Source organism: Cornus florida, unplaced genomic scaffold (assembly GCF_030987335.1).
Source record: "Cornus florida cultivar Cherokee Brave unplaced genomic scaffold, ASM3098733v1 CherokeeBrave_3.0.0_Hap2_Chr01, whole genome shotgun sequence".
Taxonomy (NCBI): Eukaryota; Viridiplantae; Streptophyta; class Magnoliopsida; order Cornales; family Cornaceae; genus Cornus; species Cornus florida.
In genome coordinates this window covers 3,555,335-3,627,423 of record NW_026775571.1, presented here as the reverse complement: position 1 = coordinate 3,627,423, position 72,089 = coordinate 3,555,335, and the positions used below count along the sequence as shown (strand labels likewise).

The window sequence follows — 72,089 nt, the reverse complement described above, 5'->3', positions numbered from 1 at the left end:
CATTAAAAATTCTAAAACCACAACTCTTACAACTTTAGAAACCCTTAAATGAAAGTAATCGAGTAATAATTTACCAAAAGCTATTTACTTTGTTTCAAACTTTCTCATATTCTTCCTTAAGATAATAATTGATGTGGTTCGGAGCAGCATTATGTGGCTTCATTACCTTGCATTATAGTTATTAGATTTAAACCAAAATAACGAATATTCATAGCTTTGGGCTTAAGGCCCTTGTAGTTGTAATTATGTCATTTTAACCAATTCTGATTCCATCAAAAGCTAGGTGAAAGTTTCAGATAAAATTATATCTGAAAAAACTTGTCGCATTTATTATTATTATTATTTGGCTTTATAAAGTTTTGATGAATTATAAAGAGTCATGCAAGATGTTATTCTAAATAGCTGCTTGTGTTGCAATTTCATATGATGTTGACTGGTATTTTAAGAGGTGCAGTTGCATTAGATGGGTGTGGTTGGGAAAAAGGATGATTGTCATTACATGATATATCCATTTTTAGATCGTTTTAACTTTATTGATCTGAAAAGGGAAATAACACGAAATTAATCTAAAACAGGAAAATAAGACAGATAAAGGTCCTAAAATGTTCAAGCTTAAGGGGTTTAAATGCGCACTTTTCAGCGCTTATTGGTTCTTCCACTTTTCTAGGGTTTCTACAAAGAACACCAAAGGAGGAGGATGAATTCAACCATAAAGAGAGCCTTTGAGTATTGGATGACAACGACCATGAATGGCTAAACTATTCTCTTGGGACTAGAGATAGTGATGAGCGTTGAAAAATGCGTATTTAAACCCCTTAAATTTAGGCATTCTAGTACATTTATCTATCTTACTTTACCGTTTTAGATGGATTTCGTATTATTTCCATTTTCAGGCACTTATCCCGAAAATAAGCTAACTCAGCCAAATAAGAGCTTAATTGAAGCAATTCTTTGATTAAACAAAGAAAAGAGCAAAGTGGAGAAAGAAAGAAGCAAATGAAGCCAAAGGTGGGAAGCAGCAAAATTCGATCGATCCAACTTCAAGGTTCGATCGATCGAACACTGATCGATCTCAGTACTTCATGATAGATCCAAACCTTGACCCAAAGTATAAAGTCCAAGGTTCGATCGATCCAACACCACCCTTCGATCGATCGAACACTTTTGTCCTTATTCAAATGATTGCTCTTATCCACAACTGTACCACCCACTAACCACTTTAGTCCTTTTCCCAAAAATATCTCCCAAAATATCTCAAATTTGTCTTTTCCCAAAAAGCTCAACCAGTTGGATCGATCCAGACTCAGTTTGATGGATCTCAGCCAAGTTCGATCGATCCAAGTCCAAGGTTCGATCGATCGAACTTCCTCCAGTGCGAAAAAGTTAAAAAACCAGCTTGTTCAATCCGTCCTCTATCCAATCATTAGAGAATATTCTTTGCACGACCCCAGCTCATTTTGTGTGTCACTTGACCTACCTATAAAAGGAATATTATGCACTTTTTGAGGGGGAGACAATATACAATTCTAAGGATTATTCTCAAAGGAGGCAAGCTTAGAAGAGGAGGAGGTTAGAGACACCATTGGAGACTCTTCATGAACAAGGAGTAGATTTCAACCATGGAGTTAGCCCTTGAGGGTTGGAGCAACATCACCATGAGTGGCTAGACATCCTCTTGGGGCTAGAGTTAGCCCCAAGCATGTTTTCTTTATCTTAATCTTATGTATTATTGATGGATTAGTGTTGTAATTAATGTTTTGATACTTTGATATATATAGATCTTGATTGTTCAATGATTTATGTGGTTAAATGCTTTCAATTGATCATTTCATTCTATCCATGTGTCTATGTATGTTAGAATAGATGTTTATGTGCTTGTCTCTAGATTTTGTGTTATTGATGCACGTCTATGTGTATTGATGCTATAGATTTAGAGATTGTCAAAACATAGTGCTTAATGGAATGCTCTTGTGATTTTCTTGATGGTTCATACTTATTCCTTGATGGATTGTGCCTCTCCCTTAGTTTATTTTCATGCTAGTAGTGTAGATGTAGTGTAGTTGTAGTGTAGTGTTAAATGGGAGGACAATCCATACTTATTGTTTGATGATCCAAGCTTTTGAATGCAAGTAGCATATGTTTCTAACCTTGTGTTGTATTTGGATTGTGAGCTTAATGAAAGGATTAATGACTTGTTTTGATTTATTGTGCATTTCACATGTTGTTTAGACAATATATGCTTCATTGCTTAGATATATTGTGCCTTTCACATGATATTTAGACAATATATGCTTGACTAGTCATCCTTGCTTGTTGAATTAACCAAACACACACACACACCAATATTGCAACACATCATTTGCCCTCATTAATCATTTGTCAATGGTATAGAAATGCATTGCTTGGTGGTGATCTCTAAACCCCAAGACTCTTCTCTTTCTTACTTACTTTTAGTTGCATTCTTTTATTATTACTTAGTTTAATTTAGTTGCTTTCTAGTCTAATCAACCAACCAACCAATTGTTTGATCACTCGACCTACTAGCCTTAATAGCGATTCCACAACCTTGTTTGACCCTCACAATCCCTTGGGACGATCCCTACTCGCCCTAGCTATATTTATAGTGAAAGGTAGTAGTGGCTTTTATAAATGTAAAACTCTTGGCCCTCGCCTTAATGCACATTCTCCAAACTTGACGGTAGTGCAGCAATACCGGTCAGTTTTTGGCGCCGTTGCCGAGGATTGATTTGATTTGGCAACGTCGGATTTGTGGGATCAATTAAGATTAGTACACTTTTGATCGTGTCTTTGCTTTACTTTTATTTTTCTTTTTGGTTACTTATTATGTTGTTCTTACTTGACTAGGTGCATTATTGGAGAGGAAGCAAGCAAAGGAGCATTGAAGCAAAGCAAAGAAAGTAAAAAGCTAAAAATTTAAAAAAATTGCTAAGCTAAGCTTTAAATTTGGAGTTGAAGTGCTAATGGACCTTTGTGAGACTTTCTTTACTCAATCCCTTAGTTAAATCATCGGCCCGCGTGGAGGCTTGTTTTTAATTGTTCTTTGCATCATTATTGTTAAAGCATGGGAGTATGAGTTAAATGTTTGTGGAAGAAGTCTAATTGCATTGTTGTGAAGTTGAAGTGTTTGTCATTCTTTGTGTTTATGTGTTTTCACATTGTGCATGCATGGACGTCGTTCATTGAGACCCACTCTTGTCCCTTTAGATTTGCATCTTTAATTCATCATTAGAAATCCTAGGGGAAGAGGAAGTTTAAATAGAACCAATCTATCAATGGATGACCATAATAATGATCATGTTGAGGACCTTGGTCACATAGACCAACAAGGTATTCTTCATCCTAATGTGCACAATGAAAACATACAAGTACCATTAGGCATGCCTAGGCCATTCATTCACCAACCACCACAACAACAAGGCCAAGTTCCATACGGAATGCCAAGGCCAATGTATGCTCCACAACCTCCCATCATCAATCAAGGAATTCAAAACCAAGGTGTTCATGTTGCACCTCAAGTAGGTAATCCACCTATTGTTTTAAGAGACCATTATGTGCCTAATGAGTATAATGCACTTACATGCATCCAATTGCCTCCATTTAGAGCACATCATTATGAAATTAAGCTACAAACCATTCAAATGCTTCCTAACTATCATGGACTTCCAAGTGAAGAACCTTATAAGCATTTGGATTAGTTTCTTGAAGTATGTTCCACCGTAAAATATACAGACATGCCGGAAGAGGTTTTAAGACTCAAACTTTTTCCATTCACCTTAAAAGACAAGGCAAAGTATTGGTTTAACAATCTTAGGCCTTTTTCAATCACTTCTTGGGCAGAAATGCAACAAGAGTTCTTGAAGAAGTACTATCTGGTTTCAAAAACCATTGCTATGAGAACCTCAATTTGAGAATTTCACATGGGGATGGAGAAACGTTTCATGAGGCATGGGAACGCTTCAATGAGTTGCTTAGGAAGTGTCCACGTCATGACATGCCCAAATGGTAATTAGTTCAATATTTCTTTGAGAGCTTATCGGACAATTATAAGAGTATGGTTGATGCTTCCATGGGTGGCTCATACATTGATAGGCATGAGGATGACGTATGGCGTCTCTATGAGAGCATAAGTGAAAATTCTTTGCATAGAACACTATCATCCAAGAATGGTAGAAATTCACAAGGTATGAAGAGTGTTGGCTTACATCAAGTCGACCATTCGAATGAAATAGTCGCCGAAATAAAGTCTTTATCTCAAAGGTTTGATCAATTTTTGATTGACCAAAACTCAGCGAACTAAGTATCTTCCTTCCCTGACCATTCTCATCATGCATCAAATGAAACATGTATGACTTGTTCTAGTGTTCTTCATTCTACTTCTCATTGTCCTCACAGACAAGTGCAAAATAAACCTAATGAACAAGTCAATGCAGCTTTTGTGAACCAAGGGAACAATCCTTATGGTACTCATTATAATCCAAGTTGGAGGAATCATCCGAATTTCTCTTGGAAAAACCAAGGAGATGACTCAAACCCTTCCCAAGGCGGTTTTCAAGGGAAGTACATTCCACCTCCACTTCAAAACCAAGGATCCCAAGGTTATAGACCTTATCAATTACAAGGGAATCAATTTGCTAATTCTCATTTTCCTAACCAATCTTATTCCCAAGGAAATACTAGAAGTCCCGCCTTTGAAGAAAAAGTTTTGAATGCTTTGGGCACTTTAGAGGCTAACACTCAATTGCTTCATTCTCACTCTCAATCTATTGCGAAGCTAGAAACCCAAGTAGGGCAAATAGCAAGCACTCTCAATGCAAGAGAGAAGGGAAAGATGCCTATTAATGCCCCATCTAAGCAACAATGTATTGTGGAAACCTATTCCTCATCGAAAGGCCACACCATTGAACATGTTAATGCGGTGACTACCTTACGGAGTGGTAGGATTGTGGATAATCAAGTTGAAATGTCCAATGAAGAGAGTGAACCGGTGCAACCTCAAGTTGTCACCCGTCCCGTTTCACATCCCATTCCTCCTTCATTGCATATACATGATCTTGTGAATGAGAAATTCCTGAAAAATGTGTTTGAAAAAGAATTTTTGAAAAATGATGTTGAAAGAGTTTTGCTAAAAAATAATTTAAAAATTTCTTGTGTTAAAGAGAGTTCAAAAGAAAATTCTGAAAAAATGTTTGAACTAAAAGTTCCATTTCCGGATGCCTTAAAATGATCCATTTCAAAAGACAAGCAAAAAGCAAAAACTAATGAAGTTATGGAAATGTTTAGGCAAGTAAAAGTCAATCTTCCACTTTTGGATGCAATCAAGCAAATTCCGGCTTATGCCAAATTCTTGAAAGACTTGTGCACCAAAAAGCGGAAGAACAAGAGCCAAGCACCAAGAAAAATGGTTTTGACCGAGCAAGTAAGCTCAATTTTGCAACATAACACTTTGCCAAAGTTTAAGGACCCTGGTTCATCCACTACATCATGCATTACTGGTGATCATATCATTAATCGGGCGCTTTTTGAGTTAGGAGCAAGTGTCAACCTTCTTCCATACTCAGTTTATGTCATATTGGGCCTAGGTGAATTAAAACCAACGTCGGTAGTTTTGTAACTTGCCGACCGATCTATCAAAAACCTAGGGGTATAATTGAGGATGTTTTGATTAAAATTGATAAATTCTTCTTCCTGGTTGATTTCGTTGTCATAGACACGGAACCGGTCCCCAATCCTAAAAGCCAAATTCCCATTATCCTTGGCCGTCCTTTCTTGGCAACCGCTAATTCCAACATCAATTGTAGGACGGGGATAATGAAGATCTCATTTGGCCACATGAAGGTGAAGTTGAATATCTTCAATCCTACACCCAATTCATTTGACAAATATGAAGGAGAGGTTAATATTATAGATAAATGTCATGATCTTCAATGTCAAAGAAATGAGCTTTTGTGTAAGACCAAAACTTCCAAAGAATCATCTTCAACCTTGCATTCTAAAAGTGTTGTTTCAAATATTTGCTTTGAAAGGGCATGGAAGCCCAAAGGTTGTGATTGCATAGACAAAGAATCAAAAGTTTCTTTTAATCTTACTCCAATAAGTTCTTCAAAGAACCATTTGTTGGGTGGAGTTCAAAGCATCTATTACCCCAACAAGGAGGGGATGCATTATAAGATCTTTAATCCGGGTTAAAAGAGCCCAATGTCTTGCTAGAGACGTTAAAGACTAGCAAAAACATTTCATAGGGTGTCAAAACCCTATTCCTCCCCCATTTCTATCTTAAATTTCATTTCTTGCGAAGTATAGATACTTGTTTTTGGTTCATATGCATTGATAGGAACTTTGATTAGGATTGCATGAATTTTTATTTTGTAATTGAGCATTCTGCATAAGTTCGATCAATCTCAGTTGAGAGTTCGATCGATCGAACTTCCACCTGCATCCAACACTTAGAAAGAATTTTGACCTGCATCCAAATCACCTTTCTGTCCCATCGTTTGAACTTATTCTTAGATCGATCAGGAGACCTTCGATCAATCCAACTTCAAAGTTTAATCGATCTTATGCATCAACACTTAGAAAATTTTTGAGCCTGCATAAACCTGCATATTTTAGCTCTCTGTCTCATCGATCGAAACATTTCAAGATCGATATGAAGTTTTTCGATCGATCCAACTTTAAAGTTTAATCGATCTTCAAGTTACAACACTTAGCCAATTTTCTGAGCCAAAAACCTGCATATTTTTATTCTCTATCTGATCGATCGAACTCTTATTTCGATCGATCTCAGTTCTTCATTTCATTGTTTGACTTTGTTTTGACGTTTTCAATTTTTTTAAAAATCCAAAAATATTTTTATTTTATTTTATTTCTCAAAAATTCAAAAATATTTTTTATTTTTCAATTGTAATTTTATTTTTAATTTCTAATTTTATTTTATTCAATTAAAAAAAATAAAAATAAAAATCTAAAAATATTTTATTCTATTTTATTTTATTTTATTTTACAATTTTTAATTTTAATTCTAATTTTTAACTTTAGTTTTTCGTTTTTCAAATTTCAAAATTTTAAAAAATCCAAAAATACTTTGAGGAGAGTTCATCAAAGTACGATCGATTTGAAGTCTCAGTTTGATCGATCGAACTCTGTCAGGAATGTTTTTAAAATAGACCTGGAGGGTCTCAAGATCGATCATTTAGATCAATCCAACCCTCTCAAAACTCCAACCCCTCTTCGTCGCCGCCGCATCTACTCATCTCTTCCATCTCCGGCGAGATCCAAGCTACACTCTCTCCCTCATCTCAGATTTCACTTCCTTCGTACCTTCTCCACTTCTCTCATCGTTTTGAGGTAAAATCCAAGATCTCATCTATGATTTAAGCTTCGATATGATGATTACATGCTTTATATGTTACAATCGTGCTTTATACATGATTGAATCTCCATTTTTGAAGCTTCGAAGCACTAAGTTTACATGTTTATATATATGTGTATATGCTTCGTATGTATATATATGTTTTTCATTCATTTTGAGAGAATGGGCCTTCTACAGTTATGGGATTTGATGATGTGTTGTGTTGATGGGCCCACGAACATGTTCGTGTGGGCCCCGTGCTTCCAAGGTCACAGATCTATGACTTCTCATTTTTCACAGAGCACAGTTCAATCGATCGAACTTGTGTCTCAGATCGATTGAAGTTATGAGATCGATCTCACTTATTTTCAATCGATCCAACTTTTGTAATCGATCTCACTTATTTTCGATCGATCCAACTTTTGTGATCGATCTCACTTCTTTTTTTGATCGATCGAACTTCACAGATCTCACACACACACTTCATTCTTCATATCTTATGTTCATGCTATCTCATATATGCCTAATGCCTGTGATATTCCACATTGGATGCATTTCATACTTACATTGTTTAGCATGTTTCATATCTTGTCACTTACATAGATTCATGTCATATATGTTTTGTCTATCTTATTTGACATGCATGTTTCTATTTTGTGCTTTCAATTCTTAACTCTGGTACTAACTCCCCTTGAAAGTTTTTAATTTTTTTTTTTCAGGCTATGACTAAGCGAAAGACGATTGCCAAGAGGCAACAAAGGCCTCAGCGCCATATCAGACCACGGATAGAGGAGCCAGCAAAGCCCTCTCATGTACAGGAGGAGCCAGCACAGCTTACACCACCTCAGTCACCTGCTCATGAGGCTGGGGATGACCATATTCTATCCACCTCTGCGGCTCATCCTGCATTTACACCATCACCATCTCCATCTCCACCACATGCTGAAGCTTCGCATTCACTAGTACCATCTCCATCAAGCTAGCCAGCTCAGGAGCGTGATAGGCCCGCGCCTAGATATACGCATATAACAGTCGACCATGAGTCGGTGTTCGACACAGCCTTTTCTCTAGATCGGTGCTGACCCGATCAGCTTACCAAGATATCATTCAGAGGGGCCTTGCAGCTATTCTTGCCTAAGTCACAGAGCCAATCTACCCGCAGCTGGTACGGTTGTTCTTCCAGAACCTCCAACCATCCCCGCGTACCACAGCAGAGCTGGTCACTATGATAGATGGCCATCAGATTACTATCGCAGTGGACTCGCTAGCCCGCTCTTGCCATTGTCCACACGATGCCCTCCAGAGCTCCATGAGTTATATCCGAGGCTATACAGGCTTTCTTATGCCGACATGGCGGTATTTCTTACAGGTCACTATGCCGGTGGCGAGACCTTCGCCACCAGCACATTCCTTCCAGATGACTTGTGGTTCATTGATTCCGTGCTCTTTCGGAACATCTACATGGCAGGACACAAGATTCAGAGGAGGGGCGATTATTTGACAGCCCTCTACGCCTTCTACACCGGTGTGACGACCCTGATTTTTAGGCCAGCGTGTCCTGTGATGAACCGTAAGATGATCCGATAACAGATCCGAATGCGAAAACGAAAACAGAAAAGAAGACTCTAAGAAGTCAAAGTGACCTTCCATGAGGTCGTGGAACTCAACAAGAACTGATGCGGAAGCAAAAGATCAAAAATATGACAAATAAGCCCCCAGGGGCAATATAGTCATTTTTAAAAACTGTAGATTCGGGTGCCACCGAGTACACCACTGGAAGGACAACAAAAAACTAATCAAGATGGACTCAAGAATCGCATGATTCGGAGTCCGAACAAAGGAAAAACGGCATGATGAAGAAAAACGAGCACTTAAAGCAAAAAAGGTGAACTGGTAATTATTCAGGAAGAACCGGGTGCAACCGAGCACACCATTGGAAAGACAGCGAAAAATTAGTCAAGTTCAAAAAAAAATTCACTTGAATCGGAGTCCGGACGAAGGAGAAAAGCCCAAAAGAAGAATTGACGTCGCGGCGGCCCGACGAGGGGCCATGGCGCACACGGTGCCCATGCGCGAGCCCACCGGCGTGCATGCCGACGCCCAAAGACATGGCTGGTGGCAGCCCTTGGCTGCTGCTACATTTTTTTTGATCTGCCCAGAACTGAGGCTTGAAACGGAGGTCAAGACGAGTTTTTCTAGAAAAATACAAAGAAGAAACCCCCCCTAAAGTCGAGTTTTCTACCCGACATTACGGATGGAATAAAAAAAAAACTCACTGTGAAATCCCCAAAATGCCCCTAGATCAGAACTGAACAAGAGGGTCATAAAGCTGCTAAATGAAAACAGGTAGCTGAAACTTCATGAGGGATTTCCGATACCAAGACGACATTTTCTGGAGAAACACGAAGAAGAAACCCCCCCTAAAATCATGTTTTCTATTCAACCATGTCAAAAGAAGAAAATAAAACTGATGTGAAAGGTCCATAATGCCCCTAGATCAGAATATGCAAAAAAAATGCGAAATGAATTCATAAGAGGCTCAAAACACAAACAATAAGGTTTTGCCCGGAAACGACCACGCACGCAAACGTAACTTACCTATTTGGACATGCTACAATGGTCCACGACTTAAAAATACCACCGATACAAAATCTGACCCCCCAACGGGCAAAAAGGCAAAAATGGAACTTGGAATGAAAACTCGGAATCCAAAAATGTAAAATGGAGTCAAATGACCATTTGGCCCTTGGTCACACTTCATACAAGATTAATAAGACCCTATGAAAGAATGAAAATGGAATTCCCACACCCGATGCAACCATGGTGAAGCAATGACTTGCGATTTTTCAAGATTTTCACAATATTTTATGAAGTTAAAAAGTACATAGAACACAATATACATGTCATTGGCCTCTGGCCTCATCTCATACATATCAATTACATTGAAAGGAGTGTACTTAAGTACACATTACATACATGGAATCAAATATACATATTTTGACATATAAGTCTACAAAATGACATTTCATGCTAACATTTGCGTGAAATGAAAACTTGAAAGCTATACGACATCCAAGGAATGCTAGGCTTCACGAACCAAGTCTTCGTACCTGAAATATACCCCAGTATCGTAGGGGTGAGTAACATAAAGCTACTCGTAGGAGATGAGCATGCATCGACCTAGCATTTTACAAATTTATCACTTTAAGGTGAAACATGTTAAAGGGGATCATGCCACCTAACGTCTATGTCCAAGTGAGACTCGGGGAGCATCCTAAGCTATCTTAGAGTCTAAGCAACAAGAATCATGATACACATACGTGTATGAAACGAATCATGGTTGGGATAATCCAAAGAACACAACAAGAAGAATGTTTGAGCATAGATTAACATGAATTGCATTTTCAATACAATTGAACCAGGTCTAGAGTAATCCATACAACATGACAAAAGCATATTTGAATACAAGTTAACAAGAATCACATTATCCATGCAATTTAACAACAAAAGAGCATGTTATACAATGCAACAAGGTTTAAGTTCTCAAAGCCATCAACTTAGAATCTAAAGCACAAAATGACAGTAGGGGTTCATACCACCTAACGTCTATGTTATAAATGAATCAATAGGATCAATCCTAAGCTTTATTAGAACGTAAAAACACGATTTTCAATATCGATGGAATTTAACCAACATTGGAACTTCCAATACAACACATAAAGCACAATTTCGCAAAGTTAACATCCTCTAACTTAAAATGGAACGACAAATAAGAAATAACAAGTTATAATATCATCTAGTTATCAACTTGAAAATGAAATGCGAAATCAAATAAAGTGGATACTAGGACGTCACGCCGGATCAGACCGACAACATAGTTACTTTAGGGTTACTAGCCCATGGGTAACCTCCCTATGTGCGCACTAGACCATATAGAGGGACTATCCCCCGTACTAGAACCACGTCCTAGCCATAGTCAAACAACGACATCCCCAAGTTTCCAAAATCAACAAGTTGTGCAACAACGCATATATCAACAGGAATATGCAAGATAATCAACTATCTACTAAGCACAACCAAATTTGAAAACATATACAATACATGCTCTAAATCCACAACTAATATGATATGATGAATGTCGAATCTTCAGTGTGTGATTCGTTACACACTATGCATGAAAGATGTTAAATACGAAGTGTGCAAATCATTACACAAGAAAACAATATATTCAATAAGGAAAACATATTCTCATGAATACAAACATAGCAACTATGTTATCTAATGTTCAAAACATAACCAAATGAATATACAACAAGTCCAAGTCCATGATTTGAATATAGAAACCACTTCTAAAACACAACCAGATCATGGAGCAAATTGATAGAATTTAAATAGACAAACACAATTAAATTCTCTAGATTTCTGATTCAATTTCAATTAACCTCAATTTAATACATGTTAAAGTGCATGGCAAGGTCATCACCTATATCCATTCTAAAACTCAATTAGGTTGTTAGAACAACAAAGTAGAACTTTAATTAAATCATGCTAATTTAAATCCCAAGGTTCTAAAACAACTTTAGATAGTCCCAATTTAATATATACTAGTAAACAAGTCATGGCCAATACAAACATCAAGTAAAAACCGTAATTAAGCTATTGGGACCACAAAATATATTTTAATTAATTCTTTTAATTAAGATCTCTAGATTTTCAAACTTAACCAAATGCTCTCAATTTAACATATCTTAGAGAACATGCCAAGGACTAATGCAATATCACATTACAAGTTTATTTCATTTAATTTAAGACCATGTGAATTAAACTTTCACTAAAGCTAAATATAAAACAAAAGTTGCAATTCTCATGCAATAAATCCCAATTTAATACATATGAACAACCATACCAAAACTTAATTGTCTAGCATGCCACAATACAATTCCAAGTTGTATATCACCATGAGGATTAAATCTTAAACATGGAATTTAATTAAATAGAAGGTTTCAAGACCTAACCGAATATTCTAAATCAAATATATGTGAAGCTATTGGCATTTAAATTAAGAATATCAAGTCGGAATTTAAATAGAGTAAATAGTGCACTCGGAGCAAATTAATTAATCAAATTAATTAATAATTACTAATTTTCAAAACACATCCAATCACTTTCAAATTCAACTATGTTGAAGAGCATGCTAAGGCCTAATTTAATATACTAACACATATTGATTTTAAGCTATTTAAGGCCATGTGAATTAATCTTTCACCTAAGATAAATATTAAATAAAATCTTTAATACTTATTCAAATGTTCAAATTTTAATACACGACAATGAGCATATCAAGGAGCAATATAAAATCATGCTACATGTTTAAACCAAGTCATGAGCAACCGGGAAAATTAGATCCCGTACAAGAAAAATAAATAATAAAATCTCTAGATTTTATATTTAATCATGCAAACAAGTAGTATAAGCATCACAAGCATGCTATATAACAATAATTTAAACCTAAAACATCCCCTACCTCAATTTGAGATGAAAATCCCAAAGGCCCACCAAAATAAAAGTGCTCCGAATTCGACGATACCGAGAGGTTTTGTCGGGGACAACACCGTGAACATAACCCCCATCAAAGCCCAATCAAAATCATAACTTGACCTCAAAACCAAACTCAAGAAATGGTCAAAACTGAATTCTAATAAGGGGGAAAGGTAGAGCACGGCGAGGGGAACAACAAACGTTAAGGCCGAAGACTTTCCATCAAGGAAAAGTGAACCAAAAGAGGAGAGAGAAGATGGCAGCACCCCTTGGGCTGCCATGGGAGCTCCAGGTCGTGCATGAAGAGGGGAGAAGATCAAAAATGAAATATCTCACCCCCCTTTTATAGAAATCTCAAAAAGTGCCCCGAACGGGCCCCGCCGGGTCTGAAAAAGTAAATTTTGAGCAGACTCGCTCAAATGGCAAAATTTTGTGAACAAAAAAGATTCAAAATGATAAACTATGAACAAAGGAAGAAACGGCGTCAAAAACCGAGTCCCGAGCAAAAAGTTATGCCCAAAACAAGTTTGGCGAAAACCGGGGCCAAAAACCCTGAAACTGGAAAACATCGACCAGGAGGAAATTTCAAGAATACACAACTCGATGAAATGTGAAAATGAATCCCGTACGAGGATTCAGGCTCAAAATAAGACATTTTGCAATAACTTTCATTAATTGTACAATGGCCCCTCTAAAAAGTGAAAACTGCACTTATGGCCCAGAATGAAAATATCTTCCAAAAATATTTTCTTAAAAACCCCTGAAATAAAATATCTTCAAAAGATATTTATGAAAAACACCCCAAGAAAAGAAAATAATTTCAAAGAACTTTGCATCCATGCCCCCTATGGACACCGGGAGTAACCAGAGTACTTCTTACAAAAGTAAAGATACGTATTTTGTGGAAACCACTCAAGATGAAGGCACGTGAAGTCAAAAACTAACTCCGAGCATGAGAAGTGAGGTTGTGCCAACAATGTGACAAATGGGGAAAAGACAGAATAGGGAAAAAGACGAAATAGGGAAAAGGACGAAAGACGCATAGTGTCCGAAAAGTGAAAATGCAGAAATGACTCGGTCTTCAAAGGAAGTTGTCAATCCACAGAAAAGAGTCTCAGAAACCAATTCCAAGCACTCGAGATGACACTAAGCGACACGAAACAGAGCTCAGAAAAGAAAATTAAACGAAAAAAATTCATTCGTAAAATTTCAAGAAAAAGAAAAGGAAGGCAAATGACTAGGTCGTTACAACCGGGCACTGGGTATCTATTCCCGCACTCATCTGGAGCGTGATGAGGAAGCTATTTGATGAGTATATTAGCAAGGAGACGCCCGGACGGGTGAAGTCTCTCCCATTCAGCCACCTTATCACCCAGATTCTTATCGACCAGCACTACCCTATTCATCCTCGGGAGCACCCTAAGAAAGGTTCCTGTCACTTCTTGAAGAATGACTGGAACAAGAGTTACAACACCATCATCACTAGACTGCAAGACCACGCAGTAGTGGCTGTAGAGGAACTAGAGGCTGAGGAGGCAGAGGCAGTAGCTGAGGCAGCAGCAGCAGATCCCGCAGCGGATGACGCACCAGTCGATCCAGCTGTTGAGCATATAGATATTAATTTAGAGCGCCCTACAGATAACACAGAGTAGTACTCTCCAGCTGGGTCGCCCATTCACGAGCAGGAGCAAACTCAGGAGCTTTCTTCTGACTCTTCTATACCTGAGGCTCCAGATCTGACCCCCAGCTTTGGAGTACGTCTGCAGACTCTTGAGGATGCTGTTGTTGCTATACGAGTTAATCTTACGGCCCACAGAGCTGATTTTGCTACCTTCCATACAGATGTCGCGACTATGTTCCGAGATCTATCCAGAGATATCCGCGGAGCCCGACCTGCCCGTCCTACCTCATCGTCTTGAGTTCCCAGTTCCTTCTATCTTTTGATCCCTCTCTGATCTCTGATCTCTATTTTTGTCACTGTACAGTACTATTATTTTTATAACCGGTCTGTCAACTTTGATATTTCTGTTGTACCTGCACTTTATCTGTTTTATATATCTATTTTTATTATGGATGTCATATATTATATTCTCATATTTGTATATTTGACTCCATCAGGTGCATCACAGTGACTCCAGTGAGAGAGTGCTTCCCAATTTTCAGGACCATCCTTATACCTCTCTCATCTCTTTATCTATTTATCCTATTTACACTTGCATGTCCACTGTGCACTAATTATCCCATTTTGTTATCTGATGAGTTTATCCAAATACCAATTTTCAGGACCACAGTTCATCCCAAGTTTGGGGGGACCATGCCACCCACTTTGGATACTTCAATCCCGATCATTCTTGCCTTAGTTGCACTGGTATACTCTTTCCCTTGTTCTCTTGCACATTGAGGACATTGTGCTATTTAAGTTTGGGGGAATGGTGCTTTGCAGTGTTAGTTTTAAATTCAAAATTTTGAACATGACTTGTGTAATTGAGGGATATTTTTATGATTGGTCCATATCTAGCTATGATTTTGATCTTTTGAGGACTATATTGCTTAAAATTTAAAAATTGCTTGACTTGAGAGTCCAATACTCCTTGTATGCCTTATGGATGCCATTTAGGAGTAAATTTTTCGAAAGATTGATATCTTGCTTGCACTTGTGGTCCATATCACCTTGATTTTGTGATTGTTTTGAGATTCATTCTAGGATTCTACACTAGCACAGGCGCAAACTAGCATTCATTTATGGGGTACATGCTTTGTTGATTATTGAATTGGTTATATCTCAATTAAGCTATTAGTGCATTAAAAGCTTTCATTCTTGATAAAGGTGGATAAAACCCCTTTTCACTAAGTAGCCGGGATTCTAGCCTCATCAAGCATTGAACTTCTCGCGTCGAAAGGTGGAGGGCTCAAACTCTAGGTTAAGAATTGAACTTGCTTACAAAAAAAAATAAGTGAGGACTTCTCCCAAAATGTGAGAAGTGGGAAATGATTAGATGGTTGTTGTCTTGATTTATAGCCTAGTTGATTTGAGCTTGTAAGTCCGTAGGGGTATTTGAATGCCTAATACCTTAAAGCCGTCTGGTTTGGAAGTCATTGACCTAACGCTCGACCTCATGAATCACTAGAAAGCTTAATAGACCAACACATTGCACCATGCTTCCATCTTTGATCCTATATAAAAAATAATAATAATAATAATAATATATCGAGTGAAAAGAATAAGCGCACCTAGATGAAAAAAACTGTAATAAATGGTGCACTTTTTGTCTTGATGATCGGTACTAGATATGTGTGCTAGTTTAAGGGTAAGGATGTGATTAATTCTTTAGTTGGTTAAGAAAGCAACACATTTGATGCCGGTCCACTCAAAAAGGATTCTAGAGTTGTTTTTATTTGCATGATCATTTTCTTGATGTGTGGAGGACCATATTTGCTTACTTGATGTTGAGATTTTGGGAGATTGCTTGGAAATGTTTGAAAAATTGCATACTTGAGGTAGTTTTCTCCCAATGCTTGTTTGCAATATTGGTGTCTCTTTTGAAAGAATAAGCTTAATGTTTGTGGGTATCATTTTTGGAAACCCTCACGAGACTTCACTCGTCCATTAGGGATAACCTAGGGGTTTAAAAGACTTGTTGCATATGCTAAGTGCAATCGTGTTCCCTACGAAAGTAGCGTTATCCATTTATTATTTTCTAGATTCATACTTGTATAGTTGTTCATTTCATTCATTTACTTTCTAGTTCATTGCTAGGGACTAACAATATTTAAGCTTGGGGGTGTGATAAGCGCTAAAAAGTGCGTATTTAAACCCCTTAAGCTTAGGCATTCTAGTACTTTTATCTATCTTACTTTACTGTTTTAGATTGATTTCGTATTATTTTCATTTTCAGGCACTTATCCCGAAAATAAGCTAACTAAGCCAAATAAGAGCTTAACTGAAGCAATTCTGGGATTAAACAAAGAAAGGAGCAAAGTGGAGAAAGAAAGAAGCAAATGAAGCCAAAGATGGGAAGCAGCAAAGTTCGATCGATCCAACTTCAAGGTTCGATCGATCGAACACTGATCGATCTCAGTACTTCAAGATAGATCCAAACCTTGACCCAAAGCATAAAGTCCAAGGGTCGATCGATCCAACACCACCCTTTGATCGATCGAACACTTTTGTCCTTATTCAAATGATTGATCTTATCCACAGCTGTACCACCCACTAACCACTTTTGTCCTTTTCCCAAAAATATTTTCCAAAATATCTCGAATTTGTCTTTTCCTAAAAAGCTCAACCAGTTGGATCGATCCAGCCTCAGTTTGATGGATCTCAGCCAAGTTCGATCGATCCAAGTCCAAGGTTCGATTGATTGAACTTCCTCCAGTGCGAAAAAGTTAAAAAGCCAGCTTGTTCAATCCGTCCTCTATCCAATCATTAGAGAATATTATTTGCACGACCCCAGCTCATTTTGTGTATCACTTGACCTACCTATAAAAGGAATATGATGCACTTTTTGAGGGGGACATAATATACAATTCTAGGAATTATTCTCAAAAGAGGCAAGCTTAGAGGAGGAGGAGGCTAGAGACACCATTGGAGACTATTCATCAACAAGGAGCAGATTTCAACCATGGAGTTAGCCCTTGAGGGTTGGGGCAACATCACCATGAGTGGCTAGACATCCTCTTGGGGCTAGAGTTAGCCCCAATCATGCTTTCTTTATTTTAATCTTGTGTATTATTGAGGGATTAGTGTTGTAATTAATGTTTTGACACTTTGATATATATAGATCTTGATTGTTCAATGATTTACGTGGTTAAATGTGACGGCCCAAGTTTTTCAACCCGGTGCGTCAGTGATGAACCGAAAGATGACTCGATAACGGATCCAAAATGTGAAAGCAAAAGATAAACAACGGTCTCTAGAGATATAACATGACTCTAAGACGCCAATGTGACCCGCAACGAGGTCACAGAACCCAAAAGAAATAAATGCGGAAGCAACATTTCAAAAACGGATAAGAACGGACCTGGGGGCAAAAATGTCATTTCTAGATTAAAAGTGGGTGCCACCGAGCACACCATTGGAAAGACAACGAAAAATTAATGAACTTAGACTCAAAAATCACTTGATTTGGAGTCCGGATGAAGAAGATATGGCTAACAGAAGAAGAAGGGGCAAAATGGTCAAAAAGTGCCAACCCAAGATCATCTAACCGGTTAGGAGACCTTCCTAACCGGTTAGGAGGCCAAAAATCTTGCCAAAAACACTACCCATGCACATGTAACCGGTTACTAACCCCTCGTAACCGTTTACATGTGAAGGAGGCAGAATGGGCAGTCCAAAAACCTGGCAGCAGGGGTTTTTCCGGGAAAAATAGAAATTTGAGGACCAAGATGACATTTTCTGGAAAAACTCAAAGAAGAAACCCCCCTCAAAATCGAGTTTTCTACACGAATTTTGAGGAAAATCGAAAAATACGCAATGTGAAAAGCCCAAAAATCCATCCCAAGAAAACTGGTCCAGAGGGTCCAAAAAGCTGCTAAATTGAAAAATAGAAGCTGAACTTCGGATGCGATTTCCGATGCCAAGATGGCATTTTCTGGAAAAACACGAAGAAGAAACACCCCCCCCCCCCCCCCCCCGCGCGCGCGCGCGCGCAAAATCACATTTTCTACTTAACCATATGAAGAACGGAATTTATTTCCCAAAAGAAATTCTCAAAATACCCTTAGGTCAGAATATACAACAAAAACGCAAAATGAGTCCGTTGGAGGCTCAAAATACAAACGATGAGGTTTTGCCCGGAAACGACTATGCACGCAAACGTAACATACCTATTTAGATGCGCTACAAAGGTCCATGGCTTAAAAACATAGCCGATGCAAAATCCGACCCCCCAACGGCCAAAATGACAAAATGAAGTTTGGAATGAAAACTTGAAACCTAAAATCATAAAATGATTTCGAAATGCCGTTTGGCCCTTGGCCACACTTCATGCATGTTAAATGAATGCTAATGAAAGAAGTTCATACACAATGCGCGCACCGGTGCAAAATAGAATACTAAAACGCATGGTTTTCCATATGTTCTCAATGAAGGCAAAAATTAACATCCATGACATAACTGTAATTTCAAAAGGAGTTTGGCCATTGGCCTCATGTCATATACATAAAATGAGAATCAAAAAGTGTGCTAAGGCACACGTTACAAGTTTAGAAACAAATATACACATTTGACATATAAGGTTACAAATGGCTTTTCAAGCCAACCTTCACAAGAATTGAACCCTTCAAGTTCCCAAATCATCCAAGCATGTTGAGAATCTCTAACCTTGAATCATGTACCTGAAATATGTCCCAGTATCGTAGGGGTGAGTAACATAAAACTACTCGTAGGAAATAAGCATACATCGACCTACGTTTTACAAGTTTACATGATTAATTATTGTGGTTCATTCCACCTAACGTCTATATCAAATGTGAGACTCAAGGAACATCCTAGCTACCTAAGATCATTTCTAGCATCAATCACCTCATTCATGAAATTTTAGCAACATAAGGTCATGCTTACACAAAGCAACAACATAGGAGCATGCTTACACCAAGCAACAACATAGGAGCATGCTTACACAAAGCAACAAACATAGATTCTCAAAGTCATCAATTTGAAATCTAAAGAACGAAAACGACATAAGTGATCATGCCACCTAACGTCTATGTTCCAAATGAATCGATAGGATCATTCCTACTTTACATTTGAACAACACAACATGAATGTACTTGACAACATCAAAAGCTTATAATGATTCATTAAAATCATAAAACAAGAATGTACTTAACAACATTAAAAGCTCACAATGATTTATTAGAAATCATGAACATGAATGTACTTAACAACATTAAAAGCTCACAATGATTTATTAAAAATCATGAACATGAATGTACTTAACAACATTAAAATGATTTATATAAAACATGGATGTACTTGGCAACATCAAAATCTACAAAGATCATAAAACATGGATGTATTTAACAACATCAAAATCGCCGATAGCCAAAACCACAAGTCACAATATAAACGTGATTGCTAACTTGGAATTGAATGCGAAAATAAATAATGGAAGACTTGGACATCTAGACTCGGAATTCTGCCGAGGTTAATGTTGTTCGGGGCACTAACCCGCAGGGAAAACCACCCTAAGTGCGCACTATCTCAATTGGGGAGAACTCATACCTCCCGCACTAAAGCCGAACTTTAGCCATATCATAGTAACCATGTCCCAAGTGACTCCAAAATAAATAAGTTAACAACTTATATATATACGAAATCACATCCCATGCACAAGTAGTTTGTGACCACACAATACATGCTCTAAATCCACAACTACTATAGGATGACAAATGTCGAATCTTCAGAGCGCGATTCGTTACGCGCTATAATTACATCACATGTCGAATCTTCAGTGTGCGATTCGTTACACGTTATAACAAGATAATCCAATATTAAAATGTAATCTCATAAATTCATTACAAGTCTAAAATCATGCTTTAGATATACAATCAATGTCAAACACATGATTTAAATCCATAATGCAATAGAAACGGAATTTAATCAAGCAACTAATTAATTCCTCTAAGTTGCAATTCTCAACTAAATGGCCTCAAATTACACATGTTAAACAACATAGCATGGTCATTGCATATACCAATTCCAAAACTTGATTAGGCCAATTGAATCACACAATAGAACTTAATTAAATCATGATAATCAGATCCCTAAATTCTAAAACAACATAAAATGGTCCCATATTAACATATACTAGTATACAAGTCCTAGTCATCTCAAATATCAAGTCAAAACTTAATTAAGCTAAAGGAACCATTAAATAGATTTTAATTGATCATTTTAATTAAAGTCTCTAGATTTTCATACTTATCCAAATGCTCTCAAATTTAAATATGTTAAATAACATGCCTAGACTTAATTTAAAAGCATGCTATAAGTAAATTTCATGCAAGGTACATCCATGTAAATTTAATCTTATACAAAAAATTAAATATTACTAATTTTCTAGATTTGATATAAGTCATGCAATCAAGTTGTATAATCATGGAAAACACCCCATACAACACATACAAAATCCTAAAACATCCCATACCTCCATTTAAGATGAAATCTCAAATCCCCACCAAAATAAATCGGCTCCGAATCCGACGAAACTCCTAGGTTTTGTCGGGGACAACATCACGAACATGAATCCCAAGGAAGCCCCATCAAAAACACAAGTTGACTTTAAACCCGAACTCAAGAAACGGCCAAAACAAGATTCCAATCGGTTGGAATCGAAGGCCTCGCCGAGGGGAACAATAAACACAAAGGCATCACCACTTTTTAATGAAGGGAGGAAGTCCAAAAGAGGAGAGAGAAGATGGCAACCATGGATGGAGCTTGGACCGGCCATGAGAGAGGAGAGAGAGAGAAAATTTTGATTTTTCTTTCTAAGGCCCCCTATTTATAAAAAAATCTCAAAAAGTGCCCCGAACGGGCCCCGCCGGGTCTGGAAAAGTGAAATTTGAGCAAACGCTCTCAAATGGCAAAACTCTATGAATGAAAAAGATTCAAAATGAGAAAAAATGAACAACGGAAGAAACGGTGTCAAAAACCGAGTCGTGTACAGAAAGTTATACCCAAAACAAGTTTGGCGCAAACCGAGGCCAGAAACCCTGAAACTGGAAGACATTGACTAGGAGGAAAATCTCAGAGTCCATGACTCGATGAAATGTGAAAATGAATCTCGTAAGAGGATCCAGGCTCAAAACAAGGCATTGAGCAATAACTTTAATTAATTGCACAATAGCCCCTCTAAAAGTGAAAACTACGAAACTGCCCAGAATGAAAATATCTTCCAAAAGATATTTTCTTAGATACCCCTGAAATAAAATATCTTCAAAAGATATTTACGAAAAACACCCCAAGAAAGGGAAATGCTTCCAAAGAACTTTGCACTTATGCCCCTATGGGCACCGGGAGCAACAAGAGTACTTTCTCACGAAAGTAAAGATACGTATCTCCTAGAAATCATTGAGAATGAAGATACGTGAAGTCAGAAACCAACTCCGAACATAAGAAGTGTGGTTACGCAAACAAAGTGACAACGAGGAAAGGACGAAATAGGGAAAAAGATAAAATAGGAAAAAGACAAAAAGTGAATAGTGTCGAAAAACGAAATATGCGGAACTGACTCGGTCCTTAAGGGAAGTTGTCAATCCACATAAAAGAGTCTCGGAAATCACTCCAGAGCACTCGAGATGACACTAATCGACAAGAAACCAAACTCAGAAGGGAAAAGATAACGGAAAAAACTTATCCGAAAAATCCGAGTCATTACAACCTTCCCACCTTAAAGGGATTTCGTCCCCGAAATCAGGTACAGACAAAAGGGAACCGAACAAGATCAAAGCAAGATCAAACTAAAGGACAACTTCAAAAGCCTGAAGATCATCCGAAGGAACGCAAAACCCAAGAACTGAGTGACACTTCCCAAACGAATCGGCATATTACTCGACATCAATCACCGAGAGAATCCCAAGACAACTACAAGTCAAATCAAGACAGATGGCTAAGAATGACACGGCAGTGCGAACAATGGCCAGAACCCTCCCACACTTACTCGTCAGTAAGGTAGCATGACAGTATAAAGCACTAGTTCACAACATGCCACAGAAAAAAAACTTTTCGATACAAATGACATCAATGTCGAAAATGATTATTATCAAAAGCACTATGGAAACCAGGCATCCGCGAGAGTTGGGGTAGCTAATCCCAAAACTCTAACAACAATGTCAATGGCACCGTTATGCTTAAGGCTTAAATCCCTAACGCTAGAGTACTAACGAACCCCACATCTGAAAATGCAACAACAACAACATTAGTCCCGAATCCACAGCCTGACAAGTTTGTGCCCTCAAGCCAATGAATTGGACCCGCAAAATCAAAAACCTAAACACAGATCTGAAGTAGACCTACCGTCAGGCTACATACAGAAGACAAAACGCTGGATCAAAATCCCTATAATGGACAACTAAAATCCTCAAGACACAAGTCTACAATGTGGCTCCCTCATCTCTATCCCAACAACCACAGTCACAAAACCCTAACATAAGTGCAGGAAAGATGAAGCAGTATTAAAACAAATACTCATATAGTGCATGTTCGCAAAAATTAAATGATATAAATCAAATAATATCTTAGTACTAAGCATAGTACACACAAGGTAAATGAAACATGCCACCTATCACATAGGGGTTAAACAAACGATGACATGCCATACACCACTAATGGCACTAGCATGTTAAATGGATACAGTATATGAAAACGTATCATATACACTTTCATACAAACTACCACATAGTCACATATCCTAAACATGTTTCTAATGCATGCCTGAAAACAATGGGGCTCATAAACATGTAGAAATGGTCACACAAATGTCAAGTTCTTAAAATCAAAAGATATGAATGGAATGTCTCGCAAAAGACACCATGCAGAAAACATAACATAAAACCTGGATGAGTCCAATCTCTCACTACGAGGAAAGGAACCATCCCCCAAACAACCACTAAAGTCCTCGAGACATAGGGTCAGCAAGTCTTTCCCAAGACCAGCTCAAACCCCGATGGAATCCCAACACCACACGAAACAAGACAACATCGAAATGGATAGCCCCAATGCTAACCGTTATGAGACAATCAATAAGAAAACCCTGATCCAAGATGCCAACGAGTCCGATAGGAACTCTACAGGATTCTACCAGACCCTAACACAACGCCCCAAGTCTCCAAAGATAAGGGAGAATAATTAATTGCACCAACACAATTAATTACACAAAGCCCCTCACATCCCAACTATAGCTTGTAAGAGCTAACCAAGGCAACACAAGAAGGATTCTAGGTTAACACACCTATCCAAATCCCAAAACTATCGCCCTAAGGAGGCAAGACACAAGAACCTCGCCCTGAGACTCACAAGAAACTTCCCAACTCCTAAAGGAAAGATTCGAGTCAATCCTGACTCATCATCCCATGATGCTAGAAACAAAGACCTCAATGACATCACGATGTCAAGACCGCTACGAAATCCTAAAGGATGACACCGACACCTCCAACACCACCGTGACTACGTCATAAAAAGACAAAAGAAAATGAGACGAAACGGTGCCTGCGTGGCTTACGTCTCATCTCGCCAAAAAGGAGACTATAACACCATGCTCACCCGAGCTCTAATGAGAAGACTCTCCGTGAGTCAAGACTGTGACGCTATATGCGTGAAAAAGAAACGAGATCAATAATAACACGAGTTATTATGATCGAATGCAACTTGCTCAATGAATGCATCAAATAATTACCACGTCAATGTATGCAACATACAGTCATGCATAAGCAGATAAGCATATACAACATGCTAAACAGATAATGAAAACTCCTAGGTACTTAAACACATAAGCACATATCAAACGATGATGCTTTTAAACACATAAGCATATAAGTGCAGAAAACATATCATCACACCAAGCATGTTATTAAACGGTACGTAAACATGTTATCAAAAAGCATGTGAACATATCCAAGTACATCAACAAAACATGATATGCACCCAAAACCCGTCGTCCAAGGTATTCGAACTCGGACGCTCTGATACCACCTGTGACGGCCCAAGTTTTTCAACCCGATGCGTCAGTGATGAACCGAAAGATGACCCGATAACGGATCCGAAATGCGGAAGCAAAAGACAAACAACGGTCTCTAGAGATATAACATGACTCTAAGACGCCAATGTGACCCTCAACGAGGTCACAAAACCCAAAGGAAACAAATGCGGAAGCAACATTTCAAAAACGGACAAGAACGGACCTAGGGACAAAAACATCATTTTTAGCTTAAAAGTGGGTGCCACCAAGTACACCATTGGAAAGATAACGAAAAATTAATGAACTTAGGCTCAAAAATCACTTGATTTGGAGTCCGGATGAAGAAGATATGGCTAACGGAAGAAGAAGGGGCAAAACGGTCAAAAAGTGCCAACCCAAGATCATCTAACCGGTTAGGAGACCTACCTAACCGGTTAGGAGGCCAAAAATCTCGCCAAAAACACTGCCCATGCACATGTAACTGGTTACGAAACCCCTCGTAACCGTTTACATGTGAAGGAGGCAGAATGGGCAGTCCAAAAACTTGGCAACAGGGGTTTTTCCGGGAAAAATGAAAATTTGAGGACCAAGATGACATTTTCTGGAAAAACTCAAAGAAGAAACCCCCCTCAAAATCGAGTTTTCTACATAACCTTTAAGGAAAATTGAAAAATACGCAACGTGAAATGCCCAAAATGCCCTCCCAAGAAAACTGGTCCAGAGGGTCCAAAAAGCTGCTAAATTGAAAAACAGAAGCTTAACTTCGGATGCGATTTCCGATGCCAAGATGGCATTTTCTGGAAAAACACGAAGAAAACCCCCCCCCCCCCCCCCAAAATCACATTTTCTACCCAACCATGTGAAGAACGGAATTTATTTCCCAAAGAAAATTTCTAAAATACCCTTAGGTCAGAATATGCAACAAAAACGCAAAATGAGTCCGTTGGAGGCTCAAAATACAAACGATGGGGTTTTGCCCGGAACTGACTATGCACGCAAACGTAAATTACCTATTTAGACGCGCTACAATGGTCCATGGCTTAAAAACATAGCCGATGCAAAATCCGACCCCCCAACGGCCAAAATGACAAAATCAAGTTTGGAATGAAAACTTGAAACCTAAAATCATAAAATGATTTCGAAATGCCGTTTAGCCCTTGGCCACACTTCATGCATGTTAAATGAATGCTAATGAAAGAAGTTCATACACAATGCACGCTCCAGTGCAAAATAGCATACTAAAACGCATGGTTTTCCATATGTTCTCATTGAAGGCAAAAATTAACATCCATGACATAAATGTAATTTCAAAAGGAGTTTGGCCATTGGCCTCATGTCATATACATAAAATGAGAATCAAAAAGTGTGCTAAGGCACACGTTATAAGTCTAGAAGCAAATATACACATTTGACATATAAGGTTACAAATGGCTTTTCAAGCCAACCTTCACAAGAATTGAACCCTTCAAGTTCCCAAATCATCCAAGCATGTTGAGAATCTCTAACCTTGAATCCTGTACCTAAAATATGCCCCAGTATCGTAAGGGTGAGTAACATAAAGCTACTCGTAGGAAATGACCATGCATCGACCTACGTTTTACAAGTTTACATGATTAATTATTGTGATTCATTCCACGTAACGTCTATGTCAAAGGTGAGACTCAAGGAACATCCTAGCTACCTAAGATCATTTTTAGCATCAATCACCTCATTCATGCAATTTTAGCAACATAGGGTCATGCTTACACAAAGTAACAACATAGGAGCATGCTTACACCAAGCAACAACATAGGAGCATGCTTACACAAAGCAACAAATATAGATTCTCAAAGTCATCAATTTGAAATCTAAAGAACGAAAACGACATAAGTGATCATGCCACCTAACGTCTATGTTCCAAATGAATCTATAGGATCATTCCTACTTTACATTTGAACAACACAACATGAATATACTTGACAACATCAAAAGCTTATAATGATTCATTAAAATCATAAAACAAGAATGTACTTAACAACATTAAAAGCTCACAATGATTTATTAAAAATCATGAACATGAATGTACTTAACAACATTAAAAGCTTACAATGATTTATTAAAAATCATGAACATGAATGTACTTAACAACATTAAAATGATTTATATAAAACATGGATGTACTTGGCAACATCAAAATCTACAAAGAGCATAAAACATTGATGTACTTAACAACATTAAAATCGCCGATAGCTAAAACCACAAGTCACAATATAAACATGATTGCTAACTTGGAATTGAATGCGAAAATAAATAATGGAAGACTTGGACATCTAGACTCGAAATTCTGCCGAGGTCAATGGTTGTTCCGGGCACTAACTCGTAGGGAAAACCACCCTAAGTGCGCACTATCTCAATTGGGGAGAACTCATACCTCCCGCACTAAAGCCGAACTTTTGCCATATCATAGTAACCATGTCCCAAGTGACTCCAAAATAAATAAGTTAACAACTTATATATATACGAAATCACATCCCATGCATAAGTAGTTTGTGACCACACAATACATGTTCTAAATCCACAACTACTATAGGATAACAAATGTCGAATCTTCAGAGCGCGATTCGTTACGCGCTATAATAACATCACATGTCGAATCTTCAGTGTGCGATTCGTTACACGCTATAATAAAATAATCCAATATTAAAACGTAATCTCATAAATTCATTACAAGTCTAAAATCATGCTTTAGATATACAATCAACGTCAAACACATGATTTAAATCCATAATGCAATAGAAACGGAATTTAATCAAGCAACTAATTAATTCCTCTAAGTTGCAATTCTCAACCAAATGGCCTCAAATTACACATGTTAAACAACATAGCATGGTCATTGCATGTACCAATTCCAAAACTTGATTAGGCCAATTGAATAACAAAATAGAATTTAATTAAATCATGATAATCAAATTCCTAAATTCTAAAACAACATAAAATGATCCCATATTAACATATACTAGTATACAAATCCTAGTCATCTCAAATATCAAGTCAAAACTTAATTAAGCTAAAGGAACCATTAAATAGATTTTAATTGATCATTTTAATTAAAGTCTCTAGATTTTCATACTTATCCAAATGCTCTCAAATTTAAGTATGTTAAACAACATGCCTAGACTTAATTTAAAAGCATGCTATAAGTCAATTTCATGCAAGGTACATCCATGTAAATTTAATCTTTTACAAAGAATTAAATATTACTAATTTTCTATATTTGATACAAGGCATGCAATCAAGTTGTATAATCATGAAAAACACCCTATACAACACATACAAAATCCTAAAACATCCCCTACCTCCATTTGAGATGAAATCTCAAATCCCCACCAAAATAAATCGGCTCCGAATCCGATGAAACTCCTAGGTTTTGTCGGGAACAACATCACGAACATGAATCCCAAGGAAGCCCCATCAAAAACACAAGTTGACTTTAAACCCGAACTCAAGAAACGGCCAAAACAAGATTCCAATCGGTTGGAATCGAAGGCCTCGCCGAGGGGAACAATAAACACAAAGGCATCACCACTTTTTAATGAAGGGAAGAAGTCCAAAAGAGGAGAGAGAAGATGGCAGCCATGGATGGAGCTTGGACCGGCCATGAGAGAGGAGAGAGAGAAAAAAATCTGATTTTTCTTTCTAAGGCCCCCTATTTATAGAAAATCTCAAAAAGTGCCCCGAACGGGCCCCGCTGGGTCCGGAAAAGTGGAATTTGAGCAAATGCGCTCAAACGGAAAAACTCCATGAATGAAAAAGATTCAAAATGAGAAAAAATGAACAACAGAAGAAACGGCATCAAAAACCGAGTCCCATACAGAAAGTTATGCCCAAAACAAGTTTGGCGCAAACCGGGGCCAAAAACCCTGAAACTAGAAGACATTGACCAGGAGGAAAATCTAAGAGTCCACGACTCGACGAAATGTGAAAATGAATCCCGTACGAGGATCCAGGCTCAAAACAAGGCATTGAGCAACAACTTTCATTAACTGCACAATGACCCTTCCAAAAGTGAAAACTGCAAAATTGCCCCAGAATGAAAATATCTTGCAAAAGATATTTTCTTAGATACCCCTGAAATAAAATATCTTCAAAAGATATTTACGAAAAACACCCCAAGAAAGGGAAATGCTTCCAAAGAACTTTACACTTATGCCCCTATGGGCACCGGGAGCAACCAGAGTACTTTCTCACGAAAGTAAATATACATATCTCCTAGAAATCATTGAGAATGAAGATACGTGAAATCATAAACCAACTCCGAACACAACAAGTGTGGTTACGCAAACAAAGTGACAACGAGGAAAGAACGAAATAGGGAAAAAGACAAAATAGGGAAAAGACAAAAAGTGAATAGTGTCGAAAAACGAAAAATGCGGAACTGACTCGGTCCTCAAAGGAAGTTGTCAATCCACAGAAGAGAGTCTCGGAAATCACTCCAGAGCACACGAGACGACACTAATCGACAAGAAACCAAACTCAGAAGGGAAAAGACAACGAAAAAAATTTATCCGAAAAATTCAGGTCATTACATTAAATGATTGCAATTGATCATTTCATTCTATCTATATGTCTATATATGTTAGAATAGTTATTCATGTGCTTGTCTCTAGATTTTGTGTTATTGATGCGTGTCTATGTGTATTGATGCTATAGATTTAGAGATTGTCAAAACATAGTGCTTAATGGAATACTCTTATGATTTTCTTGATGGTTCATACTTATTCCTTGATGGATTGTGCCTCTCTTTTAATTTATTTTCATGCTAGTAGTGTAGATGTAGTGTAGTGTTAAATGGGAGGACAATCCATACTTGTTGTTTGATGATCCAAGATTTTGAATGCAAGTAGCATATGTCTCTAACCTTGTGTTGTATTTGGATTGTGAGCTTAATGAAAGGATTAATGACTTGTTTTGATTTATTGTGTCTTTCACATGTTGTTTAGACAATATATACTTCATTGCTTAGATATATTGTGTCTTTCACATGATGTTTAGACAATATATGCTTAACTAGTCATCTTTACTTGTTGAATCAACCAAACACACACACACACACACCAATATTGCAACACACCATTTGCCCTCATTAATCACTTGTCAATGGTATAGAAATGCATTACTTTGTGGTGATCTCTAAACCCCAAGACTCTTCTCTCTCTTACTTACTCTTAGTTGCATTCTTTTGTTATTACTTAGTTTAATTTAGTTACTCTCTAGTCTAATCAATCAACCAACCAACCAATTGTTTGATCACTCGACCTACTAGCGCTAATAGCGAATCCACAACCTTGTTCGACCCTCACAATCTCTTGTGACGATCCTTACTCGCCCTAGTTATATTTATAGTGGAAGGTAGTAATGGCTTTTATAAATGTAAAACTCTTGACCTTCACCTTAATGTACACTCTCCAAAATTGACGGTAGTGCGGCAATACCGGTCAGATAGCCCTAAGCATGTCTCCCAAACTTTGATACTTTGTAGCGTTTTGATTGTCTATCCATCTCCTTCTTGCTTTAGTCTTTTCATCCACCAAATAATTCTACAAATAATGTTGAATAATGTTGGTTATTGGCAGGTTAAATTGAAATTTTAAACTGCAATTAAACCGGTTTTCTTTTCTCGTCTTTTTTTTATATTATTTTTATTACTATTTTTGCTTCGGATCTCTGGCTGGTTGGTCCTCTCTGGTTTCCATCAATGAAAACTATAAAGTGTGTAATTTATTTATTTATTTATTTTTCCTTGCTACGTTGGTGAGAAAATTACACACATTCACTATTATTTCAAGTTGAATTCTTGATGTTTGAGGAAGTGTCAGATTCGGTTTTTGTTCTCTAGTGCCTCTGTGTTCTGTTTGTTTTGTCAAAAAAAACACAAAAATTCGGTAGGTGCCGTGAAGGATATCATGTCCGTACTCCGTGTGCATGAATTAAGTCAATCAGTCAGTGACGGCGACTTGGGTGTAGCCGTCCACCTCTTTGGTTTACCTTTCTCTTGTATGGACACGAAGCAAAAAATAATAAGAAGTAGATAATTTTTTCCAAATGTGATAATGACAATTTGATATTTTATTGTTTAGTTTCCAGATCACTCAACATTCATCCATACGAAAAATTTTGAATTAAAATTAGTTCGGATGCAAAATTCTGTAAAATATCTTTTGGATAAAATGTCTCTTTTATTTTTCTGCGTTTGGTAAAGTTTGAAAAAAAAAATTTGTTAATTATTTTTGTTATATGTTAATAAAATATTTTACTTAATAAACATTTAAGTAAATTTGTGAATTATTTTTGTAATATTTAAATAGATATATGGAGTCTGAGAACTAGAAATTCAATGGTCAAGCTTAGTCAATCAATCAGCGATGGCGACTTGGAATGGTCTAGCAGGCCACCTCTTTGATTTACTTTTCTCTTGTATGGACAGCAAGCAAAAAATAATAATAAATAATAACTGAGAAGTAGATAATTTTTTTCAAATGTGATAGTGACAATTTGACTTTTTATCGTTTAGTTTTCAGATCACTCAACATTTGTCTGTATGATAAATTTTGATGCAAGCATTGTTTGTTCTAACATAAAATATTTTTTAAAAAAATATAAAAAAAATAAAAAATTGATAAATTATTTTTTTTATTTTTTTGTGTTTGATATAGTTCCTGTAAAAAAAATTCTTAATTATTTTTATTAAATTTTAATAAAATATTTTTCTTAATAAATATTTAATTTAAGAAACACCAAAAAATAAAAATAAAATATTTTCTAATCCAAACAAACTTGAATATTTAATGAATTTACATATGAATTAAAAGTAGAGGTCTAATTGTGACTCCTCTCATCAGGATATTTAACCAGTAGACATACCAAATTATTGACATGCACAACTAATAGAAATACACATTTTTTTAAATTGAACTCACTTATTTTTTAAAATTATTTTCAACTAATTACTATAATAATTTTCATTTATATGTCAAATCAAATCATTGATATGTCAGATCATCCAATAGATAAAAACAGTACGGTCAACATTGGTGCGCTGGAGTTCTGTTTTACGTGTATATATTGTTGAGTCTAATATGATGAATTGTGTTGTTTGATTAATAAATGAAAGACCTCTTTTCTTGTAGGACTTTTATTTTATTTTTGTAATAGATTAGAAGAAGATCCATATATATATATATATATTCTTGAAAAACACCAATGCATATATTATTATTATATAACACGTACCTCTGAAAATTTCACAAAACGTAGAGATGGAGGGCAATTAAAAGATGGTGATTCAGTTGTTGGTGGTGCTATTAGTATTCGTGTGGCTAACCGGAGGAGAAGCATCACCATCTTCATCAGCATTTCTAGCAAAGCCTGGTTGTAATGACACGTGCGGAAACCTTAACAATATTCGTTTCCCATTTGCGATTGGAGCTGATTGCGCTTTCAATCAAACCTTTGAAATATCTTGCGACAACTCTTTCAATCCACCCAAACCTTTCTTCACGACCAACAACCACCTTGAGGTGCTAAATATTTTACTAGCACAGGGCACCATAGATTTCCTTCTTCCGGTGCTCGCTGCTGATTGTCGGAACGGGACTTATGTCCATCAACTTCTGAATTTGTCCAGCCACTTTTGGTTCGATGAGGAAGCTAATCGATTCACCGCCACTGGTTGTAACAACTCTCTGGCCAGAATATGGAGCCAAGACCGAAAAATGATAGGCGGGTGCACACCAATCTGCAACGAAGCCGACAGCAACAATTCAACTGATGATGGGGGAGGTTGCAATGGCATCAATTGCTGCCAGATCAGAATCCCAGCATCGTTCAGCTTCGTCAATGCATCTCTGTCCAGAGTTAACCCTAATGAGTTTCCAAATGGACACAAGATTGTCTGCAGATCCCTATAAATACAACGTGTTCCTGCTGTGCTGACCTGGGGCTTCGTCGGAGACTGCAGAAGTACCCTCCTCCCTCCTTGGTTGAGGAGCGAAACGGGAGGCGGCACTGTTTGCAGTCCAAATATATGCGGGCAAATAAGTATTAATAATTACCAATGCTATTGTAACGATGAAGGAACCCCGTATCTGCCAGACGGATGTCAAGGTATGCAATCATATCACTACTAATGCATCCCATCCATTAGATTTTTTCAATTAAACCTACAAAAGTAGTACTAAGGATGGGTGATCTGCAGAAGAAAGTCCTTCTATTTCACCCCTTTTTGTCCTTTTCACTTGCTAGAAATCTATATATATTTCTTGTTAATGGTGAGTAAGAAATCCATCCGCACGTGATAAGTCATTAAATTGTAGCAATTAAAAAGTCTAAGATATTGGATGAAGGTAAACTTGAACAATTTATCAATGAGGTTGTTATTTTATCACAAATTAACCATAGAAATGTGGTTAAGCTGCATGGGTGTTGTTTGGAGGCAGAAGTTCCTTTGCTCGTTTACGAGTACATCCCCAATGGAACCCTTTACCAATATATCCATGAGCAAAATGAAGAGTTTCCACTTACCTGGGATATACGTGTTCGGATTGCTATAGAAGTTTCAGGGGCTCTTGCCTATCTGCATTCAGCAGTTTTCATGCCCATTTATCATCGGGATATCAAATCCACAAATATCTTGTTGGACGAGAAATTCAGAGCAAAAGTGTCAGATTTTGGAACTTCAAAATCAATTCCCATTGATCAAACTCATATGACCACACTAGTACAGGGGACCTTTGGATACTTGGACCCCGGAGTATTTCCAATCAAGCCAGTTCACAGAAAAAAGTGATGTTTATAGCTTTGGAGTAGTTCTTGTTGAGCTTTTAACTGGACAAAAACCAATCTCATCAACCAGGTCGGAAGAACGGAGTTTGGCAATATATTTCATATTAACAATGCAGGAGAACCGTTTATTTGACATTCTTGACGCTCGAGTTTTTAAAGAGGGTGGGAAAGAAGAGATCACGCGGGTCGCTAATCTTGCAAAAAGATGCTTGAATCTGAGTTGGAGAAAAAGGCCTACAATGAAAGAAGTTGCATTTGAATTGGAAGGGATTAGAACGTCACATGGAGTATATGCTATTCAACAAAATTATGAAGTGGATGAATATGCAGTAAATGAACTCACAGCACCTTGGGATGTTGCTTCAACTTCGACATGGTCGCATTTGGATAGACTGGATGGTAGCACATCATCGTCGCGGGATGTTCAATCTTTGTTAACTAAGTAATCGTGATTGTTGAGAATGTTTTGTTTTTATTTTTTATTTTTACTTTGCATGTTTTACATCGACCTTGTTTGAATAAGTAGTGTATCAATTATCACCCTATGTTTGAGAAATCGTGATATGTTTGTCTGTAACAAATTTTGAATTTTATATAATATTTTGGTTGGTTATGTTGCCTAACCTGCATGTTGAGGGCCAACATGAAACCAGATGTCATTAGAGCTTACGGATATTATTTATATATATATACATGTATGTATGTATTTGTTGGTGTAAATGAGAAAGTTGAATCAGTTTTTTCAGTAAGAAAAGAAAGTTTGACGTGAGGCTTGCCTAGTGAGTTTCTCATTCATACTGTTAATGTCTTCATTGGAATCTGGATGCTTCATGGATTTATAAAAGAATTAATATGGCATGATTGTCCATTTGTTCTTGATTATCCTGATTTGAACCAATGACCTAGAGAGCTTTGTCATTAATTTAGACGTTCACAAATAATCAAATATCAAATGACATAAAAAAATATAAAAAAATTGATATTCAATATCTATCACACCCCGGAAATGTAATAAAATAATAACAATAATAATAATAAAGAAAAAACAGAACACAAAATTTGCAACCCTTGATTTTGTTGTCACTAGTTTTTTTGTTATGGTTAATAATTTTGCTGTGAATTTACGAAGTAATTTCACACACACACACACATACTTCATTGTGATTTAACGAGGACAAGTATATGGGATTTCATTGCAGAGTTTATCAACAGATTATTTCTTCTAACACTACAACAGTCTTGGAAGGTTTACAGAAAGACCATAGCATTCAAAACAATGCAAAGGTAATCAGTGTAAAAAACCAAACCTCACAAACGATTTATACAAAGAAAACCATAAACATCATATGCACATGTCAGCCAAGAATATATTAAAATAAAAACCAACAGATTGCCGCAAATATCATTACTCCGGCTCCAATCTTCCTTCTTGTTTCTTCCCACAACGCCAATCAAAATAATGGACCAGAATAGCTACTCCCTCACTGGAGATGAATTTACTCAAAATGTTCCCGAGGCCTGAGATACAACAGTCTCCGTGCGGCGGGAGCCGGAGGAGCCAATCCAGGTATGTCCCTGATGCTTTTATTGTTGGGATTCACAATCTAAAAAGAGTCATGGTTAGAATAGAGATTGAGCAGATCAACTGCAGGCATTGAAGCGATACTAATAAAGTATACATGAAATATACGTGTGAAGGTGCAAACCAAGAACATGGTACATCTCTTCGTTATAGTTACTGTCTCGGGGTATATATGGCACATGTAATAATTCGCATACTTGACCATGTCAAAAAGGCAATTAACACTTGTATCCACAAGCACCATGCACTTAATAAATGCACTGTCGAACCAAATCTCATAAATTCGTAAATGCTAATCAATATTATTATTCTCAAACAGTTGAATATTTCCCTCGCATAATTTAGAATAGGGAAAAATACAAGGACCTCCCAAGGTTAAATACAATGACCTCCCAAGGTTTGCCCTAATTACACACGAATGAAACTTGGGAAATAATTTGCAATGACCTCCCTTGTATCCGATTGAGTCTTATGGACGTCACTTTTTAGGGTAATTTTACCCATTTACCCTGATTATTTTATTGTTAAAAAATGGGAAAACATATGGATATGTGAAATTACCAGTTTGCCCATGTATTAAAAAAATTCCCCTTCCTCGCTCGCTCTCTCCAATTTGCTCAACTCCACCGGCGGCATACCACCACAAGCACCGTCATCAACTCTCTCACTCTCATCTCTTTTCTTCTTCAATTTCTGTCTCATCACTTTCTCTGTCGTCAAGCTCTCTCTCTCTCTCTCTCTCCCCCCGCTTTTCCCTCTCTACCAAAAGTCCAAAATCCTATAATCTCTCTCCAATTCAAATCCAGCAAACCTCATTGAAACTGATACTTTTTTTCTATTTTATTTTAAATACAGAGCAGATTTTTCTTCGCATTCAAACTTCATCAATGTCTGCCAAAAGTTGTAAATTTGAATTCGAAGCAATGGATACTTTGTAATCCAGTAATTATCGTTCGTTCTCTTAATTGACGAAGGCAAGGCCATTAGCATATAGCAAAACAACTTCATCGCATAAAAAATATGGTGTCAGACCCAGCAGAACAAAATTTTGTTATCTGCATCTCCCTGTCTCTCTCTCTAACAAATTCATCTTCCAACAATCAAATTTCCCATTAGACACATCCACAAAACAGTCATTCCATTGCTTTCACCTCACAAACCATCTTCCAACAACAAAATTCCACATTTCCCAACCACCCCATCAAATACACATCCAAGCACCCCCATAAAACAACTTTCCATCCCTAGATGTGAATGCAATGAGACATCCTTATGTTGAAGATCCCCTTCAAACAATGCTTTGATCTTGCAATCCACATAAGCCAAATACAAAATCCCTTGCTTGCAACCAACCCATTAATCGCGCAGTCATGAGCTTTAATCAATTCCAACCAACCCTTTGCCTGCCATATATAGGAAAGAGTCTAAAGCATCACAGAGTGAAAAGGCTGTGTATATTGTATCATATACATACAGAGAGAGGGAGAGAGAAGTGCTTATCGAAAGAGCTACCTAACTGACATGAAGGAAGAAAGCAACACCATCAAGAACGACAGAAGAAAGAAAATATGGAGTTGATCTGGTGGTGATGGAAATGGGTGCGGTTTTGGGTTTGAGAGAGGGTTGAGGGAGAGAAATGGGGTTACTTATGTGAAATGTTAATCTACAAATTTAATAAAATCCCAGCTAAGTGTTTATTTGCCTATAAAGGAAAGACTCTCGTAATTTCATAACATTTTAGGGATAATAGCGTCTTTTCATCTTAGTTGATGGGCATTTTGGTCACCACGTCCGCAATCAATTATATTGACGGTACTGATGGAATTTTGGACGGAACATGGTGCAACTTTTGCACAAACTTTCATCCGTGTGTAATTAGGCAGACCTCAGGAGAAGTCATTGTATTTTACCCTTTAGAATATGCTTTTAAATTATAAAATTAAAATGCTTTGTAATTTCACATTTTAAGGGTCTACCCACAAAAATAAAACGTTTTGAAATCTAAAACATAAACCCTAAAAAAATAATAAATAATAATAAAATAAATAAAATAAAAAGAATAAATAACATGGCAATGAATGTATAAGAGAAAATACCTTCACAATAATTATGGCTACTACACCGCAGACAATAAGAAAAAGAAAAAGCATGATGCATTTATCTGTAGCCACCTAAAAAAAAATATGGGAATTAGTTTGAAAAAAAAAAAAAAAAAACTATTAAATAAAATTGCAGTTCTGGGTAAATAACCAAAACCAACCTGCCTACCGATCTCCTTCACAAGCTGGGATGCCTTCTTAATAGAGAACTGAATTGTATCCAGCTCATTAACAATACGACCCATTTGTTCAGTCTGCACAAATTTAAGAATTGAATGATAAACATAGATTAGACCTCCCCCAGCAAAAACAACAAAACAAAAATGATTGATAATGCATACTCACTTGGCCTTTCAAAGTAACAGCAGTTTGGGTTCCCACTTCAACTGTTTGTTCAACAACCTATGCATCAATCTGAAGTTTAGAACACAAGCAATGCAATGTGCAAAGACAGTTTAAAGTTAAGCGTTCACCTGTTTGGAGCGTTCAATAGCCTGATCAGTCTCATCCATCGTCTTCGTACCAGCATTTATAAGCTCCTGATTTGACATTGCTACAGTTGCAAAAATGAAAAATGGGAACTGTGGCTCAGCAAATCTTTTTTTAACTAAAAAAAAATCACTACTTTGACAAAGAAAGGACATGACCTAAAATAATATCAAATACAATTGGAGAAAAAAAAATAATAAACTTAAAAGTTCAACGAAATTATGGAAAATAAACATAAAGATAGCCTTAAAAAATCCAAAATTGTCTTTTAAAAAAGACAAAGAGTCAAGGACATGTATGAAACAAACACAGTAAAAGATTTGTAAAAATGAATACCAAAAATCTCAGAAGTAATTGAAGAAGCAAATACATGTCCGCCAAGTTCTTTTCTACAAATCATTTTAAAAAAAACAAAAAAGTCGACTATCCACGACAATGATAGAATGTCTGAATCGAACATGGAAGTTAGATAGAAGTAGAACATTGAGCCAGCCTAAAATTGGGCATAACATTTTAGAAAGAAAATAAAATAAATAAATAAAAAGTTTATGAAATTGCATTTGACTTTATAATCCTGCAATCTACCCGTCTAATACGAGTTCAATATTATTGTACAGCTAATGAATTTTCAATAGCAAATAAACTGAAACACATGCTATAGTTCCAAAAATGGTAAAAAAGTGATGTTGAGATTTAAAATGGGGCTGATATTTGCCAAAATGCAGGAAACTGATGCACGTATAAGATTCACAGGACAATCATTAACAGAAAATATGGTCGTCATTGCAACATTTTAGTAGCATCTGCTTCCAAATAACTGATCATATTCAGCAAATTAAATCGGCTAATAGACATGAAAAGATATCTGATGTCACCTGATGCAACTTGAACATTTTCGTCAGCTGTAGGGTCACTAACACCTGCTCCTGTATCAAAGAGTTCAACCCTCTTATTGCCAAGGCTGCTCATATACCTGCAACGCCACCAAACAAAATAAGAAAAAGAATTTATTTGGATATGCCGAGGCACATAGAAACCCAGAAAAATCAAGGGAGCACGGAGTGGATAGATATGAAGTCAGCGATCCAACTGCTTCCATAATTATTTTTCTTATAATCTTATTGGTCAACGTGTGGGTGGAGGGGTAGGTGTTTACGTTCTTTTGCTCTGCATTTCTTAACACGTACTGGTCTTATTACAATAAATCTCTATCTCGCTGCACTAATAATTCTCGAAATAAAAATGTCATCATTGGCAAGCAGCAAATTTATGCAGAAAAACTATATCATTCATACATGTTCAAGACTCAAATGATTAATTGATAAACAAGAACAACAAATTCCATACATCTTTATTCCCCCATCCTTAATGTAATAGGACCAAATTGAAACAGCAATCCTGACTTGAGCTCTAGACTTCATGACTCAATCTATTATTGTTCTAAAAAAACAATCGAACTCCAGACAGGAAAAAACATTGAACTTGATATCCGTAAGAACAAAATAGATGGAAAAACTTACGTTTTTCTCAAGGCCACATATGAGTTCAGCTCTTTGATCTGCACAAGTAAAGCAGTTCAACAAAAGAGAAGCTGTGTAACAGATACCGAATAAAATTTCATACAAGCAGTACTCTGTGTGTGTGTGTGTGTGTAAAAAAACAGAGAAGTCCTCTGTAATGATAGACCATTACAATCCAAAAAAAAAAATTCACTTTATTTTGGTATCAATAGCCACTAATCTGAACCTTAAACAGAAGAGATTTCTTTTAAATAGCGAAGGTCCGAAGGACCAAATTATACCTCAAGGAATCAAATTCACCCAATTAAAGTAATGAAACCAAATTGGAAATTGGATGAGCAAAATCTTTTAAAATATAATACTTAAGAAGGATTATTAAAGTCACCAAGACTCTGAACCACCTGCTTTAGTGTATGGGACCATTAAACTTGTTAACTTCAAATAAATATCAGAGTCAAAGACACATGATATGCCCATGGAATGCAATGAAAGTGATGAAGCAGATAATGTGAAGTGCAGCAATTAAGAAGTTGCTTCTATTTGTAATGTGTTACCTAATGTTTAGTTTTCTTTTTAACAAATCTATGTTTAATCAACAATATGTTATTATTTATAGTTATAATCTTGAATTTTCGTTAAAAAAAATTATCAAATGATGCATTTGGTCTGAATTCCAGTTTGAGCAACCAAAAAAACCCACATTTTATTTCAAGATCAGCGGCAATCGGGGATAATTGACACATTACATATTTTACATCTTAAAGAAAAATCTGAAATATTGAATCTCAGTACAAAAAGAATGGAAACAGGAAGACATTAAATGATTCGAACTTGAAATGACCCGAAAGGAAACAAGATCTAAAACTTTCTGGTATCTTTCTTGGTAAAAACATATGCAACACATTTATTTGCAGGTGCTCACGTAAGCGTGTGTTAACAGTCCATTTCCACGCTCATTTGTTAAATAACTTAGCAAACTAAAGGGTCTCAAAAAAATTTACCATGGATTGCTTCTCGTCGTTGAGTTGCTTATTAACCTCAGGAGGATTTCTGACCTCTTCATCTTTAATTTCTCGATCAAACTCCTTGATTAGCCTGTTTTAATAATTTACATGTAAGACTTCACTGAATGATTCTAAAAATCTCCTAAAAGAAATGCCGAAAACTGCTATCAAAGAGAATATTTATCGGAACATTTCTAGTCAACTACTGACTCTTCAATTCCTCATTAATAATATTTAAATCCCAACATGAGGTAACGTGCAAGGAACCCAATAGAAACTGCAAGGCCATTTGCTTCAATACAATTAAGGGTGCTAAAACTCGGTCATTCTAAATTGCGAAGACCTTTTTGTGTGCCAAAGCCCAAGTAGCCATTTTTTAATATAAACCAGGTTTTGTAAAAAGTCATTGTCACCTGCTGAAATAGTTGATCTTCAAATATAGGACTCAAGTAGGAATTTTAAGGAGTGGAGAGTTTAATGCATTAATTTCCAATTTCTCTGTCATTTTCCTTCTAATGGGACCAGAACTTTTGTTCGGACAGAAAAAGAATATAACATATATTAACGTACTTTGACCTTCTATGACCTGAGAATCATAAAAGAGGAACTAGAAAAATGAAAAGTGGGCATGCCTACCTTTTACACTCCCTCATCTTCCCTGTAAGATCCTCCAGCTGTTTACTTTGTCTATTGGAATCTTTAATTTTATCCAGCTTCTGAAAGCCATTCCTGAATACAAATATATAAAGTTCATCATCATAAAAGGTTTAGCCTGGCAATGCATCTAATAATCAGTTAAAAAATTGGGGGGGGGGTGTGGAAGAATGTGTAGGCACTAGGAGCAAAAAAGCAAAGGAAAAAAAAAAAAAAAGCGAGTAGTAATTGCTAAAAATAAATAAAAAGTTGCTAATATTCAAGCAACCCTGTCGCATTAGAACTATATTCTGTCAATACATAAAACTGGTCACAGGACAATGGGAGAAAAATGTAATCCAGAAAAATTCTTAATCAGTGCAAATTTTGCTAAAAGCAAATGTCTGTCTGTCATTTCAAACTTCCAGAGACCAAAGAAAACAAGAAGTTAAATCAGTCAACTTCCACTGACTTCAGCAACCAAAACATCTCTGCTAGGTGCAAATTTGCTGATAACCAAACCTTTTGCCAAATCTAAGAAAATATTGAAACTACAATTAAACCAGGGAACTCTGTCCAATAATATGTGAATGTTTGGCAGGAGAAAAAAGTTGAAAAATATTGGCATCGATACATTGGTTAATCACAGACATGCCATAACAAAACAAGGTATGGTAAATCATGGCTATCATATATGCTAACAAATGCATAATCAAATCAATGCTAATATGGTCAGTCATTTCATAAATCGTGGCTATCATACATGCTAAAAGTAGAAGACGAAAATGTGACAAAAATGAATTCATAAAAGAACCTTATCAGCAAGCAAAGTCCAAAATGACAGTTCTACATGCAGGATGCCTCCTTTTTTAAGACCCTACATAGCACATATACGAACAAAGGACACCGACACACATACAATACAATACAGATAAAACTAACACATCCAATCCTACAAAATAAGGATACTAACACCACGTTGATACAGCAAAATATAAATATAAAATTTTATTTAAATACAGCTATTATACAAGACTACTATAGAGTTTTGATTAATATTCTAACTTATGTACTAAGAATTTCACAACATGGAAATGAAGCAATGAAAATATCAATTTTTTTTTTTTACATATACTAACTCCCCTATTATATTTTTGTCATCATAATTATATTCTCTTTTAAAATGAAAAAAGTGTTTGTTGCATGATTGACTTGTAAATGGCACGGCTATAATGCCAATTTTTCCAAACAGAAAAAGGATTGGACATTTTGGGGTGCATTCATCTTGTTTCCAAAATTCCCAAACATAGCTCCTTCTATGATGTGCTTCTGCTACATAAGGCTTGTGTCGGGAAGTGTCTTGGATGAGTAGGCCAAGTGTAGAAAATAATGGAACGTTTTAAATTTATATACACATCCATAAGGTACCGAACATATGTTTGTGCTTCTTTTTTCTTTTTTTTTTGATAAGTAAACATATGTTTGTGCTTCTTAGGACCATTTAATCGAAGTCTATTTCTTTAGTCAATACTTGCATAAAGAATACGTTGTAGTCAGTCCTTGCCAACCTAGTTGTACAATTCTCTTTTATATATTTTTCTAGTAATGTCATTGTCACTTGCTTTATTATGATCAAAACAAGTAGGGGAAGAAAGAATTGTACCTCAGCATCAGACCCAAAGGTGAAGGGCATGAATCCTATACAATCTTTCAAATTGCCTATCTTGTGACAATCATCCCACATCAATATACAAGAATTTATTTCATGTGATCGTCACACCATGTGACAGCATATGAGATTTCACCATTCATGGATCTCAAACAAGGCCCATGAAAAAATCACAATGGCAACGATCACATGGATACATTTCTCCATGATAATATAGAAGTTATACATAGAAAAGAAGAAAACAATTAGATTATCGTAATATTGGTGGGAGAACTATGTGGTTTCTAGTAGCCCGAGTTTTTCCCTTGCAGGTAAATTACGACGGCTAAAAGAGGACCTCAAAAAATGGAACATGGATGATTTCGGGAACTTGGAATGGAGGAAGAATCGTGCTTTTGATGAGATTGCTAATATTGACAAAAAGGAAGGGGAGGGTAGCATTAATGAGGGTTTCGTACAGAGAATGGTGGAGTGTTAGGCGGAGAATGCTTTATTAGAGGAAATTTCGTGGAGACAGAAATCCAGGGCTTTGTGGCTTAAGGAGGGGGACATAAACATGAAATTTTTTCATCGGTTGGCAAATGCTCACAGGAAGGGTAATCATATCGGAAGAATCACGATGGATGGGGAGTTTCTCTCCAAGGAGGAGGATATTTGTAGAGGGGTTACCTCTTACTTTCAGAACTTGTTCGCGAAGACAGGGACGTGGCAACCTTTGCTTGGTGGTTTGCATTTAGATTCTATCTCTATCTTCGATGGTGTCAATTTAGAAAGGCCTTTTTCTGAGGAGGAAGTGCTAAGGGATTTGAAGAGCTCCAATGAGGATAAAGCCCCAGGTTCAGATGGTTTCTCGATGAGATTTCTTCTTGAAAGCTGGGAGGTGGTGAAGGGGGAGGTCATGGGCACTTTCTTTGCTTTTCACTCACGGGACACTTTGAGAAAAGTTTGAATGCAACGTTTATTGCTCTTATTCCAAAGAAGGGGGAGTGTTTGACGTCAAGGATTTTAGACCTATCAACTTCGTGGGAAGAATTTATAAATTGATTGCTAAGGTCCTAGCATCGAGATTGAGGGGAGTCTTGGATAATGTCATCTCGGATTCTCAAAATGCTTTTGTTGGAGGACGTCAAACACTCGATTATGTCCTTATTGCTAGTAAGTGTGTAGATTCCAAACTCAGTTGTGGGGTTCCAGGTGTTCTATGCAAATTGGATATCGAGAAAGCCTATGATCATGTTAGTTGGAGCTTTCTTATCTACCTCTTGGAGAGGATGGGGTTTGGTGAGGGGTGGAGGAAATGGATTGTGTTAGCATATATGCTAGCCACGATTTATGGAATGACTTACCATAATAGCAGAGATTTGATTATGCATATGTTAGTATATATGATAGCCATGATTTATGGAATGACTTACCATATTAGTAGAGATTTGATTATCTAATAGAATATGCCATCGAATATATTTTAAAATATGCTATGATTTAATTTAGATTTGATTTAGTTTCCTTTCTTGTAATATGAGCATGTGCTCTTTTTATCTATAAATACTAGAACTGTGAATGAGTGATTCATCTCATTCAAGCCTTTACACAATTCTTTCCTCCTTTTTATATTTCTACTTGGTATCAGAGCCATATCAGAGCTAGGGTGGTCCGACTGCAATGAGGGCATTGTGAGTTCGGCACCACCCATTCGGGAATGGTCTAATGGTCATCCGAGAGGCGTCAGGTAGGCAAGGCAGTCCGACCTCAATGAGGGTGTTGCGAGTTTGGCACTACCCATTCAGAAACGGTCTAAGGAGACATAGTTGTTTCTTTTTTATGGCCTGAGGAGACATTATTGATTCTTTCATCTACATTGTTTAAACATATGTATGAAGGGGAATGGTTTGATTCTTCCATCTACATGTTTTAAACATGTGAAGGGAAATGGTCTGAGGAGACATTATTGGTTGTTTATGGTCTGAGCAGACATGATTGGTTGTTTATGGTCTGAGTAGACATTGTTAATTGTTTATGATCTGAGGAGACATTTTTGATTTGTTGATCGGCACTTCATTTGAGAGAAAATCATTGCTAGTCAGATTTTCACTCTACAACTTGTAGATTCTTACAAAGGGTGTCAGCAAAATTGTGTTTGAGAATGCATTATCCAAGTTGGGCGTTTCAAGAGGGAGTGTTAGCATATATGATAGCCACGATTTATGAAATGACTTACCATAATAGCAGAGATTTGATTATGCTATAGACTATGTCATAGAATATGCTTTAGAATATGCTGTGATTTGATTTAGATTTGATTTAGTTTCCTTTCTTGTAATATGAGCATGTGTTCTTTTTATCTATAAATACTAGAGCTGGGAATGAGTGATTCATCTCATTTAAGCCTTTACACAATTCTCTCCTTTTTATATTTCTACTGATTGATTTTGTATCTCTAGTGCTCGATTCTCAATCCTTGTGAATGGAGGACCAACAAGATTTTTTGGTAGCTCGAGAGGGTTATGATAAGGGACCCGTTATCTCCTTTCTTTTCCTTATTGTGAAGGAGGCTTTCAGCAGAATGATGTCAAAGGAAGTTGATTTAGGTTTGTTGAGAGGTTTCAGGGTTGGTAGGGATGTTGCTAGTCGGCTAGAGATCTCCCATTTGATGTTTACGGATGACACCTTGGTTTTTTGTGATGCGGATGTGTCTCAGATGAGATATTTGAGACGTGTTCTGATTTGGTTTCAAGTCGTTTCTGGGTTGAAAGTTAATGTGGGCAAAAGTGTCTTAGTACCGGTGGGAGAGGTTCCGGATATCTCTACTTTGGCTCTTGTTTTAGGTTGCAACAGTGGTTCATTACCCATTTCTTATTTGGGTCTACCTCTTGGAGCTTCATCCAGGAGTGTGGGTAGTTGGGATCCAGTGGTGTAAAGGTTTTAGAAACAGCTTGCTGGGTGGAAGAAACAGTGCCTCTCCAAAGGGGGGAGGGTTATTCTTTTGAAGAGTACTTTGTCGAGTCTTCCTACGTACTTTCTTTCAGTCTTCCCGATTCCCTCTTCAATGGCTAAAAGGATCGAGAGGTTGCAGAGGAATTTTCTGTGGGGTGGTAAAGGGGAGGAGTTCAAGTATCATTTAGTACAGTGGGAGAGGATTTGCACTCCAATTCAGCAAGGTGGGTTGGGAATCAGAAGATTAGTGCCTTTTAATAAGGCCTTATTGGGTAAATGGCTTTGGAGATTTGGGATAGAGAAAAACAGACTATGGAGGAGGGTGATTGTGAGCAGACATGGGGAGACGAGAGAAGGGTGGCACACCCCCGATGTTAGATTGCCATATAGGGTTGGGGTTTGGAAACACATTCAGAAGATGTGGGGCGAATTCTCTAAGCACATCAGATTTCATGTCAGAGATGGCAGGAGGATACGTTTTTGGGATGACATATGGTGCGGGGAGCATTCCCTTGCTAGCACTTTCCCTAGACTCTTTAGGATTGCTTCTGATAGACATGCCATAATGGTCGACTGCTATCGCCTTGATAGTGGGATGTACGCTTCTTGAAGTTGTTTCAGGATTACAAGATGGAGGATGCTATGAACTTTTTGGATATGTTATATCACCAAGAGATGGTTGAGGAGACTTCCGACATATGTGTTTGGGCTCCATCTTCACTTGGGCATTTTGTTGTTCGGTCATTTTATCATTGTTTTGCAGATGCTCCTGGACTGTCCTTTCCATAGTGGGTCGTTTAGCGAACAAAAGCGCCTCTCAAAGTAGCATTTTTTGCATGGACATCCGTACTAGGAAAGATCTTGACTAAAGACAACCTTCAGAGAAGAAGACAGATCGCGGTGAATTGGTGTTTTATGTGCAAAAATGGCAAGGAAGCGATTGATCATCTTCTTTCACATTGTTCAGTGGCCCGAGATTGTTGGCTTTTGTTTGTGGGTTTGTTTAGGGTTCGTTGGGTTATGCCACGGTCTACCAGAGGCTGGATTGAGGCCTGGAGATGATGCATAGTGGGGGCCCAAGCTCGTGACTCTTGGAGCGTTATTCGTTTGTGTATATGGTGGTGTCTATGGCTTGAAAGAAATAGGAGATCGTTTGAAGGAAAGGAAAATCATGTTGGGTCGTTGAAATTCTCCATCCTTAGCACCCTTTATTGTTGGGCTCTAGGAAGAAATTGTAAATTGTTGGATAAGCTTATAGAGTTTTTGGATTTGTTGAGGGTTTAGAGGCCATATTTGGCCTTGTGTTGTTTTTTGAGGGATGTGTTCCCCTTTTGAACGCTTTTATTGAAACTTTTACTTATCAAAAAAAATTGCTTGCCTCTGGTGAAATGAAAATGCTCCACATACCATTAACCAGCATGAAATGATTGACATAAACTCCACCAGTTACTTTAATATGTTTCTTCAGCTAAACCAATATTGTTTCAAAAAATGCCATCCAAAGCTTGTGGTAAAGCCTCTCGGATGTAATTCCAAGGCCTTGGTTTCAAGTACCCAAAGCGTACATACCATCTCACATATTTGTGTTGCTTTAAACCAAGAGGATAAGGAAGTCTTACATTTGATCCATAAAACTTGACGCCTACAAATGTGCATCCACTGATTCATAATTTATGTAACTTGCCATTGTCAATATGAGCAGCAGACACACCATGCTGCATCATGATATAGATGGGTGGCCGCCACTTAACCAAAAACAGCAACAAAGGTGAAGTTGGACGAGCACTGCATTCTAATGAAAGATATTAGCATCTCTATGTTGTATATGATTTGGATGATATTCCACGTGATTGTCTGAAACATGTAATGGTTGAGAAAATGACAGCTCTTCAGCAAAATGATACACTGGAGTTAATTCCTCAACAGTTGGTTGTCGATGGGTGTATGCCATCAGATATCATTCTGATGGTACAATTGACGTTCTAAATCTCACTTGGTAGCTAAAGGATATCCTAAGACATTTGGGGTTAATTGTTTTGAAACTTTTTCTCCTCCTACTCGCCTTACTTCTATTCGTATTCTTTTATCGGTTACAGCTATTCAAAATTGGTCTCTCTACCAGCTAGATATTACAAAACCCTTCCTACATGGAGATCTTCAATAAAAGTATACATGTAGCAACAACCTAGATTTGTTGCTTTTAGTGGGGGGGCGGGGGGTCACAGCCAGTGTGTCGGTTAAAGAAAGCTATATCAAGGTTAAAACAGTCTCCAAGGGCATGGTTTGACAAATTTAGTTTATGGTTAGTAAATATGGATTAACCAAAACTACATCAAATCACTATGTATTTGTGAAACATTGTAAAAGTATTATCACCATCCTAACAGTTTATGCAGACAACATTGTTGTGACAGGGAACGATAAAAATGGTAATGATGACCTAAAACAATTTTTTAGCAAGCATTTTTATATGAAAGACTTGGGTTGGTTGAGATACTTTTTGGGAATCAAGGTTTCAAATCTCTAAGGAAGTATGTATGTGATTTGTTAAGTGAGACAGGAATGTTAGGAGCAAAATTGAGTGAGCTTCCATGAATTCAAGTATATAGTCTAGATGAAGAAAATCTTCTTGATGATCCAAGAAGATATCAAAGACTTATCAAAAAACTAATATAGTTGGTTGTGACGAAGCTAGTGTTATCAAAGGACCAAGATGCACTAAGGAGCTAGAGGTCCTTAGGTGCAAGGCGCATAATTGAGTGAATAAAGGTGCACCTACAGACACAACAGGTGCAAGTGTTACATCTATATGATCCTGGAGCCTAGGTGCGCCTTTGACAAAACCTTTGTTGTAGGGTAAGTCGAATTATGCAACAACCCAAACTACCTCATTTGGGTGTTGTATGTCGTATTTTAAGATACCTGAAAGGATAACCTAGTAAAGGCTTCTCTCTAATCCTCAATCAACATGAATATTGTTAGGTTCAAATATGTGATTGGGCAGGAAGCCAAACAGATAATCTATATCTACGAATTGCACATTTGTGGGAGACAATTTGGTATGATGAAGAAATAAGAAGCAAAATGTCATGGCTAGATCGAGTGCAGACGCAGAGTATAGAGCAATGGCTAATACAACTTGCAAAATGATGTGGGTAGATATCTCTTTCATAAGAGATATGTCTTTCCAGTGAAAGCCTACGAGAATGATTTGTGATAATCAAGCTACTATGTACATTGCTAGTAATCCGGTGTTTCATGATAGGACTAAAAATATAAAAGTAGATTGTCACTTTGCGAGAGACTTAGTATGAGCAGAAAGATAGTAAATACTTATGTGAGATTCATATACCCACCCGAACATGTGCACAAGTACATGCAATATAGACCTTATATCATATGAGATATTTGGAATTTGAATATTCATGAGCTTATAGTTGAATAATTATATTACATGTGTAGAGTAATTGATTCTAAATATTGATAATAATATACTTATCAAAAAAACATATTTATGATAATATGATATATTTTTTAAAAACTATATCTTGTAGGCTCCTATTTTGCACATTTACATGGTATTTGATTTTCTTGAATACATAAGCAATGAAATGATGTGTTAGATTTGATTTAGCAAACCCTCTTAATTGATATGCCAAAATTTCATTAGATTTTTTAGTGGATTGTGTTGCACATTTTAAAATGTAATAGGGCTTTATTTTGGCTTGGTTCCTTGTATATCTCTTGGGATGCATTCCCCTTTTGAATGCTTTCTAATACATTTTATTTATAAAAAAAAAAAAAAAGATTATCTCTCTTCACTTATTATAATTTTTTATAAGTATCTATCTTCACTTGTTATTATTAATATTATTTTTATAGATAAAACACACATTCATCCAAATTGTCCCAACAGTTTCTTTGGAATGTGGTGAGGAAGCCCACTCGAACAAAATCCCGACGGTGATTTTCCTAATCTTTTTGCTTTCTCAACTAATTATTTAAAACCCATAATAGATAAGTTCAACTACCCAAAAGAGACATCAATTTGTATTTGTTTAAGGCATATCTAGATATTCAAAAAATCCCAGGCTCAACAAGCTCATTCATGGTATCTTATTCATGCACAATTCTAACATACATGCCATTTTAACTATTAAAGTATTTTGATACCTTAGCATGGCTTGAGCCTTTAATAACTATGCATCCATTATAAATTTCAAAGATAAAAATAATAACGAGGTTCCAAGCATTCTAGATTTCAAGCATTGTTATCCTTGTTTTTAAAAAGCTCCTGGCAACATCCATACTTCTTTCAGGCTTGCAAAATATTTTAATGCTAATTAATGTCAAATGACAATCCAACAGCATCAATCAAAAATTTCTAGTAGTGATGTGATGATGTGCTATTTCTTAGTACAGATATCATGTAGAAGTTAGCCAGGAAAGGATAATAACAGTTAGTGTTTATTGAATAACTACATTGGATTCAAAGAAAGTAACTACTGTCAACCATAAGCATGCCATTGAGGAAGACAGAAAATGGGTTTTCCAGTATAAAGGTGGCTCTGCCTCAGTGAAAATCAAAATTTTAGAAACTTCTAAGAGCTTGATTGATAAGAGTGTGACAAACAAGTCCAATCTACATGAGGTATATAAAAATGGATTAAATATGTGCAAAAAATTATCTCACATTAGACTTTCACCTGTTAAAACTCCCATGAAAACACTGGTCAAATTAACTATAAACTTCACACGTTTCATATATTTAGTACCAAGAACAATTTAGATGTCCACTGGATTCTGAGTAAGTGCCAATTTAAGAAAAAGACGTACTAACTTAAACAAATATACAGGAGAAACCAGCCGAATATACTATCTACAATTAACATACTTTCGTTGCTAAGAAACTGAGAAAAGGAAAAATAGAGTAGGGTCCAAAAATTGAAAATTTGAACCCAGATATGCCAAATAATGTAGAAGTCTTACTAAATATTTTCATTTCCTCGTTGCCTATCTAAGATTAAAATTATGACTTTCTCTTACATTACCTAACATGTGCACAATAATATCAGATCGCAAAATTTACATTGACAATAATCATATGGTAATTCCCTTCTGAACACATAGTTCTTCAAATGTAACACACATACATATATATATAGACATGTGTATATAGAGAGAGAGTGGGAAAAAAAAAACATACGCGAGAGCTCGGAAATTGTCACGAATTTCTCCGTGGATCTGCTCCAACTGAGGGGTCATCTGCAAGTCCGTATTCGCCATTCTGTCTCTCGTCGCCGGTCAGAAACAAAATCCCCACCGGCTACTCCAATTCCCTAAAAAGAAAACCCTACTCGATCACCAACTCCACAAAATCTTCAACAATGTGTGTAATTGTGTCAATTTGAATTTGAAAAGAAAAAAAAACAGAGAGAGAAAAAGAAGGAATTTCAGACGTTTTAGGGTTCTTAGAACGAAAGAGAAAAGCGTGGAAGAGTGAGAGAGGAGAGAGAATCGTTGTTTTTTTTTGTTGGTAAATAAAGAATAAAAAAATGATTATGATACAGGCAGCCCTGTCTGTGTTATTACTTTGATATAACACTTTTTAAAAAATATAATAGTTTTGTAATTTTCTTATGATTCAGAATGAATAAAATATAAATAATAAATTTATGAAAAAATATAAAAAGTCTGTCGTGGCTTTGTCTAATGTGAGCCTTGCAACCACTAATACCTAATTCCATGTTTGGCAATATCTCGCGCTAATAACAGTTATCCTCCTTATTATTGGGCTTTTTTTTTTTTTTTTTTTTTTTTTTTTATCCTGAATACCTAAAGACTTTACAGAAAATTTTACTTATGTGTTCGGCCATGAATTATAAAATATTTTAAGAGCTCAGATATTATTATCGTTTAAACAAAAAACTTGTAAAAAATTATTTTTGTTTGAATTAAGATGTATAAAATTATACCATAATAGATGATCACAAAAGTGATGATACTAAGAATTAGAGATTTTTAGACAAAAAATATTGAATGTATCAAGAGAGCTGCAAATTTAAAAAATTATATATTGTTAAGAATTGCAAATAAAAAAATTGGCTCAAGTCAAAGTTATTTTATATTTGTTTGACTTGTAAATAAATAAAGTTTGTCAATAGGTTTTTCTTGTGATGAGTTTTTAACTAAACAAGCCAAACAAATAGAGCTGTCCAGTAGCTAGCAAATGAAAAATTATCTCCCAATTGTGTTCTTATAACTTAGTAAAGTACGAGACAAAACTTATATTTGAGTAGATCATAAGATTTTAATTGTCGATTATTCTGCCGAATATAACGTGATTGGGAATGGGTTAAAGAGAAATAAATATTTACGGGGAATTTTTTTAAGCGTTCTAATAGAATCCAACTACGTTGTATTCGGAGAACGAGTTGATAATTAATGTCGGAAGACTTATCATTTTTCTTTCTATTAATATGTAATTCTGAGTAGGTCATCCTTGTTGGTGTAGTCCAATTATAAATGCACAAATAGTTCAATTACAAAATCAGAAAAATAATAAAATAGTTTACATATTCACATGTGAGTAGACCATTCCTATTTATATGGTTTAGTCATCCATATTGATGCGGGTCAATTATAAATGCATAAATAATATGTAACTATAAAATTAGAAAAGTGATAAATAAAAATAATAATCTTTTTATTTATTATTTTTTTAATTTTATAAATGTAAATTATGTATGCATTTTGATAATTGGATCACATCGACAACAAGAACAAGTAGGTATGAGTCCTAAAAGTATTGTACAATAGAAAAATAATTTTTACCTTCGATCCAATGAAAACCCCCAATATGGATGGGTGGTGAGAGAAGACGAGATGATATATTGACGAGAAATAATGTTTGGATTGTAAAATAATGATGGGAACCTGGGATTGGGTTGATGAGGTGTAATGCGCTGTCGACCACAGTGGACATGCTAGCAATTTCTTGGCGCGTTTGCTTTACACCCATTGATTTTCATTTAATTTTAATGTGTTTTTTTAGACTTCAACTCTTATCCATTAACTTGGGAAAATCAAATAAATAAAATTTGATAGATTGTACTTTAAAAAGTTTTCTTTTAATTCTCTCCCAATATAAATTGATTTAGATTTTCTAAGTTAAATATTTTTTTTTGCAAATGTCTCGATAGCCTAGTGGTTAATGCTTCCGGTAGATTATGGGAATGTCAGGCTAAAAAAAAAAAAGGTTAAATATCTTTTAAATTATCCCAAATTAACGCACGACATTTAAAAGTTATCTATTACTTGTGTTAAAATCTGTTTTGAAAGTAAAGAAATTTTACTAAAATTTAAAAATCGTACTGTTTTAAAATAAGAAAAATTCACAATATTTAACTTAAGAATCTAGTCCTAAAAACTAATAATTTCAGTTAAATGTATTTTATGATCTCGCTTCTTTAACGCCTACAAAATAACTTTTACTTTGTATTTTTTGTTTCCAATATTATATTGTAACGAAACAAAAACTGTGTTTGGCATGTTTGTTGTGATTTGAATAGTATCGAAATGTTTCCAAAATAGAAGCCAAAACCGGAAGTGCCAAATTGATGCTTTGGTTCTCTAAGTTGCTTCCGCACTATACCAAAATACTCGAGAAAAAATAAATAAAATAACTCTAAAATGACATTTTTTTATTAGCCATTTTGTTTTTTAAACTTGTAACATTTTTTATTTTACCAAACATGTTTTTATAGTTTTACTTCAAAAAATCTTGCAACAAATACATATACCAAACATCCTTCCGAATAGTATTGAAAATCCTTTCTGTTTCAATTTCTAGTTAAGGCAAATGCACAAAGCAATTGTGGGTTTCTAAACAGGCCTTTGGTGATCACTCTTTTTCCAGAAAAAAAATAAGTATGAACACACTTTTTACTTCAGTGCAGAATATTTTAATATATTACAAAGAAATATCATCATTAACTTCTTTGGTGATGGGATTATCTATTGGCTAGACACAATTGGTAAAATTGATAAAATTATAATTATTAATGAGAAAAAAAGATAAAGTTATAAGTAATTCAACTAGTCAATTAGCAATAATAATAATAATAATATATTTCAAGATAAAAAGTGTTACATGTTATATTAGTAGATGTACGTGATAATTCACTAAACTATTGAGCCAATTACATTCATGCCAAATAATGTAAACACAAAAAATTACTCAATTAATTTATAAATGTTATATATAATTCAATTAGTCAATTCTTTCACATCATTAATGCGCCTTGCAATATTTCAACTAATGTCAATCCACATCTTTGATAGAACTAGTTACATTATTAATTTGTCAAAGTTGATCTTCAAAGCAATGACTTTGTGTAATGATATGCCTGAAAATCTTAATTTATGCTCTTCATGAAGCATAATAATTTACAACCTAATCACCCACTTTGTATATAATATCAAAATCAATCGCTTTCTATAATACCATCAAAATGTTGGTCTTTATTTGTTCGTAAAGCATGATTTACAATTTCATCAATTGCTTTGTGGGATAATATCAAAAGCCGAGTCTAACTCAAACCACCTTCTACTTTCTAATGTAAGAAACTATCATCAGAACATGGCCTTCGTTTGGTAAGAAGGAAGGAACAAGGGTAGTGGGTGAAAGAAAAATAAGAAGAAAGAAATAGATGTTTTTTTGATTTGATAGAAATAAGACAAGAAGATAAGAGAAAAAATGATGGATGGATGGATCATCTTTATTCGTTTACAAATTTTCATCCCTTCAAATATAGAGGGAAGACACGAAGGAAGAAAGGCAAGACTCCTATAAATATTTTTAAATTATAAAATTTTCCTTATAATTAGCTCTTAGGACTAGTTTGGTGTGGTGGAATGAATTGGAATTGAATGAGAATAGAGGTGGGAATGGTCATTTATTTTGTTTAAAAGTGAAATGATTTTGATAAAATGGGCATTCTCTAACAAAAGTGGGGAATGATGATTCCAACTTTAAAATTAACACCAAACACGAGGATGAAAAAAAAAACCATTCCATTCCACTTTCTTTTATTCTATTTCACCACACCAAACTAGCCCTAAGGGAATGACACAATATCGTCCCTACGGACATTTCATTCATCTCTTATTTTCTCTCTTCCATCCAATTTTCTTCTTTCCTCGTAACTAAATAACCTTTTGAGTCCCTATTTTTGGGTGGTATTTAGGGGATTAAAATTAAGTAATGAACTTTACAATTTAATGTCACTAAGATACCAAAAAAAACAAAAACTTTATAAAATCATGCCTCAAAAGTAAAAGAAAAATGAAAAACAAAAAGAGACCCCAAAATCAGGGGACTAAAATGAGGGTGATTTAGGGTATTTTGAATTGTAAGGAAAGAAAAATGCTAGTGTTGTTGTTGGTAGAAAGTGTAAAAGTGCAAGGAAGTTACCAACACTCTCTGCCTACACCTACTTTGCCTCCACTTTTCTAAAAAGAGAAACCATAATTATATTGGTGATGTTTTAATTTAGTATGTGGTATAAAAAGATCGATTTGCATTTAAGGTACGAAAAGGCGCGTACCAAAACTACCATATAATGAAGTGATAAAAAATAATTTTTAAATAAAAATTATATAATTGATTAATATAGAACACCTAATAAAAATCAGCTACCGTGATTATCTTAAATTTTTTACTCAATTCTCTTTTTAGTGTGAATCCTTCCAACTCCAGCACCATTATTTTTATAACCTGATTATTCTAAAATTTCATCTCATACCGGATTCTTTCGATCTCTTTTTTTTTTTTCTTTTTATATTAAAATAATAGAAAAACAAACTCTTTCCATAAATTCTTTTATAAGACAATATTAATTTTCTCAAAATGGTATGCTTATTGGAATGCTTCTATAAGACAATATTAATTTCTACAAAATCTAGAACGGAATTTTCATTTGAAGTTTTAAATATTAACAAAAATCAATGACTGAAGAACCTAAATTTTTATTTTATTAATTTATTTGTGTTTTCTTTCTTAGTTATTGTTTCCCTAAATTTTCAATTGTTACTTTCTTTGAGACTTAATTTTATTTTCTTTTCCATAAATAAAGAGAGTTATTTTTGTTAATTTATTTTTGGAGAATTTTGTTTTAGAAAGCATCTTATATTTTGGTTTTAAATGACTTACTTTTACTTTGTCTCACAACTCATTTTAAAAAAGTTAAATCTAATAGGAGAAATAGTTTATATAGAAACTATTGAAAAAAGAAAATTCATGTGGCCCGTAGGGGTATTAATGTGTCCTACATATATGTAGGGCAAATACATTGAATTAGACATTTTTAGTTTTTAATGATTATTGAATATTAAAATTGATTACAGAAATTTCTTCTCCTCCCTCGTTCTTCTAACTGTCCTACCCCCTCCAGCATCAAGTTATGTATCAGAAATAACCTTCCAGCGTCAATGAGACTTAAGAGGATGATGATACAAATCTCATGTTTGCTATATTTAACAAAGCTTCCTTTCATTCTCAAACCCACATTGGTATGCTCACTAGTTCTAGATTTTACTATTTCACTGAGCAATGAGCAATGAGCAATGAGCAATGAGCAATGAGTAAGACCCCTAGGTTTCAACTGAAGGAGCAAAAGCCAACATAAGTTATCCATAACCTAACTCTCAAGTACTCTCACACGAAGAGCTCCTACTCATAACAAAAACCTCCTCCCACAGAAGGTTTTTACCGGTTTCTCTTCTCTCCAGCACTCTACGACTGATCATCTTGCTGCAACACAACTCCTATCATCCTCCTTCAGTTATGCAGACAAAAGCCATTTACGTACGTATAAGGAATTCCCAACATCAAGATGCCAGACAGAACCCATTCAAGCAAAAAAAATAAATAAATAATTACTTTTGGCCATTAAAACATCACAAATAGAGAATTCCAGTGAAATGGCACACAAATTAGCAAACAATCTAACGTGCATGCAGCATACCAAGTTGTCTCATAACTCAACCATGTCATTCAGTCTAGAGTAAACAGAATCCATCACATAGCTCCCAAACCCAGAAGACGATAACAGTTATAAAAGAAAAGCAAAACCAACAGCGCATATAAAAGCAAGAGTTAAAGGAGCTTAGTAACATGGATAATCACCATTCTAGTCAGATGATCCGAGGAACTAAGTAACAGCCATTTAACACCTCCGACCAAATATTCTTTCACAGAAAATAGGGCATTTGACAAGAAACAGCCAATATTACAGAAATAAATTTGTGTTCCAGAATATTTCCATTTGGAATGCCACATTAACTGTTCGATATTCTGAAACTTAATCACAATCACATGCTTTAGAGGGGGAAAAATTGTTTGCTTATCTCCAAGTAGCAAGATATAGCAAGTCAACCAACTAGCAACAATAATTTATAATCCTCACAAACCCTTATAACTGGAACATTGGGTACAATATATATATATATATATATATATATATATATATATATAATCCTACAGAGGAATAAAGAAAATAGGTAAGATTAGTAAAAAACAAGTTCAAAGGTTAGGTTTAGAGTACAACCTTTGCGTTTATCTTGTCAGAACGCGAGAAGATTATATTTTCACTCTAGTACATGTTTTTCTCAATGACATGTCTATAGTCTTTTCAAACCCTAACAAGAATCATAACAGTAAATATTTCAAAGTGGCAAACTGTTAACTGCAAGAAATATTACACAGTCAAGCACATTTCAGATGACATTAATTATTTGAAAATTAATGCATCACATCCCAAAGTTGTTTACACCCATTCAAGATCTATTATTCATGCATTATCCACAAAGTTCATGATTAATTTGGAAAGACATCAATAATAATTTGTTTAGTGTGCTCCGTACAAAACTTGGGGACAGTAGCATGAAATGTTGCAACTATAATTATACCACTGTTAAAGTCTTCATCGGGCAATTACCTAATAAAATCAAAATCTTATAAGGTAATCTCAACAGAATCACTCCCTTTAAAATGAAACAAACAACAAAAGAAACACAACAGACATATAAGCAAATTAAGTATACCAGCACATGAAAAAGATGATTTTACTGAAAAATGACGTCATTTATTCAGGAAAAAAAAAATGATGTTATTTGTGTTCTTAGTCACATAATTGCAAACTTACCATTTGGGGTAAAAATATACATATATATATATATATATATATATATATAGATATATTTTTTTTGAATCCCCTAAAGTTATTGAATGGATGGAAAAAGAGTATAAAGAAAATAGAATTGACTACATAAAGTACACTCGGATGAACATCACTAAAGTTGAAAGCTTGACTACACACTAATCTATTACAAAACATTTCTACACGATTGAACAGAGAATACAATGAGGAGTAACTACTCACAAATTCACAGAAGCTTCCTTCTCATATCCCGTAGTTGCACTTGCAGCAGTGAAACTCCTTAATTGCTACAATGATTGCTTCGAATCCGATGTTGAGTGTTCTACATCAGGATGAGCTGAATGTACCCCATTGCTTTCCTTAGCTCCTTCTTCTACTCTATGAATCTGTCCACCCACATGTACACCACTTTTAGGAGGCTCTGAAACAATGCCATCTTTCTGAAACCTATCAGCCCCAATTTGATCTTCAACCCGTTTTGGCGGCGAAACAGAACTATCAAATTCCAATTTCACCTTCGGCTGCTCTGCAGTTGATCTCGAATCCATTTTCCCTCTCTCCTCCTTCGTCGCCAGATACGCCACTGGCTCCAGGGATTCTCTCGCTCTCTTCCTCGCCACCGCAGCTTCCCTACTCCTCTTCTCGGCTTCAACTCTGGCAACGGACGCTGCATTATTCATTGACTTCAATGAAATTGTTGCAGCAGCCAGTAATTGCTTCGCCGAATCCTTATCGATAGCTCTGCCACTCTCTGTTCTAACAGATTCTCCATCATTGGTATTGCCTTCAGTCTTGATCTTGGATGAGCTGAGGTTGAAGAAAGTGTAGTTAGGGTTTGCACAGGGAGGGCATTGGTAGGCACGGGAGACGCCGTCGGAGGTAGAGGTGGAGGCGGAGGTGGAGGTGGAGGAGGCGGAGCAGGAGAGGTGCGTGATGGAAGGGCAATTGAGGCACATGAGACGCTGGCGAGGAGGAGGAGGTTCGTCGTAGACCTCGAAGCAGATAGGACAGAAGGAGCCGGAGTGGTTCTTGAGAACGCAGGCGGTGCAGAGACGACGGTAGATGCCTCTGTGGCGGATGTGGAAGAGGAACACCGGCTCTTCGCAGCCACAACCACCGCATTCGGACTGGTGGTTTCGCTTCATCGGAGTTGCATCTAACCAATAATTCTTGAGTTCCGACGAACAGCCAATTTCAGAAATTAGGGTTTGTTCTTCGAGATAAAGGGTTTCGATTTTCAAAATCAATTTAAAGGTTTCTTGGGCAAAGGGAATTTTAGGGTTTGAACAGGTTGGGGGTAAAAGAGAGTAACAATAAAAAAACATGGAGAAATACACACGCACACGGGAGGTGTGCGACTGTAGAATGCAATGACATAAATGGATAAAAGGTCGCGTGCAAAAAAAAACCACCCCTTATATTTACCTCTAACATATTTAAAACCAAATTTGACTAAACTATTCTTAGTCAACAATTTTATAAAATATATAAAAATATAAATATTTGCAAAAAGACTAAAAAGAACAATCAACAATAATCTCTTTGTTTTGGACACCCATTTACAATACACCACATTCCATCATTTCACAAACACTAGCCCATCGCCCATCATCCGTCTCGTGTTCTTGAGAGAAAGAGACCACAAACCCTAAAGAGGGGCGCCTTCCGCTTGAATTCATCAGTGACTGCGATTCGAGTTCAGTAGGTCCAAAAAGAGAGGCGCCTCGCGTTCTTGAGACTGCGATTCCGGACTTCCAGCTGTAATCCAACTTCTCTCTGGTATGTTCTCTCTCCTCTTCTTCTCCGGCGATTTACGGCTATTTTTTTCCCCTCTCATCTTCTTCTTTACAGCTTCTTTAGAGCACCGATTATTAGGTCATAGGTGAATTATCTTCGTCGTTATACTCATATTTACTTTTTAATTATTATTAGGGCTCTCTTTCTCTGGTGTGCGATTGTGATTCCAGACTTCCAACTGCAATCCAACTTCTCTCTAGTAGATTTTTTTTCTGTGATGATTATTATTATTTTTTTTCTGGATCATGTGATTTTTTTCAGTAAATGTTGCTTTTATTTGAATTTTTTTTTAAAAAAAACATATAGAAATTTGGAAGTGTGGATGGGAAATTTATATCTATAGTTTATGTGATGAAAGTTATGTTGTTTTTATTTGAATTTTTTTTTTAAAAAAAAACATATAGAAATTTGGAAGTGTGGATGGGAAATTTATATCTATAGTTTATGTGATGAAAGTTATGTCTCTGCTATGTAGTGCATTTGTGAGTGCTGCCACAGTTTCTCTTGTATTTTTTCCTCCTTTTTTTTTTTTTATCAATATACATATATTTATCCTTGCCAAAAAATTTAAAATAAAATAATGTCAAAAATAAAATTTGTTTATTTTTTCTATTCTTTCCAATACTCCACCTAAACAAAACTAATATGGATAGTGGCTTCTCTTTAGTAATTGACATACATCATTATAATCTCTCCAAAAAAAATTTATGGGCTTGTCTAGTTCGATTTTTTAAGTCTTAGTTTTCAAGAAATTGAAAATTAGAAAACATTACAAAAAATTGTTTCATAGACAATTTTCTAAGAACAATTAAAAAAAAAAAAAAAAAAAAAAAAACCGCAATTGGACCAAACATGCCCTAATTTCTTTGTTGTTGTACTTGACCAACAACTTGCAAAAGCATGACCCTCATGTGACGGCCCAAGTTTTGTAAACCCGGTGCGTTAGTGATGACCAAAAGATGACTCGATAATGGATCCGAAATGCAGAAGCGAAAGGTAAAACAACGGTCTCTAGAGATACAATGCGTCTCTAAGACACCAATGTGACCCTCAATGAGGTCACGGAAGCCAAAGGAAACAAATGCAGAAGTGTCGTTTCAAAAACGGACAAAAAGAACCTAGGGGCAAAATGGTCATTTTGTAAAAAGTGGATTCAAGTGCTATCGAGCACACCGCTGGAAGGATAATAAAAAATTAATCATAATGGACTCAAGAATTTCATCATTCAGAGTCCGGACGAATGAGAAAGATCAAAAACAAAAATGATGTCGTAGCGGCCCGACAAGGATAACCAACTACTGCTGCAATTGAGAGTAAAAACGGGCATCTAAACGGACTTTTTTGGAAAAACTCAAAGAATAAACCCCTCCTAAAATCAAGTTTTCTACCCCGATTATAGACAGAAATAAAAAAAAATGCATTGTAAATTGCCAGGAATGCCCCCAAGAAAATCAGGTCAAGAGAAAAAAAACCAATCCGAGCTACTGCCCAAGTTTTGGAAATAGGGCTTCGAGAGGTTTTTAAATTGCCTAAATTGAAAATGCAATCTTAAAATACACCCACAAGACTTCCGGAAGTTTCAGATCGGTCGTGACGATTTTCAAAAAAAAAAAGTCGATGAATAGTACCAACTACATTTGTACTAAAAATTTGCAAAACCTGGCAGCACAGATTTTCTGGAAATAAATGAATTTTTGAGGGCCAAGATGATGTTTTTTGGAAAAACACAAAAAATAAACCCACCTTAAAATCAAGTTTTTTACGTGGCTCGCAAGGAAAAATGAAAAAAAATCATTTTGAAATACCCAAAATGCCCCTGTAACAGAATAGGGTCAAGCAAAAAAAAAATGCAACTTTAGGTTTTTATTTCATCAAGGAATGTATTGTTTGCCAAAGTGAGTATGCAAGTGTATGTAATATGATAAAATAGATGTTCTACAATGGCCTATGGCCTCATTACAATACATTTACAACATTTGACATGTCAAACCTCGAAGTTAGAAAAATTACATTTCATAGACAAATCATGAACATGCTAACACTTGCATGTGAACAAGAATACTTCTAAAGAAGCTCAACTCAGCAAATCACCCAAGCAATTGCAATCTCCAATCTTGTATCCTGTACTTGAAATATGCCCCAGTATCGTAGGGGTGAGTAACATAAAGCTACTCATAGGAAATGAGCATGCATCGACTTAAAGTTTTACGAGATGCATGATTTAATTATTGTGGTTCATTTCACCTAACGTCTATGTCAAGGTGATACTCAGGGAGTATCCTAGCTACCTAAGATCATTTCTAGCATCAATCACCTCATTAATGCAATTTTAACAACATAGGGTCATGTTTACACAAAGCAACAACATAGTAGTTCTCAAGGTTATCAACTTGAAGTCTAAAATGTAACATCAACTAAATATAACAATTTAGCATAATTAGAATATCTAATACCACACATCAAGACATAGATTCTCTAATTATCAACTAGAAATCTAAAAGTGTGAAATCAACTAAATATAACAATTTAGTATAGATGTACTTAACAACATCAAATCGCCGATAGCCAAAACCACAAGTCACAATATAAACATGATTGCAAACTTGGAATTGAATGCGAAAACAAATAGTGGAAGACTTGGACATCACGTCTCGAACTAAACCAAGAACAAATTGGTTATTCCGGGCATTAACCCGCTGGGAAGACCACCCTAGTGTGCACTATCTCAATTGGAGAAAACTCATACCTCCCGCACTAAAGCCAAACTTTAGCCATATCATAGTAACAATATCCCAAGACTCCAAAATAAATAAGTTAACAACTTATATACGTATTAAACAGTATACGAAACTACCTTCATGCACAAGTAGGTTGTAACCACACAACACATGCTCTAAATCCACAACAACTATAGGATGACAATGTTGAATCTTCAGAGTGCGATTCGTTACGTGCTATAATAACATCACATGTCGAATCTTCAGAGCGCGATTCGTTACGCGCTATAACAATATAATCCAATATTGAAACATAACTTATAAATCCATTATAAGTCAAAAGTCATGCTTTAAACATACTATCAATGTCAAATACATGAGTTAATCAATAATACAATAGAAATAGAATTTAATCAATAAACTAATTAAATTCCCTAGGTTTCAAATCTCAATCAAATGGCCTCCAATTAATACATGATAAACAATATAGTATGGTCATTACATACACCACATCAAAACTCGATTAGGCCATAAGAACAATAAAGTGAAATTTAATTAAATCATGATAATCAAATCCCTAACTTCTAAAACAACTTCAAATGGTTCCAAATTAACATATGCTCGAACATAAGTCATAGTTATCACAATATCAAGTTAAACACTTAATTAGGCCAATGGAACCCTTAATTAGATTTTAATTAATCATTTTAATTAAAATCTCTAAATTTTCATACTTCTCCAAATACTCTCAAATTAAAGTATGTTAAACAACATGCCAAGACATAATTTAAAAGCATATCACAAGTCAATTTCATGCAAGGTACGGCCATGGGGTTTAATCTTTCACAAAAGATAAATATTAAATAAAATATGCAATTTTTATTCAATCCATACCAATTTAATATATGTTAACAAACATATTAAAACATGATTTTCTAGCATGCCACAATTCAAATCAAAGTTATATATCATCATGAATTTTAAATCTTATACAAAGAAATAAAAATTACTAACTTTTTAAATTTGATACAAGGCATACATATAAGTTGTATAATCATGAGAAATACTCAATACAACACATATAAAATCCTAAAGCATTTCCTATCTCAATTTGAGATGAAAATCTCAAAAGCCACCAAATGGAAACCGCTCCGAATCCGACGAAACTTCTAGGTTTTGTCGGGAACTACACCATGCACATAACCCCCAAGGAAGCCCCATCAAAATCACAACTTGAATTCAAACCAAAACTCAAAGAATGGTCATAAATGGGTTCTAATAAGGGTGAAAGAAGCGTATAGTCAACACGAACACTAAATGCAAAGGCCCTTCTATATTCTGACGAAGGAATGAAGCTCAAAAGAGGAGAGAGAAGGTGGCAGCACCCCTTGGGCTGCCATGGGAGCTCCAGGTCGTGCATGAAGAGGGGAGAAGATGAAAAATGAAATATCTCACCCCCCTTTTATAGAAATCTCAAAAAGTGCCCCGAACGGGCCCCGCCGGGTCTAAAAAAGTAAAATTTGAGCAGACGTGCTCAAATGGTAAAACTTTGTGAACAAAAAAGATTCAAAATGATAAAATATGAATAACGGAAGAAACGGCGTCAAAAACCGAGTCCCGAGCAGAAAGTTATGCCCAAAACAAGTTTGGCACAAACTAGGGTCAGAAACCCTGAAACTGGAAAATATCGACCAGGAGAAAATTCCAAGAGTACACAACTCGACGAAATGTGAAAATGAATCCCGTACGAGGATCTAGGCTCAAAATAAGACATTTTGCAATAACTTTCATTAATTGCACAATGGCCCCTCTAAAAAGTGAAAACTGCACTTATGGCCAAGAATGAAAATATCTTCCAAAAATATTTTCTTAAAAACCCCTGAAATAAAATATCTTCAAAAGATATTTACGAAAAACACCCCAAGAAAAGAAAATAATTTTAAAGAACTTTGCATCCATGCCCTTATGGACACCGGGAACAACCAGAGTACTTTCTTGCGAAAGTAAAGATACGTATTTCATGGAAACCACTCAAGATGGAGATACATGAAGTCAAAAACCAACTCCAAACATAAGAAGTGTGGTTACGCTAACGAAGTGTCAAATGGGGAAAAGACAAAATAGGAAAAAGGACGAAATAGGGAAAATGATGAAAAGTGAATAGTGTCGAAAAATGAAAAATGTGGAAACGACTCGGTCCTCAAAGGAAGTTGTCAATCCACAGAAAAGAGTCTCGGAAATCACTCCAGAGCACTCGAGACGACACTAAGCGAAGAGGAACTGAACTCAGAAAGGAAAGACAACGGAAAAAAAAATATCCGTGAAAATCCGGGTCATTACACTCATGAAAGCTATAATATAGCATATGACAGTACAAATGATACAACAACCAGCATATATTGTAATGGCATCAATACACTTCTCTTCTCTTGAGGTACAAAAATGGACAAATCATAGACAACCCATTATTTCTTCACTGCACCTACACATGGAAAAGACTTTTTCAAAGTGGCCATGATATTAATAACCAAACATCACATATGATGACACTTGCTTCCCTATCTTAGCTTTCTTAATTAATACACTAATTAGTCACATCACTTAATTATCTACAATATCTACACACACTATTAGTCATATCACTTGATTTTTTTTTTCTTTGCATCATGTGATAATTTTTTTCTCTGCATCGTGTGATATTTTTTTTCTTTGGATCATGTGAAATATATATATATATATATATATATATATATATATATATATATTTACTTTGTGACAAATGGTTGATTTTGTTCTTTATTGTACATGTATGCATGTTAACCATATTTATTAGTGTCTATGCCATGCATATTTTTTTAGTGCCTTTGAGCTTCTTACTTATCATCACTAATCAACTTCCCCTGAATCCCGTGTCAAGCTGGATGATGTGATTATTATTTTTTTTCCTGGATCATTATATTTTTTTTCCTGGATCATGACATGTATACTGACCAAATTTTTTTAGTATCCATGCCATGCATATTGTATGACAGATATATATATCCCACTCTGATATGCAAGGATAGTTTCATATTTTTACTCATTCATTCTTAGTGGTGTTGTGTATTTTGTAACTATTTAGTAGATGGAGACTATCATTTGGGCAATTTCGATAAGCATAACAAGTATGTTGGAGGTGACTTGCAGTTGTTTGATAATGTATAATGTGGACCCTGATACAATGTCACATTTTGAAGTTCAAGGCATGCTGAAAAGCCTTCATTTGAAAGTGGCTTAATTTGCGGAAGGTTAAACTGGGTTTTTGTTTAGGATGATGGTTGATGTATCACGGCTTTACTTTTTGAAGGTGCATTAGATGCTTTAGATGTAATGTTTAGTGAATGCTTAATTTTTTGTCACTAAGGTATTCACTTGTATTACTGGGTTTTTAGTTTACTGAAAGTGGTGCATTCGCTGAAGGTGAAATTGGGTTTGCACTTATTGAATGGTTTGATGAATAACGAGTTAGGTGAATGTTTAGTGATGACAAATATTCATTCATATGAACTTAAAAAAAAAAAAAAAAAATATTCATCATATGGTTGAAGTATTAAAGTTGAATGCAATATTACATGAATAGATTTCCTCCAGGAACTCAAATAATAGATTCACATCAAGTAGGTGGGGAGAAGTTGCAAGAAATATTATATTTTTATGTTTATACCCTTTTTCTCTCTACCAGCCGATTAGAAGAATATGAGGGTTTGAGACAGTGGTTCTACGTGAAGGGGGTTTCACCATGGAGGAGGGCTAGACCTCCTCCCTCACGACGCCGACAAGTGATCTAAGCCAGAATTCGCCCTTTACATGACCTACTTTTAGTAGTTTTTTTTGATAACTCAGCAACTTCGTCATTTAAGAATCTGAATTCACAAAGAATGTTGAGGAATGAAGGTTTCTATTACGGAAGAAGATGTTACAGATGAAATAGCGTACTGTAAGAATTCGATGGTAGGATATGTGATGGGAAAAAAACCTTACTATCCTTACTTTAAAGCGTTTGTTACGAAATACTGGAGTAAGGATTTTACTCTTGTCTACTTGAAGGATAGGTTTTTTATGGTGAGGTTCAAAATTGAGATTGATATACAAACGGTTCTCTCCCGAATCCATACTTTTGAGGGTCGTCCAATAATCCTGAAGAAATGGGATAAAAATGTGAACTTTGTTAAAGGGGTGCTGGAGATAGTGCCAGTATGGTTAAGAATTTTTGATTTGCCAGTGTACTGTCGTAATGAAAGTTCTGTGTCTAAGATTTGTTATTCATTTGCTAATCCTATTTACATGGATGATCCTGAGAATCATCGTGATAAAGGACAATTTGTGCAAGTTATAGTTGAAGTTGATGTCAAGGAAGAGTTGCCGGATGTTATAACTGTGGATATTCATGGCTGTGATTGCACGATGGATCTTGAATATGAATGGAAACCTATTTTATATGGTGTTTGTAAGAGGGTGGATCATACTGAAGCCGAGTGTCCTCAGAAGATAATGAAAGTGATGCAACCTAAGACTTAGAAGAAAGTAGAAAGATGGGTGGTCAAGAAAAAAGGGAAAATGGTTGAGGAAGAGGGTGAAGACCATATGGTTGATAAAATTACTAGGAGAGTACAACAGATTAAACCAATGAAAATTTTGATCACTGCAAATGCTTTTGATGTGCTAGAGAATGTTGAAGCAGATAAAGAACAAAGTAATGAACAAGATGAGGTCGGTATTGAGGAACCAAAATGTGATACAAGTTTTGAGTGCTGTCAAGAGAATGATCAGGTATAAAAGGATGCGGTTCAACTAATGGAAGTGTCTATTGTGGAAGCAGTGGATAATATTCAAGTGAGTAATTCTTTGGAACTGTATCAAAAGGATGCGGTCCAACTAATGGAACTGTATTCATCCAAGGTCTATTGATAAGGATAAAATTATTGTTTGGTAAGAGGTTGCTGATCAAGATGGTAGGACTAGGGGTACAAAGGTAGATGTTATGGGAGATGGCAAGCTGTCTAAACAAAGGAAGAAACCTCAGATTCCTTTATCAGATAGAGTGACTAGGGGCATGCATGCTAGCAGTGGTTCACTGCATCCTTCTTCTTAATGTTAGGTTCTTGGAATGTTAGAGGCCTTAATAGGTCCCCAATGCAAAAGGAAGTTAAGCAACGGATAAAGGAGAATAAATTTGCTTTAACTGTCTTTGTTGAAACTAGGGTTAAGGAGGGAAATGGTCTTAGAATTCAAAAGAAAATTTGCCCTGCTTGGTCTTGGATGGCTAATTATAATTCTAATGTGTTGGGTAAAATTTGGTTTGGATGGAATCCTGTCATTTTTTATGTGGTTTTGTTAAAGGAAGACGCTCAAACTATGTTGTTTCATGTTATACATATCGTGTCTAGTAATGTAATGTATGTTTCAGCTGTGTGTGCTGCTAATAGGGCAGTCAGTAGAAGGGAACTATGGAGCTCTCTCAGGTCTCATGAAAATGTGATTGCTGGTCCTTGGATTGCTCTGGGTGATTAGAATATGGTTAGGGCAAATCATGAAAAGAAGGGGGGTAAGAGAGTTTCACAAACTTTGTTAGATGAGTTTAATGAGGTTATATTTGATATTTACATGGATGAGATGCCTATAAACAATGGAGAATGGTCTTGGTGTAATAAACAGAAAACTCAAACTAGGATTAATGCTAAGCTTGATAGAGTTTTGATTAATTCTAGTTGGTTACATAGGTTCACTGATGCTAAGGTGACTTTAACTGTAGCCTCTCTCTGATCATTATGGCTTGGCAGTTCATCTGAATTTTGGTATTTCAGCAGGACCTAAACCATTCAAATTCCTAAAAATTTGGTGCCTTCAAGATGATGTGAAAATGGTGGTTGCTCAAGCTTGGAATACTGTGGTCACAGGGAGTCCACTTCATGCCTTACAGAAAAAACTTAAAGCTGTTAAAATTGCTGTCAAAGACTGGAATAGAAGAAAGGGGGGTATGGTTGAGCAAGTGTTTGCAGTTAGGAAGAAGCTTCTCCAAGTTCAAATGGTGATTTTGCAAGATCCAGTTAATGATGTTTTGATTAAGTAGGAGAAGGAGGCTAGTAGTAAGCTTCAAAATCTATTAGAATTGGAAGAGATTATGTGGGCTCAAAAGTCTAGAGTTAATTGGCTTAAGAAAGGAGACAAATGTTCAGCTTTTTTTCATAATGTGGTGAAGGCAAAGAAGAAGTTACAATGCAATTACAACTTTGGAAAACACTAAAGGTGAAGTGTCCACTGACCCAACTAAAATTAAGGAATGGTTAGTGAAGTTTTATGATGATTTATATAATCAAGTTAAGGCAATGACTGAAGATGGTTTTATTTCTAAAAAGGTTTTATCTCTGTAAGATAGGTGTGCCATGGATCATTGTTTTTCTGCTGAGGAAATTAAAAATGTGGTGATGCAGTTCAAGCTTGATAAAGCCCCGGGGCCTGATGGCTTCCCTGTTCAATTTTTTTAAAAAATTTGGGATATTGTTGGTCAGGATGTGGTTAGTGGTGTTATGCATTTTTTCAATAATGGGATCCTTCCAATGGGTTTTAATTCAACATTTCTCACTCTCATCCCTAAGAGTAATTATGGAGACAAAATTGCAAATTATAGACCCATTTCTTTGTGTAACATTACCTACAAGATTATTTCCAAGCTTTTTGCCAACAGGTTGAGTAGTGTGCTTCCTAAATTGATAGGGCCTGAATAGTCTACTTTTATTCAAAATAGAAGACTACATGACAATTTTCTTCTTGTTAATGATTTGGTCAAGGGGTTTGGTAGGAAGAAAGGGGATCCATTTGTCGCTTTAAAGATTGACATAAAAAAGGCTTATGATTTAGTGGACTGGAGGTTATTAAGAATGCTCTTCATAATTATGGTTTTAGTGAGCAATGGATCACATGGATCAGGGGATGTATCTCGTTAGCAAATTTTTCTGTGCTCTGCAATGGTGTGCCTACATGATTCTTTCAAGCTTCCAAAGGTCTAAGACAAGGGTGTCCTTTGTCTCCTTTGCTGTTTTCATTTGTGATAGAGTATTTTTCTAAACTTATTTTTAATGCGATTGAGGATGGAAGAATAAAAAGATGCAATGGGGTGGTCAAAACTGGTTTGAATATATCTCATACCTTTTATGCTGATGATTTGCTTATGGTGGTGAAAGCTAAAGTAGCTACTATCAAAGTTGTGGCAGATATTTTGGGTGATTTCAAGAATATAACTAGGCTACAGGTTAATAACGAGAAAAGCTCTATCATTTTCTCTAAAGCTGTGAGAGCTAGAAGAAGACTTACTCGAATTCTGAAATTTCAGGTGGAGCAATTTCCTTTCAGGTAGCTTGGTTTGCCTTTATCAAATAATGTCTTAAGAACTGGTGATTACAGAATTTTGATTGATAAAGTTGATGCTAGATTGGGGCATTGGAATACAATTAATCTCTCATTATCTGGGAGGCTGGAACTGATAAAATCAGTGTTATTTTCTTATTTATATCACTAGATATTTGGTTTTAAGGTTCCTTGGGAAGTTAAAAATGTTCTAGAGAAGAGATGTAAACAGTTTTTATGGAGTGGCAAATCAACTACCAAGAAAATGGCTCAAATCAAATGGAGTCAAGTTACCTTACTTGCAGAAGAAGGTGGTTTTAATGTTAGAAGGATTAGGGATATTGACTATGCAGCAAAGCTAACCATGTGTTGGGATTTTATTTCGCAGAAGGATAAACTTTGGATCCATTGTTTAAGGGCAGTGTACTTGAATAAGACTATTTTTTGGCTTGTTGTTCCAAAAGTGAGTGATTCAGCTGTTTGGAAGTACCTGTTGGAGACTAGAGAGATGCTTTTCAGGTTGGAGATGGAATGCAGTTCAAATTGTTGACTAATCCTTGGTGTAAAGATCAGTCTCTTATTAAGTTATTTGGGGCTAATAGATTCAGAGGGTTCGACAGACAAACTAACTTGTTTATTATTTTGCAACATGGGAATTGACATCTACCTGAAGATTTTTCTGAACATGTGAAAAATATTATTCAGCAAATTAGTATTCAACCTGGTACGGATCAAGTTAAGTGGAATAATGGAATTTTTTCATTGAAAGCAGCTTGGAATTGTTGCAGAGCTACTGGAAACCATTTTAAATGGGCTAGACTGTGTTGGAAGAAATGCAGGCCTCGGATCAGTTTAAGTGTTGTGATTATTCTACACAACAAAAATCTTTCTTTTGTGAATTTACAGAAAGGATGGCTGCAAGTAGCATCTGTTTGTCATAACTGTTTTGCTGGGGATGATTCGAATGACCATTTGTTCCATTATTGTAAGTTCGCTTTAGAGATTTGGAGTGGAGTTTTTGATTTGTTGCAGATTTAGGTCCCAAAATTTTTAAGTTTGAATCACATTGTGGATTGGTTTTTGCAGCACACTGCTTCCAAGACTTTCAAAGCTAAGGTTTTAAATGGCATCTTCCCGGTTACTATTTGGAAGATTTGGTCCAACAAGAATTCCATGCTACATATAGGGACTCAAGAATAGTGCTCTTACGTAGTGCAAGCTATTATTTGGGATGTTATTACATTTTTAAATATTAGCTTAGCAGATCTTTTGGTTGTTTTTAATCTGTAATGTTCCTTTTTGTTTTGTTTTGGTTGTTTTGCTGAAAGTGAAATTTCATTTCATTTTCAGTTTTTTGGAGATTTTTTCTCTTATTGTAATTGTACATCTTTTGAAAAATTTTATAAAAATACCCCCATTCAGGAAAAAAAAAAATAGATTCACATCACTATTTTGAGAAATATAATACAGGTTAAGAAACCAAAGTAAAAAATGCCAAACGAACCACAACACATTCTTGCCCAATCGGATTTCTTGTTTTGGGTTAGGAACCATATAGATTTCAAACCTTCAAAGGACTTCCAACTTAACAATGGCAATAACAATCTTTCAAAGCTCTTCCGTAGGAGTAAGAATGGCTTTTTGAGGTTGAAGAGGTTGAAGATTCCATGTAAAAGAGAGAAATATAGAGAGATACAGTGCTGAGAAATGCTATAAGGAAGTAATATATAGTGAAAAAATTTATTAAAATATATATATATATGTGTGTGTGTGTGTGCACATAACACCCCTATAGTATGAGATTAATAGCATATTTACTCCTTGGGCATTTTCAGAAGATTAAAAGGGTAAAATGGGTATTGCAACAATAATTTAGGGGCGTTTATTGCACAGAGGGGTAATTTTGCACAATTTTAATAGATTAGGGGTACTTATTGTACACTTTTTTAAATAGGGGGTAAAAGTGCTACGAAAAGTATACTTCAGGGATGTTTTCTACACTTCCCCCATAAAAGATAGCAGAGGGAAGAAGAGTTTGTCGATCTAACTTTAGAAGTTTCCTCTTATAATACATCCATCATTTACCAAACAAAAATTACAAGAAAATTGTTTGGGAATGTGCCACATCAATTAAAAAAATTAGATAACTAATTTTTTATCACCCCTCTTTAAAGCTTTAAATATTGTATTTCATATATATAAACTTTAAATATTATTTTTAAAATACGTTACGCACAACTATCTTCCTTTCTCTCTCTAAAAGCTATGCATGGCTATCTTCCTTTTTCTCTCTAAAAGGGAAGAAGGAAATAGTATCAACGACGGTCTGAGGTGAAGAAGAAGGAAGTGAAGAATGGCGATCTGAGACAAAGAAGAAGAAGTGAAGATCGAAGGTCTGAGGCGAAGAAGAAGAAGTGAAGAAGGAAGGTTTGAGGTTAAAAAAAAAAGTGAAGAAGGAAGGTCTGAGGGTTAGGGTTTGAATTTTGAATAAACGAAGACGAAGAAGAAGGGAAAGGAAAACAAAAAAGAAAGGAAAAATGTCTAAGGCTAGGTTGGAAAAGCTGAGATGCACCTTAGGAAAATGTTAGGATTCACCGTAGGAAAATGTTGGGATAAACCTTATGAAAATGTTG

The 72,089-nt window shown here is 35.9% G+C and overlaps 2 protein-coding genes, 1 long non-coding RNA gene and 1 pseudogene across 3 annotated transcripts; 2 read left to right on the top strand and 2 right to left on the bottom strand.

The window, feature by feature from the left end:
• Positions 1–32,932: 32,932 nt before the first annotated feature.
• LOC132276927 (wall-associated receptor kinase-like 2) lies at positions 32,933–34,031 on the top strand (annotated as a pseudogene).
• Positions 34,032–34,572: 541 nt separating this feature from the next.
• On the bottom strand, positions 34,573–50,913 carry LOC132280980 (novel plant SNARE 13). The gene is made up of 11 exons (XM_059782748.1): positions 50,798–50,913; positions 50,545–50,677; positions 40,739–40,831; positions 40,100–40,193; positions 39,099–39,136; positions 38,454–38,551; positions 37,563–37,642; positions 37,435–37,491; positions 37,251–37,343; positions 37,087–37,161; positions 34,573–35,012 (listed from the first exon to the last, which is right to left on the bottom strand). Exons 2-11 carry the CDS (start codon positions 50,622–50,624, stop codon positions 34,905–34,907), a joined length of 816 nt encoding a protein of 271 aa, XP_059638731.1. The 5' UTR covers positions 50,625–50,677; positions 50,798–50,913; the 3' UTR covers positions 34,573–34,904.
• Positions 50,914–57,639: 6,726 nt separating this feature from the next.
• LOC132280899 (uncharacterized) lies at positions 57,640–58,933 on the bottom strand. The gene has a single exon (XM_059782678.1). The coding sequence runs from the start codon at positions 58,882–58,884 to the stop codon at positions 57,847–57,849; it is 1,038 nt and encodes a 345-aa protein (XP_059638661.1). The 5' UTR covers positions 58,885–58,933; the 3' UTR covers positions 57,640–57,846.
• Positions 58,934–59,107: 174 nt separating this feature from the next.
• On the top strand, positions 59,108–60,191 carry LOC132280850 (uncharacterized). The gene is made up of 2 exons (XR_009471705.1): positions 59,108–59,338; positions 59,492–60,191. It is a non-coding gene; the product is annotated as an uncharacterized LOC132280850 (long non-coding RNA).
• The last annotated feature ends 11,898 nt before the right edge of the window (positions 60,192–72,089 follow it).

Bases quoted from the DNA above. Each gene is read 5' to 3' on its own strand.
- LOC132280899 (XM_059782678.1), bottom strand. From the start codon at position 58,884: ATGTTTTTTTATTGTTACTCTCTTTTACCCCCAACCTGTTCAAACCCT.
- LOC132280980 (XM_059782748.1), bottom strand. From the start codon at position 50,624: ATGGCGAATACGGACTTGCAGATGACCCCTCAGTTGGAGCAGATCCAC. The intron at 38,552-39,098 runs GTAAGTTTTTCC...GTGGCGTTGCAG, and splicing joins TATGTGGCCTTGAGAAAAAC to GTATATGAGCAGCCTTGGCA. The intron at 37,492-37,562 runs GTGAACGCTTAA...ATTGATGCATAG, and splicing joins CTATTGAACGCTCCAAACAG to GTTGTTGAACAAACAGTTGA.